This window comes from Prinia subflava, chromosome 1 (genome assembly GCF_021018805.1).
Source record: "Prinia subflava isolate CZ2003 ecotype Zambia chromosome 1, Cam_Psub_1.2, whole genome shotgun sequence".
NCBI classification, from domain to species: domain Eukaryota; kingdom Metazoa; phylum Chordata; class Aves; order Passeriformes; family Cisticolidae; genus Prinia; species Prinia subflava.
The window spans coordinates 71,029,029-71,083,744 of record NC_086247.1 but is presented as its reverse complement, the minus strand read 5'-3'; the positions used below and the strand labels follow the sequence as shown (position 1 = coordinate 71,083,744).

Below are 54,716 nucleotides of genomic sequence, written 5' to 3'. Positions count from 1 at the left end.
TGGTTTTTGAAGATCCTGGGCCTCTTAGCCTATATCATGGAAAAGGTGTGCTTGATGACACCGTCATCCATAGGCATGCTTGATTATTGCATTCTGCATCAGCATCTCTCTAACAATGGAAGGGTCAGGCTAGTTTGAGATATGAAGGATACTGACTTTCTAGATGTTGTTGACATTCTCTCTGGTGATAACTCCCCACCACAGGGAGTGTTAATGTAGTTCCAGGGAGTAGGTACTGTACTTGCTTGATGGACACTTTCCAAAGCAAACAAGGCGGACACTTTCCACAGCAAACAACCACATTTCACTCATATGTCCAGGACATCAGTGGATCCTTGGGAATGGGAAAGACCTATGATTTGTACTATATTTACTCTGTAATGATAAATTTCACTTCCATTTCCTATGTTCCTTTCCCTCAAACCCACTGCAAAGTAACCCAGTATTTTGAGAGCAACAGCAGTGAATTCTCACCTGATGTCCTTCACGCCACACTGAGGTATTCAAAGCATCCTGTTTCTGTTGGTTCAGCACAGGAGATTGTTCCAAACTTTTATACAGTGACTACCAGTTGCTGTCTCTCAGGATTTTAAGAATTGCAAGGCCTCTGACAAATTTATTTCCTAATTAGTGACACCATTTTTTTAAACAACCCACTTCATCTTTCTCCTATACCACTACTCTGAGTCAAACATAGTTAGTTCAAAGCCCACTTTAACTACATGCCCGAGACAACATTTCTATATTAATTTATTTTAAAAATTACCTGACTGTACCTGTTGTGGCATTAGCTGTGTGGCAAAACGTGGTGGCAAAACACTGTACAGGGGTCTTACAGGCTTCACCTAAAGGTAGTGGTTTACCAGCCAGCATAGGTTTAAGAATAGGTGATGCAATTTTATGTTCCTCCCCTGGGTCAAGGACTCAGTCCCTGCCGGTCCTTTGCAAGCTGGTAACAGCTTCTTTTCCAGAGCGGAATGACAGTGCTCATCACTGCCACGTGTTCACATGCACTGCCCAACAGTGACCTCCTGTGGCAATGCCAATGTTTCCATTCTTTTGACCGAACAGCAGCGGTCAGGTTGATTAAAATGTGAACAAAAGGAATAAATGTATACAGTGGAACCCCTGCCAGGTGGAAGCACCTTGCTCCCTATCTGCTTCTGGTACATGTCATAGAATCATAGAACCAGACAATGACAGGCTGGACGATCCAACCTTTCTTATCAAAGCATTGTCCAGACAAGACGGCCCAGGCACCTTGCACAGCTGGATCTTAAATGTATCCAGTGTTGGGGAATTTACTGCTTCCCAGGGGAGGTAATTCCAATGGCTGATTGTTCACCGGGAAAAATGTTCCTCTTGTGGTGAAACAGAATTCCCCCAGGAGTAACTTTTACCCATTACCCCTCATCCTTTCCATGGGTTTCTTGTAAATATAGAATCTCCGTCTTTGTGGCCACCCTTCAAATACTAGAACATGGTAATAAAGTCTACCATAGGCCTCTTTTCCTCAAGGCTGAACAAACCTACCTGCCACTGAACAAACCTAGCCTCTCTGCATATGGCAGGCTTTCCAGGCATTGGGTCATCTTAGAGGCCCTTCTCTGGACTCTCTCCAGTCTATTTTGCATACTGGGGACTAAAACTGAACAGTATTCCAGGTGTGGCCTGATGAGTGCTGTATAGAATGGGATAATGACTCCTCTGCCTCTGCTGATGACACTGTTTTTGATGTAACTCAGCATCCTGTTAACCTTCTCTGCACTGTTCACCCATATTGAGCTGCTTGTCCATCAGGCCCTTCCACACAGCTGCTCTCCATCCATGTAGATCCCAGCCTGTGCTGCACTTCTGGATCACGTTTGCCCAGGTGCAAGACCTTACATTTGTTCTTGCTGAACTTCACAAAGTTCTTGGTAGCCCATTCTTCCAGCCTATCTAGGCGTTCCTGCAGGGCATCTCTCCTTTCAAAGGGTCCACTTCCCCACTCAGTTTGGTGTCATTGACAGAGTTCAACTGAGTAAAGAAATGGAGAGGAGAAACACAAGCCCTGCTGGCGGTTGAACTGTAAGGGCACTAGGTTGACCTTTCTCTTGAGATGGAGAAGAGAGCAGCACCAATGGGATGGTGACAGGAGCAATTGGTGTTCATTATGTCCCTTCCACTTCCAAAGAATTCCTCTCCACCCCCACAGATGAGAGATCTGGCCACAGCTTTTGTTGCAGCTCCTTATCCTCCTCTGGAGCCAGAGCCCTTTGTCCCCAACAAAATGGTGCCAAACACTGCCTTTCCAGGTCACCTGTTGTCCCCTGTGGTGCACTTGGTGACCACTCTACAACTGACTGAGGCTTAAGCAGGATCAAGCTGAACCAAGCCAGGGATGCCAGGTTCAAGACCAGCAGTGCCTACTGCTCCTCTTGAGTCTGCTCCTGGATTGCATGGGTACTGAAGGCTCCAAGGTGCTTTTCCTCCTCGCTGCCCTGCAGGAAAACAAAGGCTCTGAAGACATGACCCTGGCATTGTGTGTCTGCCTGTTCTTTTTCAACAAGCCTCTCTGCAGCTCACACCTGAGGGTGGTGTTTTAGGATATCCTCAGGGCTCTGTTGTGCCTTGGTCCACTTCCCCTGCTGTGACCAGAGGAGCCCAGCTAAGAGCAAAAATCTGCTGACAGGGATGTGCCAGTGTCCCCTGCCTCAGAGGAAGTGGGGGCTTAACTTTCCCAGGAGGGCTAAGTCAGTTCTCTGAAGCTGAGGGAGAGGCAGCAGCCAACATCACCTGACCCAGGAGGTTGAGGAGCTTCTGGAGGACCAGGAGCATGTTCTAGGGTAGGGAATGTCTACCTGTTGCAGCCCCTGTAGTGCTACTGTGACCACAGAAAGAGAAACAGGCACCCTGAGGCATGACCCCATCTTAGACTGAGTTCCAAGCATAAGGAGAGCTTTGGCATGTGTCTGACAGGCATTTACCATGCTGGACAGCTTGGTGGAGAATGCCTCCAGAGGAGGCAGCAGTGTGCCACACCTGTGTCTCCTTCTGTGTTTGTCCCCTTTAACAGCGGGGGACATCGGAGTCTCTTCAGGTCAAGGCTGGCTCTGCTGGCGTAACGCCGGAGCACACAGTGCACCTCACAGCCTGTGGTCAGGGTTGTGAATGGCCACCCTCTGGTCACCCAGGGGCCACCGTGGCCATTCAGGCAAAGGTCAGCTGGACCCAACAGCAGTGTCCCCAAAGCCTGTGGCACTGCACACAGCTGACAGAGCACAGTGCTGAGGCAGAACTGGGCCTGTGAAGGTTTCAGCAAAGCACCGTCTTGGCGTCAAGACTTGAGTCTTTTGATCAGTATTAGAGTCCTGCTGCCCCAACCTTCTGCATGGGGCCATTTCAGAAATTTTGCTGTGGGCAGAACTGCTTTGAGCCCAGATGGACACAGAGAGTTTTTTGGAGAATGCCCCAAAGGACTGAGCAGTTCAGGGCTGGTGCAAGGAGAGAGCGTGGGGCAGGGCATTCAGTAGGACCAGTGTTCAGGGAGGGAAACAAGCAAGAAAGCAGAGGAGAGCACTATCATTGATAGGAAACACTTGGCAACAGCAGCAGCTTTCCCTTGCTCTTTGTACCTTGCAGCCTTCCCTGTCTCTGCCTGAGCTACAGGCGCAGCAGGAGCCGCGAGTCCAGACTGGGCAGACGTGCACTGGATCAGAATGCTGTGCACCTGTCAGATGCCTCTGAGCTCACAGCAGCCCACCTGGAGATTGCTTTTAGAAGAAAAAGCTAACCACCTGTGGTTTCCATGGCTGTTTTCTGTAGGAACTCCCTTCCCATGCATCTATTGCTCCCTTTTTCTTGGCCTGAAGAAAAAAAGTTCAGAGGCACCCAGTGAAGCTCCAACCTCGAGACTTGCTAAGTCACTGTCACGCTTGCTACTCAACTTTGTTAACTCAGTCTTGTAGCCCTAAAATTCATTGTCTCTTTTTCTGAGAGTGAAGTGCAGGACTCCATCCATGATGGCAGCACAAAGGCCATTGCCAAGCCTGGAGCAGGCTGGGGTCCCAGATTTTACTGGAGTTGTGAGGAAGGGCACGCTGCAGAAGTCTTGACACAGAGACTCCCTGCAACATGTATTCTCCTCCAGTTTCCTGTCATAGCCAGCCAGAAGGCTGGTGCTGATGAAACAGAGTCTGTTTATGGCCACACTTCCTTTTCCTGTTGTCTCACACTTTCTGATAGAGGAAGAGAGTGCCATGGCAGGAATTAGAGTTGCCTTCCTCTCCATCCATGTCTTGAGTCCTCCTCAAGGGAGTGGCATAAAGAAAGGACAGTTTCAGCAGTCAGTATTTAGGTGTGCTGCTGCAGTCTGATCTCTGTGGCACTGCTCTGCCAGCAGTCACACACCACAGAGGAAAAGGACACTCATTTCCCCTTCTCATTGCAGAAGGAGACCTCTGGCTTTTTGAACTACCTCAGGCTGCCACAGTTCCTACCTGTCTTGAGTCAGAGATCCTGGCGAAGAAGAGGGGAAGGTATTGGGTCAGTTTTCTCTGGCAATAGATCCCATTTCTTTTCCCCAGACTGAGTGAAGGCCATTGTGCCAGGGATGCAAACGGGCAGGGGAGCACGGCTGGGGCGGGTGGGAGGCGGCTCTGCCGGCAGCTGGCAGCACTTGGCACATATGGAAGGCAGGACAGCGGATGGGGCAGCACAGAAACTGCTCTGTGTGACAGTCAGGGAACACAAACGGCTGAACGGAATAGATGAGACTGCTCTTGGCACTGAGGAAGCACCAGGAAAGGAAGCCCTGTCATTAGAGAGTGGATGGGGGCGGGAGGGGACTGGAAGTCCAGAGAGGTTTTGTCTGGAGAGACACAAAAGGCCGAATTGCCAAAACTAAAGTCAAGGAAAGCTCCAGCTCTGTCAGTCAGAACCAAATTCGAGTCAAGTGCTGTTCAGCCAAGGGAGAGGCAGTAGCTGACCTCACCTGTCCTGGGAGGATGAGGAGCTTCTGCAGCACCAGGAGCCCGTTTCAGGGAAGGAAATGCCTGAGTGGTGCAGTCCTTTGTTTATGGGGGCCTTGTTCTTCTTCCCATCCCAGTCTTCCAGTTCATGGTCCTGGGTATGCTGAGAACAAGTGCTCTTACTATTAAAGACTGAAGCTGAGGAGGCATTAAGTGCCTGAGCCTTTTCCTCACCCTTGTCGCTATGTTTCCCCTCATATCCAATAAAGTGTTGGAACAAATTAGGTAAAATATGGAGAAAACAAGGTAAGTTACGAAATTGTTGGGGAAAATCAGGATGAATTAGGATGAAATTAATAAAACTGTGGAAACTGAAAAAATAAAGGGGAAATTCAGGGAAATGGGGGAAAAATAAGGAAGATTGGGGCAAAGTAGGATGGAATGAGGGGAAATCTGGAGAAAGTAATAAAAATGAGGAGAAATAGATGAAAAAGTTGGCAAATTGGGGAAATAAATTTCAGTTAGGGGGAATTAGGGATATATTCAGGGAAAACTAGGAGAAATTGGCGAATTTTTTTTTTAATTAGAGGGAATTGAGGAAAATTTGGGCGAATTTGGGAAAAATGAGATACCTTAGGAAAATCAGGGAAAATGTATGGAAATTTAGGGAAGTGTAGGGAAAATGAAGAAAAAACTTGACAGAAATGGGCCAAATTGAGGGAGATTAGGGAGATTAGGGAAAATTCAGGGTGGATAAGAGGACATTTAGATGTAAAAGGTCAGGATAGGAAAATTAGGAGAAAATTAGGGGAAATAAGGGGAAATTGAGGGAAATTTAGCAAAGTGAGGGAATTAGGGGGAAATTGGAGAAAACTAAATTTGGCCATAATTTGGAAAAATCAAGGGCAAAACAAGGAAACTTGGGGCAAATTGCAGAAAAAAAATAAGGACATTTGGGGAAAAATCTGGAAAATTTGGGAAAATTAGGGGACACCAAAGAAATTCCAGGCAAATTGATGGAAATATAGGGAAAGCACAGGGAAATCAAGCAAATTTGTGGCAAACTGGGGGACATTTAAGAAAATCAGGGGAAAACCAAGGAAATCTGGGGGAAAATCAGGAAACTTTGGGGGGGAATCAGGAAAATTGGGTAGAATTCAGACATCTGGTCCTCTATAGGGCATCTCATGGGATTGATGGGGCTTGGATGCCTGGGTGCCCCGTCTATTCTTAGGTGAGTTATAGGGGTCGAGGGGGGGAAGGGGAACCTGTAGGGCCAACCCCATATATGGTTATGAGGTGAAGGTGCCCCACAGCCCCACTGGCGTCACAAGCTGATCGTATGTCAGGGATGTCCCAAAAATATCCCATTGTGGGGGGAGGGAGAGGGAACAAAGGGATGGGAGGAGGGGCACAGATGCCTGAGTTCCCTTGGAGGGGGAAGGGGGGGGTCACACCTGTCCTTTGTCTGTCTGTCCCCTCCCCCACCCCAGGGGGATCCAGGCATCCAGGCGAGTCTTTTGGCTTGCCTCATCTATCCCGTAATAAACTGGGGGGGTGGAAGGAAAGGGGAGTAGAGGAGAACCCTATAGGGGCTGAGAGTGGGGTATCCTGTGGGTGTGGGGGGTCCTATGAGTCTGGGGGAGCCCTGTGGGGATTCTATGAGGCTAGAAGTGGGTTGTATGGAAAGTCTATAGGGCTGGGAGTGCCCTGTGGTAAGGGGGGGAAAGTATAAAGGCCCTATAGAGAAATATTTAGAGGTCCTGTGAGGCTGGATGTGGGTCCTATAGGACCATGGAACTAGAGAGGGGTGTCTGGGAGTGGATTCTGTGGAGCTGTGTGCAATTACAGGGGTCCTATTGAAAGGAAGTAATAGGAACCCTGTGGGGCTGAGAAGGGTTCTATGCATGTCCTATAGGGCTGAAGTGGTGTCCTGTGGGGCTGGGCAAGTCCTATGGAGCTGGAAGTAGGTCCTATGAAGTAGGGGGGAGCTATAGGATCCTTGTGGATCTGAAATATGGGGGTCCAATATTTCTGGTCGAGCTTTATAGGTCCACAGGGGTCACTGGACCCTATGGGGTGGTGAAGGTCCTATAGGACTACAGAGCAGAGGGAGGGCCCTCTGAATTTGGGGAGTGTACTGTAGATCCATAGGGGTCACCGTGTCCCTATAGGGCAGTAAGGTGGCCTTGAGGTCACCCATCTGTCACTGTCCCCCCCTCCCCCCTCCTGGTGACGCAGCTGCAGGGGGGAGGGGGGATATAAGGGGGGTCCCCAGCCAGTGCCTGCAGACCCAGGGGCAGGTGGGGCAGGGGGCACTTGGAGCACTGTGGGGGTCTGGGAGGTGGTTATGGGGGAACTGGGGACAACTGAAAGGGACTGGGAAGGAACAGGGAGGAACTGGGAGGGAACTGGGAGGGTCTATGGGTGAACTGGGAGGGACTGGGAGGGTCTATAGGAGAACTGGGAGGGTCTATGGGGGAACTGGGAGGGACTGGTATCATACTGGGAGGGTCTATAGGGGAACTGGGAGGGACTGGGAGGATCTAGGAAGGAACTGGGAGGGTCTTTGTGGGAGACTGGGATGATACTGGGAGCATATGTGGGGAAACAGGGTGGGACTGGGATGATGCTGGGAGGGTTTATGTAGTAACTGGGAGGGACTGGACTGATACTGCGGGAGGAAGGAGGCTACTGGATAAATTCTAGGGGGATACTGGGACTTACTGAGCAGTACTCTGTGTGTGTGTGTGTGGTGGTGTACTGGGGAAGTACTGGGGGGGCTGGGATGCTGGGATGTAATTGGACAAATCGGGATATACTGGGACATACTGGGACATACTGCGTGGGGGGTGTTGTGTCCCGGAGCAGGACCGGAACCGCCCTGAGTCTGCACTGTCCTCCCCTGACTCGGAGACCACAGAGAGAGGTGGGGCTGAGCAGTGTAAGGAACTGAGGGGTGTCTGGGGAGACTGGAGGTGACTGGGAGGGTCTGGGATGGTACTGGGAGGGTCTGTAGGGGAACTGGGGAGGACTGGGAGGGATGCAGGAGTACTGGGGAGTACTGGGAGGTGCTGGGGTAGGATAAAGGGCAGCGAGTGTGAGGCAGTGCAAGGAATAGGGAGTACTGGGAAGAGCACTTGGACTTCCAAGAAGGAACTTGGGATGGAGATGGGCAGGAGCTAGAAGCACTGGAAAGGAACTGGGAGCACTGGAGAAGAACGGGATGAGATCACTTTGGATATGGCTGACTGGGAGCACTGGAGAGGAACTGGAAGCACTGGGAGGGAACTCTAGATAATGGAAGCACTGAACATGGACTTGGGATGAGTCAGCTGGGAGGAGTGGGAGCATTGGAGAGGAACTGGGAGCAGTGGGGAGGAATGAAGGAGTTGGGTTGACCAGGAGGAAGTGGTAGATGTGGAGAAGAGCAGGGAATGATAGGTTCACCAAGTTAAGAGCTGCAGTGGGGTCAACTGGGAGGAACTGGCAGCACTTGGAGAGTCTGATCCCTCCTACCCCATCCAGCCCTGTCCAGCGCCACCATGCCTGATGTGGAGATGGCCGAATTTGGGGAGGCCGCCCCCTATCTCCGCAAGTCGGAGAAGGAACGGTTGGCTGCCCAGACCCGCCCCTTTGACCTGAAGAAAGACATTTTCGTCCCTGATGAAAAGGAGGAATTTGTCAAGGCCACCATTGTCAGCCGTGAGGGCTCCAAGATCACTGCTGAGACCGAACATGGCAAGGTGGGGGGACCCCAGCTGCACCTGGGAGACCAGAACCTCAAAATAGCAACTCTATTGCACATGAGACACAAAGAACCCAACTCACCTTCTCTAGAACACAAGAAACATCTAGACCCCAACATGCCTTCTGCAGCAGCCACTGGATGCTCAGATTTGACATCATCTTCTCTAGAATCCAGGAGATATCTAGACCCTGATCCATCTTTCCCAGAACCCATTGGACAGCTAGACCCCATCTAACCTCCTCTATTACCCCAGAGACACCCAGACCCCAAAACATCTTCTCTATCACTTGAGGGACACCTAGACCTCCCCTGACTGTCAAGGGAACACCCAGATGCCCAGCTCCCAGCCCTTTGGGAGGGAACAACTGGGGCAACTCCTTGCCCTGTGTTCCTGCTCCATGGGATCCTCCTTACCTTGAGCAGACAGTGACGGTCAAGGAGGACCAGATCATGCAGCAGAACCCCCCCAAGTTCGACAAGATTGAGGACATGGCCATGCTGACTTTCCTCCATGAGCCCGCCGTCCTCTACAACCTCAAGGATCGCTACGCATCTTGGATGATCTATGTGAGTTGGGAGCCTATGAGGTTCTTCAGACCCCATCCAGAATTTGGACACCCCTTCTGTAGACCCCTTGGGCCGTATAGATACATGATGTCCCTTCTCCAGATCTCATGGTCCACCCATAACTGGGATGATCCTTCTTCACACCTCTTGAGCCACCCAGATCAAGATATCCCAGACCCTCTGGGCCACTCAAAACTAGGATGTCCCTTCTCCAGATTACATGGGTCACCCAGAACTGGGACATTCTCTCTCCAGACCTCTTTGGTCCTGTACACCCAAGATGTCCCATCTACAGACTACAGGCATCACCTAAACCCAAGATATCACCTAGATACTTGAGGTCACTTCTGCAGACCCCCTGGGCCAGCTGGTGGGGTGGCACCTCCTGGCTCTGATCCACCTGTTCCTTTCTCTAGACTTACTCAGGGCTCTTCTGTGTGACTGTCAACCCCTACAAGTGGTTGCCCGTCTACAATGCTGAGGTGGTGGCTGCCTACCGGGGAAAGAAGCGGAGTGAAGCTCCACCCCACATCTTCTCCATCTCTGACAATGCCTACCAGAACATGCTGACAGGTAGGGATCCATAACCATATTCCCTGGTCCTTTCTGAGGAGCAGGAGAGGTGGGGCAGAGCCAAGGTTGGCTTCAGAACCTCATGTTTCTTCTCCTCATCCCATCAGATCGGGAGAACCAATCCATCCTCATCACGTGAGTGATCTCATCTGTAAACACTGTCTTAGTCCTGCTCACAGCTAAGACTCCCCACCTGGCACATAGCCCCTCCCCTTCCCCCTTGAAGTCATGTCCATTAGCCAATCCTTTATCACTTCATGGACTTATCTGTGGGGATCCATTATCCATCCCTTCTCAGTGAGTCCCCAGCCCCAGCCCCATAGCACCAGTATCCGACCATTGCTCTGCTTGGCTACCTCCAGCGGAGAATCCGGGGCGGGGAAGACAGTGAACACCAAGAGGGTCATCCAGTACTTTGCTGTCATTGCTGCCATCGGTGACCGTGGCAAGAAGGAGGCAGGTGCCCCAGGCAAGGTAAGTGCAGGGGATGGGTGGTGGATGACACCCTGGGTTGTGGCCAACATTCTGCCACCTGTCTGTCCAATCAACCACCCAAACAATTACCCAACTGAACACCCAAAACCCCAATCATCCAACCAATCAACCAACCATCTATCCAACCTTCCATTCATCTGTCCCATCCCCATCCAACCAACTAATCATTCCTCCATCCACATGGCATCAACCCACATCTCTGTCCATCAACCTGACCACCCACACAAACCTTCACGGACCACTGTGTTCTCCCATCCATCCGTTTCAACCTCACACCCTACATCCCCTGTCCCTTACTGTGAGAACCCCCCTGACACTGTCCCGCTCCATCCAGGGCACCCTGGAGGACCAGATCATCCAGGCCAACCCTGCCTTGGAAGCCTTCGGCAATGCCAAAACTGTCCGGAATGACAATTCATCCCGATTTGTGAGTGTTGGGCCTGAAGGCTGTGAGGAAGATTCTATGGGGTGGAGTCCCTGAGGAAGGGTCTGTAGGTTGAGGTTCCGGGAGAAGGTGGCCACCACCACCTCCTTCCAACTATTCTTCCAGGGGAAGTTCATCCGGATCCATTTTGGGGCCACCGGGAAGTTGGCATCAGCTGACATTGAGACCTGTGAGTAGGTTGAGGGCTCCATGAGTGGACATTTTGTTGTCCACAGTCCCTCCCTCTGTCTACCTCTCTATCCACATGTCTACCCTTCTCCTCATGCCACCATTCATCTAGCCTTCCACATCCTCAAGCCTCCCTCCATTCATCCATCCAACCCTCTATCTCCTCATTCCAACTTCCACCCGTCTTCTCTTCATTCCCACCCTAGACCTCCTGGAGAAGTCCCGTGTCATCTTCCAGCTGAAGGCTGAAAGAAACTACCACATTTACTACCAGATCCTCTCCAATAAGAAGCCAGAGCTATTGGGTGAGCCATGCTCTCAACCTACCAGAAAATACCTGACCTTGCATGCCTTTTGCGACCTGCTTATCCCAACCCCTTTTTCTCCTTTCAGACATGATGCTGGTGACCAACAACCCCTATGACTATGCCTTCATCTCCCAAGGAGAGACCACAGTTCCATCCATTGATGATGGAGAGGAGCTCCTGGCCACGGATGTGAGATGGGAGGCCATCAGGCAGTATGTATGTGTCTCTGTGGGCTGGAGAAGATCTTGAACCCATTTTTGCCCCACAGAGTGCCTTTGATGTCCTGGGCTTCACCCCAGAGGAGAAGAACTCCATCTATAAACTGACGGGAGCCATCATGCACTTTGGCAACATGAAGTTCAAGCAGAAACAACGGGAAGAGCAGGCAGAACCAGATGGCACAGAAGGTTGGGTCCAGCCAAGGTTGAGGTGGGAACTGGGCTGAAATCCATGATCCTTTCAGGTTCATATTTTCTCTTCTTTATCCTCAGAGGCAGACAAATCAGCTTACCTAATGGGGCTGAACTCAGCTGATCTTCTCAAGGGGTTGTGCCACCCTCGGGTCAAGGTGGGCAATGAGTATGTCACCAAGGGGCAGAATGTCCAGCAGGTGAGTAGGACATCCCCAAAATGTCCTCCTTTTGGGGTAACATAGTGTCATCTCCAGCAAGAAGAACACCAAGAGGACCCTCTCACTGATGGACCATCCCCCTTCCAGGTGATTTATGCTGTCGGAGCCTTGGCCAAAGCCGTGTATGAGAAGATGTTCAACTGGATGGTGACCAGGATCAACAATTCACTGGAGACCAAGCAGCCACGGCAGTACTTCATTGGTGTGCTGGACATTGCTGGCTTTGAAATCTTTGATGTAAGCCCTGGTTGACTGTGTTGTGTTGACCCCATTCGGTGTAGAGTTCATCCTGCTGGATGGTCAGATGACTTTGTTTTCATTTGTGTTGACCCATTTGGGGCTGAGGTTGACCCCACTGAACAAACTAGTTGTTCTGTTGACTCCATTGGCCATCTCTTTTCTCCTTCCCCAGTTCAACAGCTTCGAGCAGCTCTGCATCAACTTCACCAATGAGAAGCTGCAGCAGTTTTTCAACCACCACATGTTCGTGCTGGAACAGGAGGAATACAAGAAGGAGGGCATTGAGTGGGAGTTCATTGATTTTGGCATGGACCTCCAGGCCTGCATTGACCTCATTGAGAAGGTACCACCTCCCTCAGGGCCTCATGAGGCTGGGGAAGGGCCCTTTCAGTTGCAGCTTGGCAGGAACCCTGAAGTTGGCCAGTTGGGTTGTACTTGGTGCTCACTGTAGCCAACAAGGTTTTTTCTTCCTAGCCCATGGGGATCATGTCCATCCTGGAGGAGGAGTGCATGTTTCCCAAGGCCACGGACATGACCTTCAAGGCCAAGCTCTTTGATAATCACCTGGGCAAGTCGGCCAACTTTGGGAAGCCACGAAACATCAAGGGGAAGCAAGAGGCCCACTTTGCCCTTATCCACTATGCTGGCACAGTGGACTACAACATCATTGGGTGGCTGCAGAAGAACAAGGACCCCCTCAACGAGACAGTGGTGGGGCTCTACCAGAAATCAGCCCTGAAGCTGTTGGCTAACCTCTTTGCCAACTATGCTGGGGCTGATGCACGTAAGAGGAATCCCCTTCCTCAGCATCTGGGGTTCTTCCCACCCTGTCCCTGTCCTATCTCATCCTTTCTTCTTCTCCAACAGCCGTGGAGAAGGGGAAAGGAGCTAAGAAGAAAGGTTCCTCCTTCCAAACTGTCTCCGCCCTGCATCGGGTGAGAGTCCAAGGGTTATTGGTGGATGCCAGTGTGTGTGGGCATGGATAACATGTCCTAGGGCAAGGGATGACCCTTGGTGGGACAGGCTGGGGGGTGTCTTCATTCCCTTCATCATTTCCTCCTCTGTCTTTCAGGAGAATCTCAACAAGTTGATGACCAACCTGCGGTCCACCCACCCTCATTTCGTCCGCTGCATCATCCCCAATGAGACCAAGTCTCCTGGTAAGTCAATCCCTGAGGGTTGATCCAGAGGACAGTGCTGGGCCCTGGCCAAAGTTGGTGGTGGGGAGCAGTGCTGTGGGGCAGGCTCTGATTCACCAGTCTTGATGACTCACCAGGTGTGATGAACAACCCCCTGGTAATGCACCAGCTCCGCTGCAATGGAGTGCTGGAAGGCATCCGCATCTGCCGCAAGGGCTTCCCCAATCGCATCCTCTATGGGGACTTCCGCCAGCGGTAGGCACAGAGGAGAAAATGTGGGGATGTGGTGGACAACCCGCTGGGGCTGATTTCAGAGGTTCCCTGTCCTCTCTTGTTACCAGGTACCGCATCTTGAACCCTGCTGCCATCCCTGAGGGGCAGTTCATTGACAGCCGCAAGGGTGCTGAGAAGCTCCTGGGATCCCTTGATATTGACCACAATCAGTACAAATTTGGACACACTAAGGTGAAGTCACTTGGTCTTGGTTCTGGTAGTCACACCATTCACAACACTTTTATGGTGGGACCAGATGGACTCTATGGTCCCATCATTGTCCACCTGCCCATCTGAGCTCCCTCCATCCACACCACTACCCATCCCTCCACCATGCCTCCAAGTCCCAGCAGCACTTACCTTCATCTCTCCTCAAAGGTCTTCTTCAAGGCTGGGCTTCTGGGGCTTCTGGAGGAGATGAGGGATGAGCGCCTGGCCCGGATCATGACCCGCTTGCAGGCCCAAGTCCGTGGTTTCCTGTCTCGTCAGGAGTTCAAGAAAATCCTAGAGCGCAGGTAGGTAGTGAGATGGAGATGATGTTGCATCCATGCTGAGCGGAAGCCTCTGGTGATCCACATCTTGACATGGCTTCTCCAGGGATTCATTGCTGGTGATCCAGTGGAACATCAGGGCCTTCATGGGGGTGAAGAACTGGCCTTGGATGAAGCTGTACTTCAAGATCAAGCCCTTGTTGAAGAGTGCTGAGACAGAGAAAGAGATGCAGGTAGGACAGGGCCATGGGTAGGGAAGGTGGGTGGGCGGATGGAGAGAGGAAGTGATATGTGGGGACAAAAAGGAAGAAGTGATATATACATGGTACCTTTGTGCCTCCCACAGAACATGAAAGAAGAGTTTGGGCGGCTGAAGGAGGCCTTAGAGAAGTCAGAAGCCCGGCGGAAGGAGCTGGAGGAGAAAATGGTCTCCATGCTGCAGGAGAAGAATGACCTTCAGCTCCAAGTGCAGGCTGTGAGTGACCTAGATGTCCTGGCCCTGAGCTCCTTTTTCATTCACCTTAAACCAAGCTTACCCCTTCCAGGAGCAAGACAACCTGGCCGATGCTGAGGAGCGTTGTGACCAGCTGATCAAGAACAAGATCCAGCTAGAGGCCAAGGTGAAAGAGATGACGGAGCGGATGGAGGATGAGGAGGAGATGAATGCTGAATTGACAGCAAAGAAGAGGAAGTTGGAGGATGAATGCTCAGAGCTGAAGAAGGACATTGATGACCTGGAGTTGTCGTTGGCCAAGGTGGAGAAGGAGAAACATGCCACTGAGAACAAGGTGAGTGTGGGGAGAAGTCTTGACCTCAGATTGTGGGGAATTGAGCTGACTCAAGCCAAAGTGAATAGAGTCTAGTGAAGACCCAAGGCTGGTTGGGTTGGGATGCCGAGAATCAAAGCTGTTTGGGCTGCCAAATTCAAAGCTGGATGAGTTGTGTCATGAAGACTCAAAACTGCTTGGGTTGGGTTGTGATGATCCAAGACTGGTTGGATTGCATCACCAAGAATCAAGGCTGGTTGTGTTTTACTACATCTCCTGACTTAGACCCAGCTTCACCAAGAGCAAGAACACTCTCCTGTCTCTTGTTCTACCTCTGGTACCAAGTTGGAGGCCCTGATATTTCTCCTCCTGCAGGTCAAGAACCTCACAGAGGAGATGGCCGGGCTGGACGAGATCATTGTCAAGCTAACAAAGGAGAAGAAGGCACTGCAAGAATCTCATCAGCAAGCGCTGGATGACCTGCAGGCAGAGGAAGACAAAGTCAACACTTTGACAAAGGCCAAAGTCAAGCTGGAACAGCAAGTGGATGATGTGAGTGTCGGTTCCACTCCCACGATGTGGGACCCATAGCTGGTCCCTTGGGGTGTGGAAGTCCTTCTGGAATGTGTGTTTGCAGAGGCTGATGGGGGTGTCTCTTCCGGACTTGTAGCTGGAGAGTTCACTGGAGCAGGAGAAGAAGATCCGGATGGACCTGGAACGGGCAAAAAGGAAGCTGGAAGGTGATTTGAAGCTGGCTCAGGAGAATATAATGGACCTGGAGAATGACAAGCAACAACTGGATGAGAGGCTGAAAAAGTAAGGGCCCACAGACTTACTCGTCCTTTACCTATAACACCTCTGATGAGCACTTGGGAGAACGACTTACTGGTGTTTCTCCCCACACACAGGAAAGACTTTGAGCTCAATGCCCTCAACGCCAGAATTGAGGATGAACAAGCAGTTGCAGCCCAGCTCCAGAAGAAGCTCAAAGAGCTTCAGGTGAAGTGGGCTTCAGCTTGGGGGTCAAGCAGAAGTAGGAACCATTGTCTTCTTAATATCTTTTTGAGAAGGACCTAAACTAGTGTGTCACCCACCTGGGCTGGGAAGCCCATGGCACATCTCTTGTCCCAGAACCCTTCTGTCATTTATTGCCTTGAAATTTCTCATGGGCTCTTGGACAGGTTGGCTTTTGGGGGGGTTGACCTGAACCAACAGGTTTGGAGTAGTCAAGGTAGGAGCAGCATCTTGGGTAGAATCATCCGAGCTAAACAGACCATCTGTGCTGAATCATGTTCATTCCAATGTCCTTACAGAAGTTTGTGAGTTGTCAGTTAGTCCAGTTAGCTCTAGGACTGGTTGAGTTGAATGTCCTCAAGACCAGTTGAGCTGAAGGATCTAAAGGTAATTTGAGAAGGTGGAGTGTCTTCAAATAAGGACAGGTTGATCTGGAGAGCTCAGATTGTGACTAGGTTGAAGAGAACTGGATGGGATTGAGACTGGTTGAGGTGAAGGGTCTACAGTTGTCGGGGTTGAGCTGAAGTCTACAGTTGGTTGGGTTGACTTGAATTGACTTGAAGACTCTCCAGCTTGATTGGTTGAGTTGAGTGGAGGAGTTGGGTGGAGCCAAGTCTGCTGAAAACATGTTAATCCCCGGAGCACAGGCACGGATTGAGGAGCTGGAGGAAGAGCTGGAGGCAGAGCGGACAGGCAGAGCCAAGGTGGAGAAGCTGCGCTCAGACTTGTCACGGGAGCTGGAGGAGATCAGCGAGAGGCTGGAGGAGGCAGGTGGTGCCACTTCAGTGCAGATTGAGCTCAACAAGAAGCGGGAGGCAGAGTTCCAGAAGATGCGGCGGGATCTGGAAGAGGCCACGCTGCAGCACGAGGCCACGGCTGCTGCACTGCGCAAGAAGCACGCCGACAGCGTGGCTGAGCTCAGCGAGCAGATTGACAACTTACAGCGTGTCAAGCAGAAGCTGGAGAAGGAGAAGAGTGAGCTCAAGCTGGAACTCGATGATGTTGGCTCCAACATGGAGCAACTGATAAAGGCCAAGGTAGGAAATAGGTCTCCAGCCATGAAGAGAAAACACTTCCACTGCCTGTTCAAGGTTCCCTTTCATCTTCCTGCCCTTCCTGTTTGTAGGCTAACCTGGAGAAGATGTGCCGCACCATGGAAGATCAGATGAATGAGCACCGGACCAAGTCTGAAGAGGCTCAACGCATGGTCAATGACCTCACCACTCAACGAGCTAAGCTCCAGACGGAAAATGGTGAGAGGCTTGCTCTTCCCTAACCCAATGCCTAGGTCTTGCCTAGTGGGTGGCTTTGGGATGTGTCCTGCACGTGATTATCCCCCATTCCTCTGAGCAGGTGAGCTCTCCAGGCAGCTGGAGGAGAAGGAAGCCTTTATCAACCAGATGACACGGGGGAAACTCACCTACACACAACAGCTGGAGGACCTCAAGAGGCAGCTAGAGGAAGAAGTCAAGGTAGGGCTTTGTTGGGGGGTCAGTGGGGCTGAAAGAACTCCTCCAGTGTCAAGAATGTGGTTGGTTTGGCTTTGAGAGGTGCATCATGAGCTTTCCCTCACAGTAGAAGAAAACGAATTGGGGGTCCTCAGAAGTTCAGTAGGGTTGGTGGGTTATAAGGAGGTTGGCTTGGGTTGGGTTGGGTTGAGCTGGGTTGGGTTGGTTGGTTGGTAACTAGGTTGTTGGAGTTGGAGAATGACAATATAGATCAAGTTGATATGGACCCAACTTCTCCTCGCCTCATAACTCTCTCCTCTCCAGGCAAAGAATGCACTGGCCCATGCCCTCCAGTCGGCCCGGCATGACTGCGACCTCCTGAGGGAGCAGTATGAGGAGGAGACAGAGGCCAAGGCTGAGCTCCAGCGCTCACTCTCCAAGGCCAACTCTGAGGTGGCACAGTGGAGGACCAAGTATGAGACAGATGCCATTCAACGCACTGAGGAGCTGGAGGAGGCCAAGTGAGTCATCTCCCCAAGAAGGGAGCTTCAGTGGGGCAGGGAACAGTGGAGACTCTTCTACAGTACAAGGATCCAGAGAATGTATGGAAATGTATGGAATGTATGGAAACCTGGAGATGGTAGAGATCTAGGGCAGAGCCTCAGCCAAGCAGTGGGGGCAAGAAGGTTTAAGAAGACCCACTTGGTCACTACAGCTGAGTTTTCTCCCACGGCAGGAAGAAGCTGGCCCAGCGGCTGCAGGAGGCTGAGGAGGCGGTGGAGGCAGTCAATGCCAAGTGTTCCTCCCTGGAGAAGACCAAGCACCGTCTGCAGAACGAGATTGAGGACCTCATGGCAGACCTGGAGCGGTCAAATGCAGCAGCTGCTGCATTGGACAAGAAGCAGAGAAACTTTGACAAGGTGGGAGGACCAAAAAAAAGGTGGAAGGAGAAGGGTGGGGAGGAGGTAGAGACATATGGGTCCCATGAATTAAAAACAGGCAGGAGAAGTCCAGAAGAAAGCTGAACTTTCAATGGCCATGTTTTAGCAGAGCTTTAAGTCAGGAGAGTATTGGGGAAAGGAGGAGGAGGATGGAAAGAGGGTTCTTCATGGGCAAAGCAGCTGCTGAGCATGGGTGTCATCATAGATCTTGTCTGAGTGGAAGCAGAAGTTTGAAGAGTCACAGGTGGAGCTGGAAGCATCACAGAAAGAGGCCAGATCCCTCAGCACCGAGCTCTTCAAGCTTAAAAATGCTTATGAAGAGTCACTTGATCACTTAGAGACTTTAAAGAGGGAAAACAAGAATCTCCAAGGTAAGACTGTGGTCTTTTCCTGCCCATCTTGTTGTATTCCACTACCTTCCACCAAGTTTGATGTGATATCATCTGGGCAGAGGAGATCTCGGACCTGACGGAGCAGCTGGGTGGCAGCCACAAGACCATCCATGAACTGGAGAAGGTCCGGAAGCAGCTGGATGCTGAGAAACTGGAGCTCCAAGCTGCACTGGAGGAGGCTGAGGTGAGCCAAATCACATGCCCATGAGACCCTAATTTGTCCCAGTCCTCTCTGTGGCCATCTAATTTCTCTCTGTTTCCACCAGGCCTCTCTGGAGCACGAGGAGGGAAAGATCCTGAGGGCGCAACTGGAGTTCAACCAGGTCAAGGCAGACTATGAGCGCAAGCTGGCCGAGAAGGATGAGGAGATGGAGCAGGCCAAGCGCAACCACCTGCGGGTGGTGGACTCACTGCAGACGTCTCTGGACGCTGAGACGCGGAGCCGCAATGAGGCCCTGAGGCTGAAGAAGAAGATGGAGGGTGACCTCAATGAGATGGAGATTCAGCTCAGCCATGCCAACCGTGTGGCTGCTGAGGCTCAGAAGCAAGTCAAGACATTGCAGGGCTACCTCAAGGTACCCATCAGACCTCTATCCCCTAAGCATGTCGAGATGTAGTAGGTCCCACCACCCCAGAGTGGAAGAAAGGTGCTGCTTCCCCACCATTCACCTTCCTCCCACATGCCACCTTGTAGGACACCCAACTGCAGCTGGATGACATGGTACGGGTCAATGAGGACCTGAAGGAGAATATTGCCATCGTGGAGAGGAGAAACAACCTCCTCCAGTCAGAGCTGGAGGAGCTGCGGGCAGTGGTAGAACAGACTGAGAGGGCCCGCAAGTTGGCTGAGCAGGAGCTGATTGAGGCCAGCGAGAGGGTTCAGCTTCTCCACTCACAGGTGAGACCTCACATACCTTCCAGGACAGAGGTCACCTCTATCCATGGGTGGGCTTCTAACGGGTTGAGTTGTCAAAATCTCCAGATCCTTTAAGCCTGCAGAGTTGGCAGAGAGTAGAGGGGCATTAAGTACTGGGGGGTGGAAGAAGGATGTGTCAGCAGCTCAACAGACACCTGCTGAGATCCTCTCCTCTAACTCTAGAACACCAGCCTCATCAACCAGAAGAAGAAGATGGAGGCTGACATCTCCCAGCTGCAGACAGAGGTGGAAGAGGCCATCCAGGAGTGCAGGAATGCTGAGGAGAAGGCCAAGAAAGCCATCACTGATGTGAGTGCCATGGCGGGACCAACATCTAGGACACCTTCCACTGGAGGGTGATGGAGAGCATGCTTTGGTCCTCCTTCTCCGCTTGCTTCTCTCCTCGGGCAGGCAGCCATGATGGCAGAGGAGCTGAAGAAGGAGCAGGACACCAGTGCCCATCTGGAGCGGATGAAGAAGAACATGGAGCAGACCATCAAGGATCTGCAGATGAGACTGGATGAGGCTGAGCAGCTGGCCCTCAAAGGGGGCAAGAAGCAGCTGCAGAAGCTGGAGGCTCGTGTGCGGGAGCTGGAGAATGAGCTGGAGGCTGAGCAGAAGCGCCATGCTGAGAGTGTCAAGGGTCTCCGCAAGTCTGAGCGTCGTGTCAAGGAGCTCAGCTACCAGGTGGGTTGCCTGAGGTGGCACTGGAGGTCATCCACTCTCTCTGTGGTCCCAGGGTCCTATGTCCCATTCTGTACATGACCTAGAACATGGCTGACCTGCTGATCAGAGAGACACAGGTAAACCAGACCACCCACTGTGTGCACATCCGATACTGTAGTGGGACCTAGAATATGGTCTGGGTCATGAGCTACTCAGGCCACCTCTCGGTGTCCCGGCGTCCATGGGGTCTTTGCATGATCCAGAACCTCAGGTGGGACCTCATCAGGGGCAAGAAGATACCTTCAAACAGGGAGACAACCCACTTTCTTCCCTACAGTTGAGGCCACCCCACAGATCTAGAGAAATTCCAAGAACATAATTAACTTTCCCAAGAACATCATTAACTGTCTCCTGACCCTCACGGCTCTGGTGGTGATTCAAAGCACAGGTAGGGTAATGTCCTGACTCACTTGTGTCTCACCCCATAGACGGAAGAGGACCGTAAGAACCTGGTCCGGCTCCAGGACCTTGTGGACAAGCTCCAAATGAAGGTCAAGGCCTACAAACGACAGGCAGAGGAGGCGGTGAGTACTGGAGGGACATCTGTGGGACCACCCTCCAGGAGGGGAGAGTGTGGGATTGGGGTGTGGGAGAGAATGTGGGGAGTAGCAGGGGACCTTGGGGTGGTTGAAGGGTGGGGTGTCAGGGGGTGAGGAGAGTAGGTCAAGAGAAAGTGGGGAAAATGAGTGGGTGGTGGATGTAGAGGTGATGGTGGGAAGGGTGGATGGATGGATGGATGGATGGATGGATGGATGGATGGATGGATGGATGGATGGATGGAATGTTAGATGGATAGTTTGTTGAGTAGATGGTTGGATGGCTGGAAGATGGGATGTCTGGAAGGACAGGTGGGTCCAGATGGAGCAATAAGGAGGTAGGATGGAGGGACAGCTGTCAGGGTGGCAGGAGGCCAGACAGAGCTGTGTGGTGTCCCTGCCTCCTCAGGAGGAACAGGCCAACACCAACCTGGCCAAGTTCCGCAAGGCGCAGCACGAGCTGGATGAGGCAGAGGAGCGTGCTGACATCGCCGAGTCCCAGGTCAACAAGCTGCGGGCCAAGAGCCGCGACATTGGAGCCAAGGTGGGAATTTCCCCTGCTCTACAGCTGCCCCGTGTCTGCCCCTCAACTTCTTCATGCTCACAGTTCCTTTTTCTCCTTCCCCATCAGAAGGGACTCAACGAAGAGTGACGGTCTGGACCCCCAACAATATCCCCTGGACCTCCAAGTGGCCCACCCCAACTCCCACCCCCCTAACCTTGGTCAGCCAATAAAAAGCATTGAGCAACAGCAGTTTTTGTGGGGCTTTGTTTGTGTGGGAAGGGTGGGGTTTCCCCATGGCATGGCACCCACAAGATGCCTGTAACCCACACAAGATCACCAACCAGTGTGCAGCACAGCGTGCCCCACAGCATGATGCAAGCAGACCCGCAGTGCAATGCAATGTGAACCATGAGCTCTCCCTTGAGCTGCTTTATGGTGTGTCTCTATCTGCTCCATGGTGTTCCTTAACCTCAATCTGCTCCACACCAACCTAGATCCATGTGGGGGGAGAGACACGTCTGGGGGCAGATGTGAAAGTGGAGAGGGAGGGACCCCCAGAGGTGAGGGACAGCATCTGGGACCCCCACACATGGGGCAGAGCCTGAGTGGACCCCGAGGGCAGGTCTTGGCTCCTGAGGTTGCACCTTCTGCTGCAGGTGCTGGGGTCCCTCTGTCCTGGCCTCAGTGTCTCCCTAGCCACCAACCGCCCCATCCCACCACACACCATGTCCCAGAACCCCCCATGCCCTACTGATATTCTGTTCCATGTCCCTCCATTTCTCTTGACTTTCTATTCATCACCCCACCACTGCCTGGCCCACCAGCCCTGTGTCCTGCATCTCCCATACTCCTTCTACCTCCTCCACATCCCCCTGGTCCCCGCATGTTCTCTATGTCCCACTGTTGCTCTGTCTCCTGCCTGTCCCTCCCCCCTTCCCCCTTCCCCCTCCCTTCCCCCGTCCATCTGTCGCCCCCTCCCTCCCGGTCCTGGTGGCGCCGCAGGATGGACCCCAGGGGACCCCGGCGGCTCCCCTCCCCCGCCAAACTCGGGCTGGGGAAGGGTGGGGTGATGTCTCTATGGGGCCTTATGCGGAGTCTGTGGGGCTCTAAAAAGACTCTGTGGGGAACTGTGGAGATTCTCAGTGGCTCTGTGGAGCAGTTATGGCGCTCTATAAGGGCTCTGTGGGGCAGAGGAGATGGTCTATGGGGCTGGGGGAGGATCTATGGGGCACAATGGGGAGGTGGGGACCTCCCCGCCCGCGGGAATGTGTCACCTCGCGGGAACACTTGTCACCTCCTCGATGACAAAGTGGACACGGTGTTCGGAGATTGCTGCCAGACCCCCCCCCCTCCCCCCCGCCCCTCAGACTCTGGCCGGCCCCACGGCGCCTCACTGAGGGGACGAGATAACAATCTCCCCTCCGCTGTCCGGCCGTGTCCCAATATAGACCTGGCAGGGTAGAGCTGTCACCACCCCACGGGTGACAGGACATTGGCCAGGGACCCAGGCATCCAGGCCCCATAGGCATCCCCTTCACAAGGTTCCCCTGAGTCCTGGCCCCATAGATCCCCTCCTTGCACAAAGAACCCAGGAATCTGGGCTCCATAGATCCCCCACACACAAGAAAGCCAGGCATCTGAGACCTACAGAATCATCACAAGCCCCACAAAAGCACCCTGGTCCCCATAGATCGCCCACACACACAAGGGACCCTGGCACCTTGGCTCCCTAGTTTCCCCCCACCCCCACATACAAGGGATCCAGACGTCTGGACTCCATGGAGACCTACGAAAGAGACCCATCCAGGGCCCCTATCCCACCCCACATCCTGCCCCTACAAGGGCTCTGGACAGCCCTTGCTCGCCCCTATAGCTCTGCCCCATAGATCACCCTGTGGGGTGAATGTGTGGGTCCTGGATGCCAGGGTCACTGGAGAGATGCCACCTCATGCCTGGTGAAGCGGGGAGGGGAGGGAGGTGCCCCCCTCCTTCTCCCTTATCAGCCACCCCCTCCCCAGGAATGCTCCTCCCCTCCCCATCCCATGATGGCCTATAAAGGCCTTGGCGCTGCGGGGCTGGCATAGGTGTCGGCGTGGGGCAGAGAGGGAGAGGGTGGGGGCATAGTGGGAATGTGGGATGTGGGTATGAAGGGCTGAGGGAGGATATGGGGGGCTGTGGGGTGCACAGGAGAGTTATGGGGCATTTGGGGATCTATGGGGCACATAGAGTTTCTCTGGGGTGTGGGGACCTGTGGGGTACACATGAGGTTATGAGGCACAGAGGACCTAAGAAGCACTGAGGGGAACTGTGGGGGAAAGAGATCTATGGGGGCACAGCAATCTAGGGGACACTGATGGTCTGTGGGGCATCCAGGGGGCCTGTGTGGCACAAGCAGGGCTATGGGGCACATGGGGTCTATGCGGTCTATGTGATCTATGGAGCGTAAAGCGGTCTATGGGGCAAAGGAGGTCTATAGGGGACACAGGGTGTAGCCCTATTCACCCTCTGCTTATCCTTCCAGCTCCCTTCATCTTACCTGCTAGATCCACAGACTCCAGGTGAGGGTGATCCTGTGGGGCAGCGTGGGGATGGGTGCTTTGGGGGGTGTGTGGCTATGCTGTTATAGGGTGTATGTGTTGCTATAGGGTCTGTACATCACTACAGGGGATCCACACTTTGCTGTGGGGGTCTGCATGTGGGGCTGTGGAGGACACCAAGGTTCCCTGCATTGTTATTGGGGTCCCTGCACTGCTATGGATCTCTGTGCATCACTGTAGGGATGACTGAATTACTGTGGGGGCCTGTGCGTGGCTATCGGGGTCTTTGCAGGGCTCCCTGCATCACTCCAGGGGTTGGTGGTCCCTGGTTGTCGAGGTGTCTGCATCAGTACAGTAGTCTGTACATGGGGCTGTGCATGAATATTGGGGTCCCTGCATGACTATAGGGGTCCGCCTACAGCTGTAGGGGGTGTGTACACTGTATAGGGCTCAAGACATGGGGTCATGAATAGATGTAGGATTCTGTTCATGGGGCCCCACACAGCTGTGAGATCTCGTACATCACTGTTAGGGGTCCTTTAATGGCTATAGGGGTCCTTACAGGGAGTCCCTGAATCACTTCAGGACTCTGTGCATGGGGCAGTGCATGACTAGGTGGGTGTGCAGAGGCTCCTTGCACATCTGTAGGGACCCATGAATGTGGCTGTGCACAGCTGCAAAGCTCCGTGTCTGGCTCTAGCGTCTGCCACAGCCACAGGGGTCTGGGCATGGCTATAGGGGCCCATGCATGGCAATGGGCTCTGGCCAGTGGGGTTGTGTGGGGCCATGGAACAACGGGTGAGACCCTGTGGCCACAGCTTCACAGCCCCCCAGGTGATGCAGGGTCCCTGTCTGTGTGGGGCAGGATGGCGGACGCAGTGCTGGCAGCGCTGGGGGCAGCAGCCCCCTTCCTGCGGCCAGGAGAGCGGGAGCGGCTGGCAGCGCAGACCAGACCCTTCGACCCCCGCAGCGAGTGCTTCGTCCCCCATCCCCGGGAGGAGTTCGTTCGGGGACGCGTAACGGGGCGGCAGGGAGGGGAGGTCACCGTCCAGACTGAGCTGGGAGAGGTGGGGAACTGGGGGATAGGGGTGGGTGAGGGGAGGCCGGCAAGGCTTTGCCATGTGGGGCAAAGGATTAATGGGGGTGAGGGGGAAATGGAGGGATGGGAAGGGTTAATGGCAGGTGGGGCCTTAGGGGGTTACTGGTGGGGGGAAGAACGGGGGGTTGGGCATCATGGGGGATGAAGGGTTGGTGGGAAGTAGTGGGGTGAAGAGTTAAGGACGGAGGGATTAATGGGATGAAATTAATGGGGGAGGGGTTAAAGGTGAGAGGGGGATTGAAGGTTTAGGGGGCAGCAAATGGAGGAGTGGGAAACCAGGCTTATAGTGGTGGGAGCTCTGACCCATTGAAGACTCCCAACCTATGGAGGGTACCCCCAACCCACAGGAGACCCCTCCCAACCCATGGACACCTCCCAACCCCCACTCCCATGTCTCTCCATTCCGTGCAGACGGTGACAGTGAAGGAAGCTGACGTTCACCAGCAGAACCCCCCCAAATTTGACAAGATTGAGGACATGGCGATGCTGACCTTCCTCCACGAGCCTGCTGTCCTCTACAACCTCAAGGAGCGCTATGCCTCTTGGTTGATCTATGTGAGCTTTTCCACAAGCCCCTGGAGCAGCTGGGAAGTAGGCAGGGCCTTCCCCACAGCCTATAGGGTGGATGGAAATTAGTGACCCTTCCTTAAAGCTCTTGGGATACCTAGAGCCAGATGGGCCTTCTAGAAAGTCTATGGCCACCTAAAACCTGGTGTGGCTTTTTCACAGACTTTGGGAGGCCTAGAACCTGGTGGCCCCTCTCCAGCTCCCCTGGGCCACCCAGACCAAAGATATCTCATTTCTAGACTGCCTCAGCCACCAAGACCTGAGATATTGCATCCACTGACTCCTTTGGCCACCCAGATCCAAGATGTCACTTCAATAGCCCCCTTGATGGGATATAATACGTCCCATCCCCAAACCCCTTGGGCCACTGACACATGAGATGTCCCATCTCTGCATGTTGTGGGCCACCTAGACCCAAGATGTCCCTTCTCCATCCCCTTTTCGAACAGCCAAAATCAGGGCATCTTGTCACCACATCCCTTGGGCCACCTAGACCTAGGATGTCCCCACCTGGTGGGGCAGCACCTCCTGGCTCTGACCCACCTGTTCCTTTCTCCAGACTTACTCAGGGCTCTTCTGTGTGACTGTCAACCCCTACAAGTGGTTGCCTGTCTACAATGCTGAGGTGGTGGCTGCCTACCGGGGAAAGAAGCGGAGTGAAGCTCCACCCCACATCTTCTCCATCTCTGACAATGCCTACCAGTACATGCTGACAGGTAAGGATGTCCTGTGAGTACCTCAAACTAGAAGACTCCACTCCAAAAAAGGGCTTCTGACTTAGAACTGGTTCTCATCTGGGAGGATGGAGAACCTCAGCCTCAACCCCAAGACCCCAAGCCTGTTTCCCAATTTCATCCCACCTGATTCCTCTTTTTTCTTGGCAGACCGAGAGAACCAGTCCATCCTCATCACGTAAGGCCCTGCTTTGTCCAACCCTGCCCTAAAGTAGTGAGGTGGGATGAAGAACCCATCAGGATGTTATCCAATGTCTCACTATTGCCCCTCCAGTGGAGAATCCGGGGCGGGGAAGACAGTCAACACCAAGAGGGTCATCCAATACTTTGCCAGCATTGCTGCCATTGGCGACCGCAAGAAGGAGGTGACTAATAGCAGCAAGGTGAGTGCCTTAGTCCATGTACCACTGGCAGAGAGTATACCCCAGTGGTGTCCTCACCCAGCATTGTCCCACTCCATTCAGGGCACCCTGGAGGACCAGATCATCCAGGCCAACCCTGCCTTGGAGGCCTTTGGGAATGCCAAGACCCTCCGCAATGACAACTCATCCCGATTTGTGAGTGATGGGGGTGGGTTCTGTGAGGAAGGGTCTGTGGGGCAGTTTTTGGGACAGGGTTTATGGTGTGGGATCTGCTGCATGAAGGCAGCCACCTCTACCTCCTGCTACTGCTTTTCCAGGGGAAGTTCATCCGAATCCATTTTGGGGCCACTGGGAAATTGGCATCAGCTGACATTGAGACCTGTAAGTGGGTTGAGAGCCCAATGAGACAATGTTTTGTAGTCCAGCATCCATCCATCCATGGACTTATCTATCCATGGATTTACTCATCCATCCTAGGACTCATCCATGTATGGTATGGATTCCTCCATCCACCCATGAACTTCATCCATCCACCCAGGAACTCCATTCATCCATACGTATCTCCCTTCCTCCCTCCATCCAGTCACCTCTTCATCTTCATCTCCTTATCCCACCATCCACTTGACTCTTTATCTCCAATTCTTTGTCCCTCCATCTCCATGTGTCTACCTCCTTCCCTCCTTGCCTGCCTCCCCTCCACCCATGTCCATTTCTTCATCTGTCTTTGTGGTTGGTGGATCCATTATCTCATCCCACTATCCATCTGACCTTCCATTTTTCTCTCTTTTTTTCCCCTCCATCTCCTCATCCCACCATCCAGATATCCCTCCTTTTCCATCTCCTCATTCTACCATCTATCTCTCCATCTCTCAATCCATCTTCTCATCCCAATCTCCATTCTCCTTCTCTCCATACCTACCTCAGACCTCCTGGAGAAGTCCCGTGTCATTTTCCAGCTGAAGGCTGAGAGGAACTACCACATCTTTTACCAGATCCTCTCCAACAAGAAGCCAGAACTGCTGGGTGAGTAGGGTGCTTGGCCTTGAGTCTTCCACTTCCTCTCCTCCAATTCTCTCCTCCTTCGTGAGGATGATTTGGGGCTCTTTAGTCCGTGCAAATGCTCATTTTTTCTCTCTATCCTGGGCCCACGGAGCAGAGATGCTTCTCATCACAAACAACCCCTATGACTACAGTTACGTCTCCCAAGGAGAGGTGACTGTGGCCTCCATCGATGACTCTGAAGAGCTGTTGGCAACTGACGTAAGTGGTGGGGTGGGCAGGTGGACATCTCCATGATGAATTGAAGGCAAAGTGCCAGGTGGATGGTTGAGATAGTAGAAGATGGATGGGTGGAGGAGAGGAGGAAAATAGGGATGAGAGGTGGAGGATAGGAGGGGTTGAAGATGGTGGGTTGGTGCAGTGGGATGATGTGGGGTGAGGGACAGAAGGTTGGACAGGAGGCAGGGAGTGGAGGAGGTTGTGGGTGGACATAAAAACAGGTGAGGGAGTACTTAGGTGGTCAGATGTGTCCATGGGTTAACAAGTCCTCAAACAGATGGATGAGTCCATGGATGCACGGATGGAGTTAATGGTGAATGGATGAGTGCATGGATGGATGAGTCCATAACTAGATGAGCTGATGGATGGATGGATGGATCCATGGTTAGAAGAGTCCATGGATAGGTGAATGGATGGATGTAGTCGTCTGATGGATGGATGGATGGATGGGTGAATCCGTAATGGGTGAGTCCATAGGTGGATGAGTCTGCAGATGGATGGAGGAATTGATGAGCTGGAAGGGCTGAGGGACACAAATGGTGGCCAGCAGAGAGCCATGGCCACAGCTGGTGGCAAGGCCCTCTCCCACCTCTGTCCACCTTTCACCCAGAGCGCTTTTGATGTCTTGGGCTTCACGGCGGAGGAGAAGGCTGGTGTCTACAAGCTGACGGGTGCTATCATGCACTTTGGCAACATGAAGTTCAAGCAGAAGCAACGGGAAGAGCAGGCAGAACCAGATGGTACTGAAGGTGAGTGGGTACGGGATGACATAGGTCTTGGGCTCACAAGGTTAGGTGGAATCTGACAGTATGTCTTCTTCTTGCTCTGCAGATGCTGACAAGTCAGCTTACCTAATGGGGCTGAACTCAGCTGACCTTCTCAAGGGGTTGTGTCACCCCCGGGTGAAGGTGGGCAATGAATATGTCACCAAGGGGCAGAATGTCCAGCAGGTGTACTACTCCATTGGGGCCTTGGCCAAGGCTGTATATGAGAAGATGTTCAACTGGATGGTGGTTAGGATCAACAACTCTCTGGACACCAAGCAGCCAAGGCAGTACTTCATCGGTGTGCTGGATATCGCCGGATTTGAGATCTTTGATGTGAGGACTGAGGGGGTGGCAGGCTATTTGTCCTCTTGGAGATTGGGTTGATCCAGCCGGGTGTTGATATGATCTTCTGAAGCTTCATGTTGACCTATTCTGGAAACTTGATCTCTTTGGGCCTTGTGTTGATCCTCTTGGATGTTGAATTGACTACATTGATAGTACTGGGCATTCTATTCACCTAGTTCGGTGTTGAGTTGTCCAGTTAACCCCATTGGCCATCTCCTCTCTCCTTCCCCAGTTCAACAGCTTCGAGCAGCTCTGCATCAACTTCACCAACGAGAAGCTGCAGCAGTTTTTCAACCACCACATGTTCGTGCTGGAACAGGAGGAATACAAGAAGGAAGGCATTGAGTGGGAGTTCATTGACTTTGGCATGGACCTCCAGGCCTGCATTGACCTCATTGAGAAGGTACCACCTCCACCAGGGTCATGGGGGCTGAAGGGACTGCTGGGGAAGGGCCTTTTCAGTTGGAGCCTGCCAGGGACACCAAAGTTGGTCAGCTGCGTTGTACTTGGTGTCCTTCACCACCACTTTTCTTCCTAGCCCATGGGGATCATGTCCATCCTGGAGGAGGAGTGCATGTTTCCCAAAGCCTCAGACATGACCTTCAAGGCCAAGCTCTTTGACAATCACCTGGGCAAGTCGGCCAACTTTGGGAAGCCACGCAACGTCAAGGGGAAGCCAGAGGCGCATTTCTCTCTTGTCCACTATGCTGGCACTGTGGACTACAACATCATTGGGTGGCTGGAGAAGAACAAGGACCCCCTCAATGAGACAGTGGTGGGGCTCTACCAGAAATCAGCCCTGAAGCTCTTGGCCAGCCTTTTCTCCAACTATGCTGGGGCAGATGCTGGTGGGTACATGGATGAGATGAGTTGATGGAGACTACTATCCACTAGTCACCCTCTTTCCTGTCTTACCCTACCCCTCTTGTCTCCAGGTGGTGATGGAGGGAAGGGGAAGGGAGCCAAGAAGAAAGGTTCCTCCTTTCAGACTGTCTCAGCTCTGCATCGGGTGAGGGCCCTACATAGTGGACCCAGTGTGGGGCAGTGGGAGGACAACCTCCCGAGTGGTGCATCACCCCTTCAGTCCAAGAGACTCTCTCTTGCTCTTTCATTAGTCAGCTTCTTCCCTCCTCCCTCCTTGACAGGAGAACCTCAACAAGTTGATGGCCAACCTCAAGACCACCCACCCTCATTTTGTCCGCTGCCTCATCCCCAATGAGCGGAAAGAACCAGGTGGGCAAAGGACAGGGCTGAGGGCAAAGAAAAGGGTGGAAGGTGTGGCTTGTGGCTGACACCACCCCTCTAACCAGGTGTGATGGACAATTCCCTGGTAATGCATCAGCTGCGCTGCAACGGGGTCCTAGAGGGCATCCGCATCTGCCGCAAGGGCTTCCCCAATCGCATCCTCTATGGGGACTTCCGCCAGCGGTAGGCACAGAGACATGGGGAGGTGGTGGACAACCCGCCGGGGCTGATTTCAGAGGTTCCCTGTCCTCTCTGGTCACCAGGTACCGCATCCTGAACCCTGCTGCCATCCCTGAGGGGCAGTTCATTGACAGCCGCAAGGGTGCTGAGAAGCTCCTGGGATCCATTGACATCGACCACAACCAGTACAAATTTGGACACACCAAGGTAAGGACACATGGTCTCTCCATGATCTTATCACCCATGGGGTCATTTGGACCCCAGGGTCTCACCACTGATGTGTCCACCTGCCTATCCACCCCACCATCCATCACTGCATTCCCTCAACAACCCATCAACCCATCTGTCTACAAGCCTTTCCCAACCAATTCACCTTCTTACTTGCCTCCTTCTGCCATCAGGTCTTCTTCAAGGCTGGGCTGCTGGGACTTCTGGAGGAGATGCGGGACGAGCGCCTCTCTCGCATCATCACCCGCATCCAAGCTCAGGCCCGAGGGCAGCTCATGCGCATTGAGTTCAAGAAGATCTTGGAGCGCCGGTGAGAGGGGAAGGGTCTTTCTCCTTGAGAAGGGACTTCTGGTGGGTCACCAGGTTTATGGTGTAGTGGCATCTGTGTTACCATTCTAGGGACTCACTGCTGGTGATCCAGTGGAACATCAGGGCCTTCATGGGGGTGAAGAACTGGCCTTGGATGAAGCTGTACTTCAAGATCAAGCCCTTGTTGAAGAGTGCTGAGACAGAGAAGGAGATGCAGGTGGGAGGAGGGGATGAGGCAGGCAGCTTGGGATCCAAAATGGGTGGGTGGAGTTGAAGGATGGAGGGGATTGGGTGTGGCTACTAGTCTCCTGGGCTTTGCTTCAGAACATGAAGGAAGAGTTTGGGCGGCTGAAGGAGGCCCTGGAGAAGTCAGAGACCCGGCGCAAGGAGCTGGAGGAGAAGATGGTCTCCATGCTGCAGGAGAAGAATGACCTTCAGCTCCAAGTGCAGGCCGTGAGTGAGACTGCCCCCCAAAACCATGTCAAAGGGGTGACCAGCACCCCTCCAGGGCCACCCTACTTCGTCTACCACTCTAATACAGGAGCAGGACAACCTCAATGATGCTGAGGAGCGCTGTGACCAGCTGATCAAGAACAAGATTCAGCTGGAGGCCAAGGTGAAGGAGCTGACAGAGCGACTGGAGGATGAGGAAGAGATGAATGCAGAACTGACAGCTAGGAAGAGGAAGCTGGAGGATGAGTGTTCGGAGTTGAAAAAGGATATTGATGACCTAGAGCTGACTCTGGCCAAGGTGGAGAAGGAGAAACATGCCACCGAGAACAAGGTAAGGGTGGAGAGAGCCCTTTACCCTAAATTGTGGGGATTTGGGTCAACACAATCTGATAGTGTTGGGTTGAGGAGATTCAAGGCTAGTTGATCTGGGCTACATGAAGACTCAACATTCTTTGGGTTCTCTACCACGGCAGTGGCTTCATTGACCAAGGACAACAGCAGCATCACCCAGCTTTGCTCTGCCTCTGGTACTAAGCTGGATGCCTAGTGTTTCTCCTCCTTTAGGTCAAGAACCTCACAGAGGAGATGGCCGGGCTGGATGAAACCATTGCCAAGTTAACAAAGGAAAAGAAGGCCCTGCAAGAATCTCACCAGCAGACTCTGGATGACCTGCAGGCAGAGGAAGACAAAGTCAACACCCTGACAAAGTCTAAAGTCAAGCTGGAACAGCAAGTGGATGATGTGAGTGTGTTCTGGTCTCACTGTGGGTAGTGCTGAGGAGGTTTTTGGGGCAGATATGATGGAAAACTGACAGAAAACTCCCATTTCCATGTTTCCACACAGCTTGAAGGCTCCTTGGAACAGGAGAAGAAGGTCCGGATGGACCTGGAAAGGGCCAAAAGGAAGCTGGAAGGTGACTTGAAGCTGACACAGGAAAACATCATGGACCTGGAAAACGACAAGCAGCAGCTAGAGGAGAAGATCAAGAAGTAAAGATGGACCTCTTTCTCCAGTCTAAACTGGTCAGGGAGCAAGGGCAGGGACCGCACTGCTAACTGCGTTCATTTGCAGGAAAGAGTTTGAGATCAACCAGCAGAACAGCAAGGTTGAGGATGAGCAGGCTCTGGCTCTGCAGCTCCAGAAGAAGCTGAAAGAGCTGCAGGTGAGGGATCTATTTTCTGCTTATTTGGGCTGGACTGGAGAGCCTCCAGCTGGTTTGGTTGAGGTAAAGAGTCTGTATCTGGTTAGGCTGAGTTTAGGAGTTTCCGGTTGGTTGACAAATGATCAGATGTCTGGGATGGGCTGAAGAGTTTTCAGCTTATTGGGGTGAGTTGGGTTGAAAAGTCTCCAGCTCAACTGGTTGAGCTGAATGGAGGAGTTGGGTGGAGCCAAGTCTGCTGACAGCAGCTCTATCCTTGGAGCACAGGCACGGATTGAGGAGCTGGAGGAGGAGTTGGAAGCAGAGCGGACAGGCAGAGCCAAGGTGGAGAAGCTGCGCTCAGACTTGTCACGGGAGCTGGAGGAGATCAGCGAGAGGCTGGAGGAGGCAGGTGGTGCCACTTCAGTGCAGATTGAGCTCAACAAGAAGCGGGAGGCAGAGTTCCAGAAGATGCGGCGGGATCTGGAAGAGGCCACGCTGCAGCACGAGGCCACGGCTGCTGCACTGCGCAAGAAGCACGCCGACAGCGTGGCTGAGCTCAGCGAGCAGATTGACAACTTACAGCGTGTCAAGCAGAAGCTGGAGAAGGAGAAGAGCGACCTCAAGCTGGAGCTGGATGACCTCAGCTCCAACATGGAGCAACTGATAAAGGCCAAGGTAGGAGGAGGCCAAGGTGGCCATCTTATCTCCACCATGGGCATTATTCTCTTGCTTCATTCCTTCCCTCCATACTTTCCTCCTCCAAGGTGGGCATGGAGAAGATGTCTCGCACCATGGAGGACCAGGCAGCTGAACACCGGGCCAAGCTGGAGGAGACACAACGAGTCCTCAACGACACTAGCACCCAACGGGCCAAGCTCCAGACTGAGAATGGTGAGAACCCTGACCCACCATATCCCTCACCCCATATCAGCCCCTGCCCCACATCTTCAATCCCTGCCACACTCTTGAAAACCTGCCCTACCTCTGCAGGAGAGCTGTCCCGCCAGCTGGAGGAAAAGGAGGCCCTTATCTCTCAATTAACTAGGGGCAAGCAGTCATACACGCAGCAGATGGAGGACTTGAAGAGGCAGCTGGAGGAGGAGATGAAGGTGAGAATTGTGGGATGGCTGATAGGGTTTCCAGGAGGGCCACAAAACAAGGTGACCTTCACCCTCATGGTGGTAGCACCAAATGGAAGTCAAGTTCAGGACAGTTCAGTGGGGTGGTTGCATCTGAGTGGTTGTGTTGCATTGGTCTGACAGCTGAGAGGTTGGGCTGCGCAGGTCAGTTCTGAAGCAGCTGGGTTGGTCTGTGGGCTGTTGGGTGGCATTGGACGAGAGGAAGTCGAACTGGGCCAGACTAGAGATACTCATCTTTAGATCTCTCCAGGTCTAGATGTGCTGAATTTGGTTGGGATGATCTAGAGAAGATTTGGCTGAGAAATACCAGCGCTTACTGAGTTTGAGCACCTACACATAGCTCAAGTTTACCTTCTCCTTGCCTCTGCCTCCCAGGCCAAGAATGCACTGGCCCATGCCCTCCAGTCGGCCCGGCATGACTGTGACCTCCTGAGGGAGCAGTATGAGGAGGAGACAGAGGCCAAGGCTGAGCTCCAGCGCTCACTCTCCAAGGCCAACTCTGAGGTCGCACAGTGGAGGACCAAGTACGAGACAGATGCCATTCAACGCACTGAGGAGCTGGAGGAGGCCAAGTGAGTCATCTCCCCATGAAGGGAGCTTCAATGGGGCAGGGAACAGTGGAGACTCTTCCACTGTAGAAGAATCTGGAGAACGTGTAGAAATCTGGAGATGATAGAGATCCAGAAACTCAGTCAATCAATAGAGAACAAGGTTTGAGTTGACCCACTTGGTCCATGGGTCACTACAGCTGAGTTTTCTCCCACGGCAGGAAGAAGCTGGCCCAGCGGCTGCAGGAGGCAGAGGAGGCGGTGGAGGCAGTCAATGCCAAGTGTTCCTCCCTGGAGAAGACCAAGCACCGTCTGCAGAACGAGATTGAGGACCTCATGGCAGATGTGGAGCGGTCAAATGCAGCAGCTGCTGCATTGGACAAGAAGCAGAGAAACTTTGACAAGGTGGGAGGACACAGTGGTGAGACAGGAGCAGATGGGGGATATGGGGATAGAAGGTGATCCCTTGCTTTGTTCCAGATTTTGGCTGAGTGGAAGCAGAAGTTTGAAGAGTCACAGATGGAGCTGGAAGCATCGCAAAAGGAGGCCAGGTCCCTCAGCACTGAGCTCTTCAAGCTGAAGAATGCCTACGAGGAGTCGCTTGAGCACCTGGAGACCTTCAAGAGAGAGAATAAGAACCTCCAAGGTGAGACCATGGTACTCCCCCTGCCCACCTAGTTGTATTCCACTACCTTCCACCAAGTCTGATGTGATATCATCTGGGCAGAGGAGATCTCGGACCTGACGGAGCAGCTGGGTGGCAGCCACAAGACCATCCATGAACTGGAGAAGGTCCGGAAGCAGCTGGATGCTGAGAAACTGGAGCTCCAAGCTGCACTGGAGGAGGCTGAGGTGAGCCAAATCACATGCCCATGAGACCCTAATTTGTCCCAGTCCTCTCTGTGGCCATCTAATTTCTCTCTGTTTCCACCAGGCCTCTCTGGAGCACGAGGAGGGAAAGATCCTGAGGGCGCAACTGGAGTTCAACCAGGTCAAGGCAGACTATGAGCGCAAGCTGGCCGAGAAGGATGAGGAGATGGAGCAGGCCAAGCGCAACCACCTGCGGGTGGTGGACTCACTGCAGACGTCTCTGGACGCTGAGACGCGGAGCCGCAATGAGGCCCTGAGGCTGAAGAAGAAGATGGAGGGTGACCTCAATGAGATGGAGATTCAGCTCAGCCATGCCAACCGTGTGGCTGCTGAGGCCCAGTCCCACCTGAAAGGAGCCCAGGCTCACCTCAAGGTGGGATCACCCACCTCTAAAGGGGTCTTCCTGGCCCCTTGGAGCTGCTGGCTGATGTCCATCCTATTTATCCCTACAGGACACCCAACTGCAGCTAGATGATGTGGTAAGAGCCAATGAGGACCTGAAGGAGAACATTGCCATTGTGGAGAGGAGAAACAACCTCCTCCAGTCAGAGCTGGAGGAGCTGCAGGCAGTGGTAGAACAGACTGAGAGGGCCCGCAAGTTGGCTGAGCAGGAGCTGATTGAGGCCAGCGAGAGGGTTCAGCTTCTCCACTCACAGGTGAGACCTCACATACCTTCCAGGACAGAGGTCACCTCTATCCATGGGTGGGCTTCTAACGGGTTGTCAAAATCTCCAGATCCTTTAAGCCTGCAGAGTTGGCAGAGAGTAGAGGGGCATTAAGTACTGGGGGGTGGAAGAAGGATATGTCAGCAGCTCAACAGACACCTGCTGAGATCCTCTCCTCTATCTCTAGAACACCAGCCTCATCAACCAGAAGAAGAAGATGGAGGCCGACATCTCCCAGCTGCAGACAGAGGTGGAAGAGGCCATCCAGGAGTGCAGGAATGCTGAGGAGAAGGCCAAGAAAGCCATCACTGATGTGAGTGCCATGGCGGGACCAACATCTAGGACACCTTCCACTGGAGGGTGATGGAGAGCATGCTTTGGTCCTCCTTCTCTGCTTGCTTCTCTCCTCGGGCAGGCAGCCATGATGGCAGAGGAGCTGAAGAAGGAGCAGGACACCAGTGCCCATCTGGAGCGGATGAAGAAGAACATGGAACAGACCATCAAGGACCTGCAGATGAGACTGGATGAGGCTGAGCAGCTGGCCCTCAAAGGGGGCAAGAAGCAGCTGCAGAAGCTGGAGGCTCGTGTGCGGGAGCTGGAGAATGAGCTGGAGGCTGAGCAGAAGCGCAATGCCGAGAGCATTAAAGGTCTCCGCAAGTCTGAGCGTCGTGTCAAGGAGCTCAGCTACCAGGTAGGGCTCCTGGGCTGGCCCAGGTCAACCACTTTCCCTCTGGTCCCAGGACCTCATATCTTGTGCTGTACATGACCTAGAACATGGCTGACCTGCTGGCCAGACAGACACAGGCTGTCTAGACTTGATACTAGACCACCCACTGTGTGTATGTCTGATACTGTTGTGGGACCCAGAATATGGTCTGGGTCATGAGCTACCCAGGCCACCTCTTGCTGTTCCAGCATCCATGGGGTCATTGCATCATCCAGAGCCTCAGGTGGGACCTCATCAGGGGCAAGAAGACATCCCATCACCTGCTCCCAGAGCTGAGGCTACCCTCAGATCTAGGGAGGCTCCACCTCTCAAGAACATCACTAACTGTCTCCTGACCCTCGTAGCTTAGCTGGTGATTCAAAGCAAAGGTAGGGTCAGGTCATGATCCACGTCTGTCTCGTCCTACAGACAGAGGAGGACCGTAAAAATATGGTCCGGCTCCAGGACCTCGTAGACAAGCTCCAGCTGAAGGTCAAGGCCTACAAGCGGCAGGCAGAGGAGGCGGTGAGCACTAGTGGGGGAGCTGTGGGACCGTCCCCCAGGAGGGGAGAGCATGGGTATAGGATGTGAGGGAGGATGTGGGGAGTAGCAGGTGACCTTGAGATGAGGTGGTCAAGGAGTGGGGTGTCAGGAGGTGAGGAGGGTGATGGGATTGAGAAATGATGGTGGAAGGAGGGAAGGAGGGAAGGAGGGAAGGAGGGAAGGAGGGAAGGAGGGAAGGAGGGAAGGAGGGAGGGAGGGAGGGAGGGAGGGAGGGAAGGAAGGGAGGAAGGAAGGATACAATGCTTGAAGTTTATGTGGGTGGAAGATTGGATGGATGGATGGATGGATGGATGGATGGATGGATGGATGGATGGATGGATGGATGGATGGATGGATGGATGATTGAGTAGATGGTTGGGTGGTTCAAAAACGGGATGCTTGAAGAAACAGACTGTGGGCCAGATGGAGCAATAAGAAAGTCAGGTGTATGGAGAGCAGATGGGGTGGCAGAAGCCAGACAGCTGTGAGGAAGCCTCACTGATGCCCGTGCCTCCTCAGGAGGAACAGGCCAACACCAACCTGGCCAAGTTCCGCAAGGCACAGCACGAGCTGGATGAGGCAGAGGAGCGTGCTGACATCGCCGAGTCCCAGGTCAACAAGCTGCGGGCCAAGAGCCGCGACATTGGAGCCAAGGTGGGAATTTCCCCTGCTCTACAGCTGCCCCGTGTCTGCCCCTCAACTTCTTCATGCTCACAGTTCCTTTTTCTCCTTCCCCATCAGAAGGGACTCAACGAAGAGTGAAGCTCTGGATCCCCAAGTATCCTACCTGAACTTGCAGCTGTCCCACTTAGACTTCCAAGTGCCCAACTCCCCCTAGCCTCCCTAACCCTGGTCAGCCAATAAAAAGCATTGAGCAACAGCAGTTTTTGTGGGGTTGGGTTTGTGTTGGGAGGGTGGCATTACCCCATTTTATGGCACCTGTTATATGGATGGAGCCTGTTCAAGTTTCATAAATCTGAAATTTATGAAGAAGAAATTTATGTGGAGATGGTGGAATGTGGAAAAAGGGACAGACCACATGGGAGTATTATAGACCATTGTAAGAATACACAGGGATGCAGCAACGAAGGGCAAAGTCCCCTTGGAATAAAGTCTGGCAAGGGATCTCAAGGACAACAAGAAGGGCTTCTAGAGGTATATCAGCAGCAAAAGGAAGATTAGAGAAAACATGAGGCCACTGCTGAATCAGATGAAAGAGCATCTCTGTGGAGAAGGACCTGAGAGTCTTGGTGGATGACAAGTTGACTATGAGCTGGCAGTGTGTCCTTGGGGCCAGGAGGACCAATAGTGTCCTGGGGTGCATCGGGAAGTGTGTGACCAGCAGGTCTAAGGAGATGACTCTGCCCCTCTATTTGGCCATAGTGAGGCCACATCTGCAGTACTGTGGCTTCAGTTCTGGGCTCCTCAGCACAAGAAAGACAAGGAGTTACTGGAGAGGGTCCAGCAGAGGCCACAAAGATGATTTGGGATCTGGAACATCTCTCCAGGGAAAGAGACTGAGGGAGCTGGGCCCAAGTCTAGAGAAGACTCAGAGGGGATCTTATCAAAGCATCTCAAAGGCGGGTGTCCAGAGGATGGTGCCAGACTTGTCAGTGGTGCCCAGACACAGGCCAAGAGGCAATGGCCATAAACTAAAGTACAAAAAGTTCCACCTCGACATGAGGAAGAACTTCTTTATATTGAGGGTGGCAGAGCACAGGAACAGGCTGCCCAGGGAGGCTGTGGAGTCTCCCTATCTGCAGACATTGAAAACCCAGCTGGACATGTTTCTTTGTGAATTCTCTAGGTGACCTTGCCTTGTCAGGGAGGTTGGACTGGATCATCTTCAGAGGTTCCTTCCAACCCTAAAAATCTTGTGGATTGCCAACCTTGTGGACCTGGCACACCCCACAGGATGTTGTGAACCACCCCACAGTGCACTATGATTTCACCCATGGGGTGTACCTCAACCTCAAACTGCCTCACAGGGTATCTCAACCTGCCTCACACCAATCCATGTCTCTGTGTGGGAAGAGATGTGCCTGGGGACACACACAGGACTGTGGGGGGAGAGTCCCCAGGAGGTGGGGGGCAGCATCTAGTAGCTCCACGTGTGGCACAGAGCCTGGGTCCCCTTCAGGGATCTCCTGGTTCCTGAGCTTGCAGCTTCTGCTGCTCCTGGCCTCAGTGTTCCCTAGCCACCAACTGCTCTGTCCCACTACCACCATGTTCCATTTCCCCACATGTCCCACTGTCCTTCTGTCCCAAATGCTTTCATCTGTCTGGCCTCTCCATTGATTGTTCCACCATCTCTTGGCCCAACAACAGTCTCCTCCAACTTCTTATCCGCCATTTCTCACTGTCCCTCTATTTCCTCCATAGCCCATAGTCCCACCATATCCCACCATCCCTATATGTTCTCTATCACTCCATTTCCTCGACATCTTTACACATTCCACAGTCCCCATGTCCCACCATCTGTCCATCCCCTCCACATCCCAACATCTTCATGACTCATCAACCCCCCATCCCACCACCCCTCTGGCCTCACACTGCATCCTCCATGTTCTGTCACCCCACCATTCTTTTCATGTCCCTCCATCCCTCCACATTCTCCCAGTCTCACCGTCCCACTTTATCTCATCATCATTCCATGTTCTCCAGGTCTTAGATATGGAAAGATGAAGAAGCAGCATTGGTGGATAAAGTGGCTTGCCAGCTCCAAGAATACAAAGAAAAATCTCAGAAGAGGGTATTTTAAGGGCCAAAAAGGGTACCAGCAGGCTTTCAGTATATGGACGAGCCAGAAGGCAAAGATCAAATAGTTTAGAATGGTAAATGCCATGGAATAAAGGCTAGGCTTTGCCCTGGTTTCGGCTGGGATGGAGTTTCCCAGTAGCGGCGCGGTCCGGGCGGGCGGTCACAGTGGGAGGGCGTCCTCCCCTCTTCGGGAGGAAGGCGTCCCCGCACGTCCCAGTTACGACAGTACCTTATTTGACAGCCGCCGCTTCCCGAGCCGGGATCCGCCCGCCGCGCCCTGCGCTCTGCGCCCCTACTGCCGCTGGCGGTGCCGAGCCCCGCGCCGAGCTCCAAGCCCCGCACCCTGCACAGGAAAGAAGGAGGGAAGAAGGTAGGGCGGGCCGGGCTGTCCCGCTCCGCCCCCGGCGATATGCGGCTCCGCCGGCCTCTCCCCTCCGGGCCCCGTCCCGGCCTTTTCCCGGGGGTGCGGGTCACCGCTCGGGGCATCGCCCCGCGGTCTCTGAGCTGCAGCCGCGGCGGCAGCGGGGACCCCGCGCATCGCCGGCGGGAGAGCGCCGGGGCCGCGCCCGCCCGGGAGGCGGCAGCGGCTGGTGCCTCCGCGCCCCTGGCCCCGGGGAGAGGCAGCGCTGTGGGTTGCTTCTTGGGGTTGAGTTTGGCCACCGCCAGCGCGTTTGTCTGCCGGGAGCTGCTCAGCGAGCTGCTGCCTGCAAGTGGTGCCCTTACACCGACAGACTGCAGCTGCAGCTGGAGTCGCTCCGGTAAGTGCCTCTGCATCCTCTATGGCACAGTACCTTGTACTGTTTTCTTATTTACCTGCTGTCCACTTTCCTGTTTTGAAAGATTTGTTTATATTTTCTTTTGCCCAGTACCAGTTGAGAAAGGTATGTGTGGAGAGGTAGGGTATTTGGTGGTGGTTTTTTATTAATTTTTTAATTTGGGAATTGGGTTTGGTTGTTTTACAAATAAAGACCTGCCAATGGACAGCTGCTGTCTCTGCTTTTAGTTAGTGCGTGTGAAGGAAAGGAAACCAAACGCTGAAGTGTGTTTTGCTGTCTTGTGTGCCTGTCACTGCTTTTGATACGTCCTTGGAAATAGTTTTCTGTATGAAGAGGCACGATCCTCTGTATGAGGAACACTTTAGAGGAAAACTTGAATGCTGTCTCAAAACTGAAAGAAAAGTGTTTTGCACCTGATTCATTAGAAATTGCGTGTGCTATATTGCCCAGAATGAGCAGGCCTGGTCTTTTGTCTCCACGATGAAATGTAGCACCTCGTTCGTGTTCCAGGTGGGCTCAATTTGTTAAGTTGCCTGCAAAAAGAAATGCTACCAGTTAACTTTTACCATAAATACTTTCTTTTCCATTACTGCAGGACAGCAATACCCCATGCCACTGAAACAACCAGAGAAGAGCCCACTTCCCTCCCAGATTCCAGGTCTCAGTGACCTTTCAAGAGCTCCCCATGAGGTGCCACAATCTGGGTGCCATGGGAAGTGCATCAAGGAGACGGATTCAGCCTGCCTGAGGCTGGCAAAGCAAGGAGGCCGACCTGGTAAGCATCTGTCTTGCTTCTTTGGTTTTCCTTTGTTTTCTTTGGCTTTGCTTGAGTGCAGTGTAAAGTGCTCATAGATGCTACAGAAGGATCCTCTGGACTTTTGAAATGAACTAGTGGAAAAAATGAGGAAATTAATTTCTTCCTGACGAAACAGCAATCTGAAAACAAAGGCAGAGCTTTTGCAACTAGATAAGAAGTCAGAAAAGTGCTGGCTTTTGTCTTTTTTCTCTCCAGACCTTCTGAAGCACTACACTCCTGTGGTAATGAAGTCCCCTCCAGCAGCATATGCTGCACCTGACCACTACTTACACTGTGCCAGTCCCGCAGGGATTGAGGAGCCATGGTAAGATTGCTGAGGCCCAACACATCTTGGCCTCTCTTTTCACCTGCTAACATTTCTGAATGCTGCTGTACTAAAGTGCAGGATTTGCATACCTTGTAGAAACAAGCATCAAATCTTTGCCTGCAGGAGCTGTGTTTTGTCCCTACCGGATTATGTGGCTCACAGAGAGCTGATGGCTGGTGACCGTCAAGGTAACAGGTATGGGACAAGAAGAGGGCCTTCTGACTTGGATACAAAAAGTGTTTGGCAGCGAGAAGCTGAGAACAAAGAAAATGCAGAGGAAAAGAGGGTAGGATGGACAGGCACCCTGTGATGATGCTTTGTTTGTAGAGCTTGTGAACACATCTTTGTCTGGGCCTGTTGCTTCTTATAGGAGGGAAGCCGTAATCCATGTGGGTTTCTGTACTCCAGAATGAATTTTTGTATTGCAGTTAGAGAACAAGAGGAAAGCCATGTTTTCTTAAGTGCTGCAGGTGTAGCACAAGAACCAGAAATGCAGTTTCCCATCACATTATATGGTACATATACTTCATATATAAATAAAAAGCAGTAGTTAGTTTCTGTCTTCTGCTTTATTTCCTCTGCAATTGATTCTTGGTGAAGAGATATCTTGTTTAGTAATCTTGGGTGAGAAAAAAAGAAGATAAGAACAAAAGACTATTCTGAAAAAGGAGTTTAGTTTAGTTTGAAATGGAAGGGAGTTCCCAAAGATACTGTGCTAGCCGTCTTTGAATGAGAGATATATCCAAAGTCAATATAGCACAAGCTATGGCTCAGACAAACCTTTCTGTACTGACATGGTGTTTTGTGTTGGAGACCTCTCTGCTGTCCTCCCTCTTTTGTCTTCCCTGCCCAGTTTAGATGCTGAAGCCTTATGTTTTTTAAATATCCTCTGTATTCTCAGTTGTCACATTTACCATAGGCCTTTGGCAAGGCATTTGATGTACTTGAACACTAGTACCTCGCTTCTTGAACAGAAGGGCAGATGTTGGACATTTTAGGGAAAAAAGTCCTCAGCTTTTGCTGAGATGAATAACTAGTGCAAATTAAGAATGATGTCTTGTGTAAATGGGAAGACCTCATTACTGAATAGGCTTGGGAATGTTTACTGAATCAGTGGTAACAGGCAATCAAGCAACAGGTGTTTAAACTGTAATTCGATGCTTGTAGGTGAAGCTTTTTTTTTTCAATCATAGTTTTAAGGCATTGAAAATAAAAAAAATGATATGCTGCAGTGCCTCTTAAAGGCACTGAACTAGGATAGAGAGGACATGCTGTTCCTCACTCCCTTACTTAAAAAACAATTATATTCGGTGCCCTAAGAGTCAAACTTAACTTTGATAACAGTAATTCAAGTCCATGTTCTGACTTGTAAAGTGAAGCTGAGGTTAATTTCAGTTTTGGTGGAGTTTGGTTGAGACCCAGTTTCATTCAGTCATGTGTCTGAAAGTTTCATGTGCTCCCAGTTTCATTCAGTCATGTGCTTTATTTATGACTAAATGCAAAATGAATATATGTTATATATTCAGCTCAGATTGCAAATATGCTGAGGCCCTCATATATAATTTATGCTATTCTCATGGAAGCTGAAGTTAAGTTTTCTCTAAGTTTCTAAATCTGCCAAATCTTCTGTAAGATTAGGTGTCAAGACAGATTCTGTGTTGCTAGGTTTAGCTCTGCCTCCACACCACCATCTCTCATTTGGCTGTGCTTCACAGCATCTTTGTTGCACACTGAAAAGCCTATCATGTGTCTTGAAATGTCACATGGTGCTCCTTTCACACCTACTTCTCGAATATCCTCTTTGGGGAAGTTTCTGTCCTATGCTCTTAGAGTACCTTCCCAAAGAGTCTTTCAAGTGAGACAATGGAACTAGCCCTACCAAAGAGTGTCAATCTTAGTTTTTTGCCATACATCTTGTGTGTTGAAAGGTAAGATTAATGTGTTCCAAAACACCACAGACAAATTTCTAAGGAATATTCAATTTATTTATTTTGACTACATGATGACACTGCAGCAGCAAACTACCTCAAGTATTTCTGGTAGTATGAGACTGAATGTACTGAAAATATTTTTCAGTCCAGTGTGACTAAGCAGTTATTCAGAAGAGACATGCATGATGCAATTGTGGAGTTAAATCCCAAACGACACCCTTAGGAACTTGTGAAAAACCATTTAACCTCTAAGGGTATCTCTTCTGCTTGGTTTGGAAAATATTGTTCCCAAGTGGGCCCTTGCTCTCAAGGTTTAAACCTTTGTGCTGCTTTGTTCTGAAGTATTAAAATCTCCACTGTTCCTTGTGGTTATTGCTGTATAAAGGAGAACTGGAGATCTGTTGACCATTACATGGTTCTCCATGCCTCAGGGTGGATCCTGTAGTTCCTCCCTAATGCTTTATTCACAGCAATAAGTCTTACTCTTCTTGGAATTCTGCAAATCAGCTAAGAGTATTAGTGTATGAAGGATTTAGCCTTTGTGTTCATGGCAAAGTGATGGACTTCTGGCCCAGGGAGAAGCAGCCCATGGAAATCTCACAAGGCTTATTAAGACCAAGTGCAGGGTCCTGCACCTGTGCTGGGACAGCCCCTGGTACCAACACAGGCTGGAGATGAACAGATCCAGAGCAACCCTGCCCAGAAGGACGTGGGGGTGCTGGTGGATGAGAGGCTGGACATGACCCAGCCATGGGCACCCACAGCCCAGAGAGCCAAACGTGTCCTGGGCTGCATCCAAAGCAGCGTGGGCAGCAGGGGAGGGAGGGGATTCTGCCCCTCTGCTCTGCTGAGACCCCACCTGCAGGGCTGCATCCAGCTCTGGGGCCCCAGCACAGGGAGGACAGGGACCTGTTGGAGGAGTCCAGAGGAAGGCACAAAGATACTCAGAGAAATGGAGCAGCTCTTTTATGAAGAAAGGCTGAGAGAATTTGTTCTGAATTGTTCATCCAAGAGAAGAGATGGCTTTGGGGTGACCTAATTATGATATTCCAGTACCTGAAGGGACCCTGCAAGAAAGATAGAGAGGGACTTTTTACAAGGGCATGTAGTGACAAGACAAGGGGAAATGGATTCAAACTCAAAGAGAGTAGGGTTAGACTAGATGTTAGGAAAAAATTCTTTACCGTGAGAGTGGTGAAGCGCTGGCACAAGTTCCCCAGTGAAGTTGTGGATGCCCCAGCCCTGAAAGCATTCAAAGTCAGGCTGGATGGAGGTCTGAGCAACCTGGTCTAGTGAAAGGTGCCCCTGTGGCAGGGGAGGTGGAACTACATGATCTTTAAGGACCCTTCAGGCCAAACTGTGCTGTGATTCTGTGATCCTTTTGCCTGTGCCTCTTATGGCCCAGATGGGTTGGGTTGAAAAAGCTGTGACCTTAAGAAGGAGGGAGGCCTGTATGGGTGAGAAGTCAGTTGGAGGTGCCATGAGGGTTTGCATCAGCATTTGGCAATATCCCTGCGGCACCAGTAAGATTACCTCTTCATCTCCAAAGTGTTCTCTTTCAGGCACTTGCCTGAAATGTCTGTGTATATATGTACTTAGGTATGTGTGTCCTGTAGCAAAATGATTGCTCATCTGTCAGGATTTTACCTCAGAGAGATATTTGAAATGTAATCTAGTATTTTGTCCTTGATCACCCAGGAGCCAGGATTTCATCTGAAAGCTTTTATCTTACCATGCTGGCTGCAGATATCCATTGTTCTTCATATATTAGCCAGGCACAATACATATTTTATGTCATGTTTCTTGAATCCAAGATTGATAAATGTGTATTTATAATAAACATAGTAATTTTTAGAGTATACTGTTGCCATCTCTTCACAGAGGGAGAAAACATTTTAAACCAAGAACATACCCTGTGTAGTTTGCTTGTAAAAAAATTGCTCTGTGTAGTTTGTTTTATCAGGGAAAATTGATGGCTGCTACTAGATGGAGGGAAAGCCAGGGAAGGGGAAAAGCCCCCTCAGCTGTAATCATTGGAGTGTAGTGGCACAGGAGTCTGCTTTTATATTGAATTTGGCCAGCAAAGCAAAAAATAGTACCTGAATGGATTGCAGGTGCCCTCCAAAGACCAAATCTGATCTGTTCCCTTGCTACTTTTGCCATTAATTAGTTTACTTAAACAGTAGGGAGTGTTTTTATCCCTGCAGTTCAGGCTAGTCTCTCGTTTAATGCCAAGGAAAGCAACATTTAAAACAATGCTTTTGCTCACAGCCTTCAAGACTTTTCTCTTTGCCTTTCCTCTCCCCTTTTCTTGACTTTGTTTTGTACAGTTTGAACCTCTTTCTGTCTCTAGTCAAAGTCTCTCTAGCTTCTGCTCTCCCTTTGTCCTTTAATTAACTCTTTAATTACTAGACCTCTTTTCCTTGTGCCTCTGTTCAATCCCAAGAGGAAAATCTCATCTCTCTCTCTCCATCTCCTATTTGTGTATCCTGACTATCAAATTGAGTTGTGTTTCTGTGTTGCCCTGCATGCCATCCTGCCTTCAGCATAAAACAAATGTCACCTGGGGTTGTTTTTGTCAGTTGAAACTGTAGGTAATTGTGTCCTGGATCTGAAACTTGAATGGCAAGTCTGAAGTGGTCCAGTCTAGTGATAGATTGAAGACAGCACTATCATTTCTGCATGACAGGATGGCATTTTTGAAATGTAAAGCACAAATGGGCTGCGGCAGCGAACAGTGTGAACAAACTTGGAAAAGCAGTTCTAAGCAGCTAATGTGGTTTTTAACCTCCAGGTTGGACAAAGACCCTCCTTTTCATCTCACGTAGCTGCCTCTGATATCTCTGCATGCTCTTGCTAATCTCATCTCTTCTCCTTTGACAAATGTCCCAGTCTGACTCCAGTCTGAAGTCTGAAGGAGTTTCAGCACTGACTTTACATGTGTTTGCATTGACATCCTGGCTCAAAATCACTACAACTGTCTTAGGCTTCACTTTCTTCCAGATAATAAGAAATCTTACATTCTCTGAACATTCAGATCTGCTTTTTTTTTTTTCGTAGTGGCTTCTTGTAGTGGATGATTTCGTTGATGAGATGTATTGAAAGGCCATTATACTTTTGTTTGCTCTTTCCATACTCAGCGTGCACAGGCTCCTTGAGAAATCCTTGGTGTGTGTACATTTTTGGAATCTTCTGCTTATAGAGGCTTTCATGGCTGTTTTGTAGTGTCTGCAGTCCATGTATGACTGCTGTTGATGAATCTGAGTTTTGCACTTTATGATCTTTTGCTCTGTTGTTTTGCAGTAGCTATGTCCACATAGGTGGAAAATATTGTTATCCTTAATGTACTTGTAGGTTTACAGAGAAATACATTTTACTTGTAGTTGCCCTGTCCTGTTTTTTTCTAAATAACCTGCAACTAATATATCTTATTCCATGGGGTGCACTCCTATGTTGCATGTTAAAAAAAAAAAAAAAGGTCAAATAATATGTAGGTTCTAATCGAAAGATATATATTAGTGTAACACAAAACTTTGTTAGTAAGCTTTGAAAATTTTGTGCTATCTTCAGGACTTCCCCCTTGTCCCCTTCATGCAACAAAGGAAGCTGTAAGTAGTCTTTAAAGATGTTTTGTTTTTTTAACTCATAATTTCTTAGCAACTGTCAATGAAAAATATGTGGGAGTTGTTGAAGGAATTTAATTTCATGCTTTTATTTGAGAGGGAAATAAGATGACCCTTAAGTAGTTGTTGACTTTGATCAAAGTTAAAATAAAGAGTTTTGGTATGTGTTGCTCATGTTTCTCCACTACTTGTGGGTTTTCCCACTTTCAGTTCTGGAGTGTGTGTTGTCTTTCCCTGGCTTTTTAGGTGTCATCATTCAGTCTTTTAGTCAAAACTGAATTTCTTTACCTGTCATTGGAAAGATGATAAAAGTAAAATATATTTTTCTGTTGTAGGCTTCCCCCAATACATATGTAAATGTTTGAATATCAAACCTCTAATTAATATACCACAACAGTTTTCTTATAATATAGGATGTTTTATGCTTTTTGTTAAAAAACAAAACCCAAACAAACTAAAAAAGAAGTAGCAATTAAACTGTAAATTAATTTCTAGTCCTCCTGACTTTGGTAAGACTGATCTGTTTTCATATTCTGCATACAGAGAAATGGACCAAGATGAGGTTGTAATGGATAAGTTTGAATTTGAAGCTTAATTTTGGGTAGAAGTGTGCTGTGAGGGGAAGGCTTGTGTGGAGCACATTGTGGAGAGAGTTAATCTCATATAGACACAGTTACAGTTAATCTCATATAGAATAACTCACACAGTTAATCTCATACAGAATAACTAGCTAAGGGGCTGCTTTATCTTTTTATTCCTCAGTAATCCATTACTATTACTTATGAAATAATGTAGATAAGACATGAAAATTTGAACACATTTAGGCCATTAATATCACCCTCACTTATGAAGGCTATGCTATCATATAATCTTCTTGGTTATTTTTTTTTTATAACTCCTTTTTTTTGAGCTATAATTTCTCTAACACAGGTAAAACTCCCACCTATAAGACCTAAATATCCAAGCAAATTGCCAACTGTTTCTACAAACAAGGAATTTAGTGGAGCAAATAAGCTTTCCTTCCCACCCATGTAAGTAGTACATTTATGAAAATCATTAAACACCTAAGCCTGCAACTATTCATGCACACAAGTAAAATTGCTCCTTGTGAAATTGCAGGAATTAGTGGATATGGCTATGGACCTTGTGGATCTGTATTGCTGTTAAATTACATATCATATGTGATGCTAAAATAGTTTTAAAAGTGTCTAAAGCAACTAAAATAACAGTACTTGAACTCACATATGAAAATTATTCAATATAACTTTGTGTTTTGAAAACTAAGCATAGAGTTGCATATCTTCATGTAACAGACTTTTATGGTACTCTATACTGGGTTTTTTCTTAATACCAGTGAACAGGTGAAAATGATAATCTACACTGTTAGTTCTGGCAGTGTAGGTTACAGAGAAACAAATAGGATTGACACTAAGGAAAGACAAACTGTAGACTTTATAAGGTCAGACAGAGCAAAAATACTCTAATGAACACCTAGAAGAGGTGTTTTAAGCAAATTTTTATGTTCTGTGATGTGATGTAATCACATCATCAGCTGTGTGCACAGCTGAATTGTTTCTGCATACTTCATTTTAAAAATTTGTCGCTCAGTCATAAGTAATCCTAAGATGTATTAAAACTATGTTAATGCTGCCAAATAAGTGATTAGACTGTCAAATGAATTTAAGAGAAAATTTGTGACATAGTTTTACTTTTGTGCACCACAGAATGAGTACTGTCAGCCTTTTTCACTTATACATTCTTTGTGGGATTTCCCTTTTGCACTTTTTGTGCAAAAAAGGACCAGAACTGTATAAGTGTTATACATGTAAAATTCCAATGAAACAGATGGCTCTTCTCATGTAAATTTACACAGTACTAAATCAGGCATAGTTCTGTGCTTTTGTTTGTTTAGTTTTCTTTCTTCAATGATTACATGTAGAATATATGTTTTGTTATTTATAAACAAGTTACAAGGCTATAAATGCTTGTATTTTTACATTGATGTTATAATTAGAGATAAATTTTAATGCCTTTTCTGTGCAAAATACGATTTTTCCACCTAGCCCCCTTTTTGTTTACTTTTGCTTTTGTTTTCCTTTAACATATTTGTATTTACAGGCCTGCTCAGAGAAAAAATGAAGCAGTAAATTTTAGCAAATTAATAAGCAATGGTTATGGGACTGACTGGTTTCACCCGTGTACTGGATGGGAAAAAAAGATTGAAGAAACATCAGAAAATAGTGAGCACTCCAAAGGTAATGTTATTGAAAGCTGTTTTAAAATGAGCTGGACTCTCAGTGTAACAGCAGAGGGCAGCCTCAGTGTTTGTGTGGCTCTCTGAATATGGTGAGACACACTGAATTATTGTGCTTAGTTTACAGTACCCCGTAACCAGCTAAAGAAAGGAGTGCTTCTGTTTGTAGTCAGCGAAGGCTGGCGCTTTCATGGGCTTTTTTGATCTCTACAATTGCAGTATGCTCTGTTCCAATCCAGGGGCTTCTGTGTTCTGATCCAGGGGCTTCTCTGTGATGTGTTTCTGTAAAATGCTGCAGAGACACAGCCATCCTGCCTAAATTTAAGCAGACTGTAAAATGTTTGTTGCCTCTTTGTCATGAACATTCTTTTGCCCCTAACATTTTTCCAAAAACTTCTGTCAAAAGTGTCATTGATACTCCTGTTTAACAAATAGATCACTGTTTGCAGAAATTTGTCAAAATAAATATATGCACATTGTTGAAGGCAGTGGAATTTCAACAGTTTAAGAGAAAAAAGTTACCCAGTGGTCACCTTTGCTTTCAAACCTTACTTTGTCATGCACAATAGTTATAGCTATGAAAGACTTCACTTGAAAACACTTAAATATAGAGGTTAAAGGGTGGAAAATTTCCCTTCTGTCAAAGACCTTTTGCTTTGGTGATCATGCTGGCTATCAGTTTCCTGTAGCAGTTTTTGGAAATGCTATTGGACTTTCCACTGAATGCAGTAGATTTTTTTTTATTTATGTCAGGGAATCCTTTTCTATACACTGGATGTTGTCAATATTCCCTTGACCTTGATGTATTAATGCATGAAAGTCTTAGTGTCCAGGTATTTTAATTTCTCTGACACTTCAGCTCTGTCTGAATTAATCTTTTTGTCTTCCATTAATGTATCTACAGTATTTTTGGTTTTTTTTTTTTGGTGTGCAAAACCTCTTCCTCTAGCTGAATATCAGGAGAAAACAGAGAACTAGAAGTTGTGTGGTTTAGTTCAGGAGGAAAAATGTCATAAACCTGAGGAACAAAGCCAGATCTCAGTCTGGATCTGAAGGGGAATGCATAACCTTAGAAGACAAGCTTCAAGTTAACTTAAGTATCCAACTCTGATCATGCAGAGGAGCTGCTTTGAGAGGCTCAGTGACTCAACAATTCAACCATGGAGTTTAGAAGTGTTCTTCCTCAGCGTGAAAGAAAACCTTGAATATTCTTCTTCTTTTTCAGATTCTATTTAACTTTCTTGTGTTCTGGCATTTTTCTTTCCCATTACTGTGAGTAAAATTAAAGGGGATTTCAAAATCTCGATTTGATTAATTGGGTGATAGTTGATTTCTTTAATGTGTGTGCCTCTAATAAGACATCTGAGATATAAAGAAAACCTGAAGATTTTTCAGAGTAAGCATGAAATTGGTTTGGTTATACCACTTAGGCAATAGAGAAGAAAAATACGGGTACACTGTAAAGGTACACTGAAAAGTCAGTGTGCTGCATAGATTGACATATAGATACATCTAATTTTTGAGTTGCTTTTTTTTTTAAATTTTTTTGATAACGTGATGCCTACTTTGCCTTTATTGCCTTTGTTTGCAATTATAGCTATTCCAATTGAGATTGGTTCTGTGTCTCAGTGTAAAAGGAGATTGCTTTTAATGCTCTTAACAATATTGTTTCATCCAGATGTGTATCTTCATTCAGTTTTGATCTTGTCCTTTTCATTCTTTTAGGTGATTGCTGAAGGCAGTGGTTTTACTTTTTTCCCACTTGTGTACATTTTTCTGTTCATCCAAAGCAATTGGCAGCATGAGCACCTTGCAGCTCCCTTTTGAGATGGAGCTTTCTCTGTCCTCACTAGCACAGAATAAGTCCTAGATATATCAGGAAGGAAATACAACCCATTCTGTCTGTAAATCCCTTGGTTTTGGGATACAGATTTGCATCATACCGCGAATTTCTTAGGTAGTTTGTTTATCTTGTTAGTGCAACATTCGAAGTAGTGGAATTTATGTGTATTTTGACATGAGGAAGAAACCAAAAATTTTATCTGACCTTTTTTATTTTTATGGTTGAAGTTATTCTGTAAACTTTAATCTTTTTTTTCTATTGCAGATTCAGAACGATCTGAATCACCACCAGCAAGCAATGAGTTAAAGCCATCGTTTCAGGGATATAATAAGTAACTTGGAAGACTGTTGGGGAAACTAAAGCCTTGTATTGCTTATATAGCCCACTATTTACATGTTGGCTAGATTATTTTTGTAATTTAACTCATCCCTGATTGAGAAGTTTGCTAGATGGATGAACTTCATTGGGCTTGATTACAGCAAATTTTAAAGTGCAGGCAACAGCTGTCAGTGCTTCTTCATCCTAGACTTTTTCTTAATATAATAAACAAAATAGAGCAAAACTGAGGTTTTCTTCTGCACAAGACTCCTGCTGGTTTGCTGCTCACAGACAGGGTCCCATGTTGCTGCTGACTTGACTAGACACAGGCATGCTGTTGATGTGTCCAAATCATCAAGTTTCTTCGGTTAAGTACAGCTGTACTCATGAATTATGCCACAAGGAAAGGTGAAGGGGAACTGTGTGGTATGGGATGAAATGCAGATAGAAAGAATTGAGCTGGTATGGGTACTTGCAATAAAAAAGTCAAACCTTCACTGAAAAGACTGCTTCTTCATCCCAAAAGCTCATTTACTTTGAACATACTCAGCTTTCTAGGACAGTTCTACAGCTGTGCCTGCTGCACAAGAACTAGTTGATCAGTCATAGTGTTCAACCACATAATTAAAGACTTAGTGGCATTTCCTGGTGTAGTCTTGTTGTCTAGAAGCTGAATCGTTGGTTAACAGTTGTATGGACTCAGTAATCTTTGATGTCTGCACTTTCAGCTGTTAGATAAAAAAATTATCCTGAAGTCTTGACTGCAACAAAAATATTATATGCTAGAATGTTCATTCACACCAGCAGAAGTTTGTACTTTGAAATAGCAATGAATAGCAGTTGTACTTTAATATTTTGAAAAAGTTGAGATATACTGATATTTCAACATTGGCTTTTTATCTACTTGGATTAGGATATATCCCTGAAATCTTATTAATAATTAAATATTGATTATAGTCCACTAGAAAGTGGATGCAATTTCATTACCATGTTTTTTGCTAACCATGGAAAGTAAACTTAATTTTTAGAGTTTCTTCTTCAGATTACATTCAGTACATTTTACACCTTTGAATCCAAGTCCTGAAGATTCTAAAATTTATTACTTAATACAGATTTCTTTGAACAGAATGTTTAGAGTATTTGCTTTAATACTGCTCTTCTTTAGAACTTTGATGTAAAAATTGATTGGAAATAGGTGAACCGTTGCTAATCTGAACCCTCAAAATTTTCAGCAAACTGTAGAAATTTTGCTGTTGTTAGACCTAGCACTTAAATCCATCTTTGCTGTCCATTATTTTGAACAATTCAACTAAGTTGTATTTAAAAAAATAAAAGGCTAAAACATGCGCAAATGCTTAAATGTACAGTTATTAGCTACTCAGCAAATTTTTCTAAATTTAAAAAAAAGCTTACATCAAACTGTAACTTTAGTGGTGTGTGAGATTACTTACCTTGTATCTGTTTTCACATAAAATTTGTCGTGGATTATGTCCAGATACATTGAAACCATTAATTTTGCTGTGAAGGCAGAGAATTTGGGGAAATCCAGTTTTCTAGGCTAGTGTATCAGGGGATGCCAGAGCTGGAGCTCCTAGCATTGAAACCTGACCAGCTGTGGTGAGTTGACCTTGGCTGACACCAGGTGCCTGCCAAGCCTCTCTATCACTCTCCTTCCCAGCAGGATGGGGGAGAGAAAATAAGATAGAACACAACTTGTAGGAGTGACTTCAGTAAAGGGCAACAGAAGTGAGGAAGGTTCTAGAGAGTAAGTCCTATGAGGAGCAGCTGAGGGAGCTGGGGTTGTTTATCCTGGAGAACAGGAGGCTCCGGGGTGACCTTACCATTCTTTACAACTGACTGAAAGGAGGCTGTAGCCAGGTGGGGTTGGTGTCTCCCAGCCAAGAAAGTGACAGAATGAGAGGAAACAGCCAGGGGAGATTCAGGTCGGACATCAGGAAGAATTTCTTCACTGAAAGGGGGGGTTAAGCATTGGAATGGTCTGTCCAGTGAAGTGATGGAGTCACCATCCTTAGGAGGGTTTGACAAACAACTGTCCATAACAGTGCTATGGCTTAGTTGACATGGTGGTATTCACTGGAACGTTGGACTTGATGATCTTGGTGGTCTTTTCTGAAATGATTGCCATTAATGTGTATTCAGCTTTCCTTAGTCAAGCCAAGGAGAGGTTTGATTCACACTGTTGATCAACTGAGTCTGAACGGATCACAGTTTGAATACTGTGAGTTAGAATATTAACAGCTTGAGATTTCTTGTCATGAGAGCAGGGCAATGATCCTGGAATCTGTTTGTGCATACAGAATAACAGAGAGCTGCTGCAGACACATAACTTGCCTGTTCTCCAACAGATGTGAAGTCAAAGTGCCGTAACAAATCAAAAAGCTCCGGCTGAACCCAAGGTGTGTGGGTTCGGGTGTGCTGCTTGAATTCACCTTATCGCAGTAATCACATTGTTCTATTTACTTCTGAGTCAATGCAGTGATGCAGCTGGCAGTTTTCAAAGTCGTCAACAGTTCCATGTAAAAGCAGTGGAAGCTTCTGGTTTTCTATTTCTGTTTTTCAGAGAAATGCCAAAGTCAAAAGCTGGGTGCTCATTACAAAATCTTGCCTTATTGTTTTAAATGCTGAAACATTTGTTTCATTGTCTTGTGCTCTATTTCTGCCCTGAATGCCTTTAAGTAGTGAGATTTTTTTTTTTTTTGAATACTGATTGCTTTGCAAGCCCAAAGATAAAAGTGGTTACATTTTATGAATTGCATCCAAGTATACTGAGCACATGAATGTTTCTGAAAGAGAATTCCTGATAAAGATTTGACAAAACTTGCCAGTTTAGTGACTGGAGAATAATTTTCCTTTTATATACAGCCATTTCACTGTAGTGAAGACTAATATATATCTAATATATTGCACATTTTGTCCTTCTATTAATAGTTGTCATGATACAAAACATCCAGAATAACTGAAGAATCAAAATGAAGTGGGTAAAACAGCTGCACTGAATTATTTGACCAATTGACTGTAAAGATGGTTTATGGTGAGCACAAGGGAGAATACATTTGATTATGACAGACAGCT

The 54,716-nt window shown here is 49.5% G+C and overlaps 3 protein-coding genes across 6 annotated transcripts; all 3 read left to right on the top strand.

Annotated features, from left to right (window-relative positions):
* The first annotated feature begins 7,770 nt into the window (after positions 1 to 7,770).
* LOC134551639 (myosin-7) lies at positions 7,771 to 21,503 on the top strand. The gene is made up of 40 exons (XM_063399505.1): positions 7,771 to 7,881; positions 8,481 to 8,698; positions 9,127 to 9,270; positions 9,687 to 9,843; positions 9,951 to 9,978; positions 10,206 to 10,317; positions 10,673 to 10,765; positions 10,889 to 10,952; positions 11,158 to 11,256; positions 11,345 to 11,448; positions 11,528 to 11,666; positions 11,751 to 11,869; positions 11,978 to 12,127; positions 12,303 to 12,473; positions 12,605 to 12,914; positions 12,998 to 13,065; positions 13,203 to 13,290; positions 13,407 to 13,524; positions 13,611 to 13,734; positions 13,921 to 14,057; positions 14,140 to 14,266; positions 14,380 to 14,508; positions 14,579 to 14,821; positions 15,176 to 15,352; positions 15,471 to 15,616; positions 15,709 to 15,799; positions 16,462 to 16,851; positions 16,941 to 17,067; positions 17,168 to 17,286; positions 17,587 to 17,783; positions 17,999 to 18,182; positions 18,409 to 18,574; positions 18,655 to 18,779; positions 18,862 to 19,170; positions 19,290 to 19,493; positions 19,695 to 19,820; positions 19,923 to 20,198; positions 20,666 to 20,761; positions 21,183 to 21,317; positions 21,405 to 21,503. Exons 2-40 carry the CDS (start codon positions 8,498 to 8,500, stop codon positions 21,423 to 21,425), a joined length of 5,814 nt encoding a protein of 1,937 aa, XP_063255575.1. The 5' UTR covers positions 7,771 to 7,881; positions 8,481 to 8,497; the 3' UTR covers positions 21,426 to 21,503.
* A 3,178-nt stretch (positions 21,504 to 24,681) lies between these two features.
* On the top strand, positions 24,682 to 37,756 carry LOC134551644 (myosin-6-like). Of its 4 annotated transcripts, none has more exons than XM_063399542.1 (38): positions 24,682 to 24,882; positions 25,326 to 25,469; positions 26,041 to 26,197; positions 26,366 to 26,393; positions 26,490 to 26,598; positions 26,680 to 26,772; positions 26,895 to 26,958; positions 27,502 to 27,600; positions 27,734 to 27,837; positions 28,466 to 28,604; positions 28,687 to 28,955; positions 29,200 to 29,370; positions 29,506 to 29,815; positions 29,915 to 29,976; positions 30,113 to 30,200; positions 30,278 to 30,395; positions 30,476 to 30,599; positions 30,794 to 30,930; positions 31,020 to 31,146; positions 31,254 to 31,382; positions 31,471 to 31,713; positions 31,947 to 32,123; positions 32,226 to 32,371; positions 32,454 to 32,544; positions 32,809 to 33,198; positions 33,288 to 33,414; positions 33,514 to 33,632; positions 34,038 to 34,234; positions 34,432 to 34,615; positions 34,691 to 34,856; positions 34,938 to 35,062; positions 35,145 to 35,453; positions 35,533 to 35,736; positions 35,933 to 36,058; positions 36,161 to 36,436; positions 36,881 to 36,976; positions 37,514 to 37,648; positions 37,739 to 37,756. In XM_063399542.1, the coding sequence occupies exons 1-38, from the start codon at positions 24,682 to 24,684 to the stop codon at positions 37,754 to 37,756; spliced, it is 5,802 nt and encodes a 1,933-aa protein (XP_063255612.1). The 4 variants fall into 4 exon arrangements, with proteins under 4 accessions (XP_063255612.1, XP_063255604.1, XP_063255596.1 ...); XM_063399534.1 differs by having other exon boundaries at positions 37,736 to 37,756; XM_063399526.1 differs by having other exon boundaries at positions 29,903 to 29,976.
* A 2,155-nt stretch (positions 37,757 to 39,911) lies between these two features.
* C1H7orf57 (chromosome 1 C7orf57 homolog) lies at positions 39,912 to 52,312 on the top strand. Its single transcript, XM_063399556.1, has 7 exons — positions 39,912 to 40,512; positions 41,126 to 41,305; positions 41,543 to 41,651; positions 41,778 to 41,940; positions 48,139 to 48,239; positions 49,327 to 49,463; positions 51,570 to 52,312. The coding sequence occupies exons 1-7, from the start codon at positions 40,164 to 40,166 to the stop codon at positions 51,638 to 51,640; spliced, it is 1,110 nt and encodes a 369-aa protein (XP_063255626.1). The 5' UTR covers positions 39,912 to 40,163; the 3' UTR covers positions 51,641 to 52,312.
* Positions 52,313 to 54,716: the final 2,404 nt, after the last annotated feature.

Coding starts and splice junctions, on each gene's coding strand:
- LOC134551639 (XM_063399505.1), top strand. CDS start 8,498: ATGCCTGATGTGGAGATGGCCGAATTTGGGGAGGCCGCCCCCTATCTC. Junction 11,257..11,344: donor TAAGAAGCCAGAGCTATTGG/GTGAGCCATGCT, acceptor TTCTCCTTTCAG/ACATGATGCTGGTGACCAAC. Junction 16,852..16,940: donor AGCAACTGATAAAGGCCAAG/GTAGGAAATAGG, acceptor TCCTGTTTGTAG/GCTAACCTGGAGAAGATGTG.
- LOC134551644 (XM_063399516.1), top strand. CDS start 24,682: ATGGCGGACGCAGTGCTGGCAGCGCTGGGGGCAGCAGCCCCCTTCCTG. Junction 29,816..29,902: donor CTATGCTGGGGCAGATGCTG/GTGGGTACATGG, acceptor TCTTGTCTCCAG/GTGGTGATGGAGGGAAGGGG. Junction 32,545..32,808: donor AGAAGCTGAAAGAGCTGCAG/GTGAGGGATCTA, acceptor CTTGGAGCACAG/GCACGGATTGAGGAGCTGGA.
- C1H7orf57 (XM_063399556.1), top strand. CDS start 40,164: ATGCGGCTCCGCCGGCCTCTCCCCTCCGGGCCCCGTCCCGGCCTTTTC. Junction 40,513..41,125: donor CTGCAGCTGGAGTCGCTCCG/GTAAGTGCCTCT, acceptor CCATTACTGCAG/GACAGCAATACCCCATGCCA. Junction 41,652..41,777: donor GCAGGGATTGAGGAGCCATG/GTAAGATTGCTG, acceptor CTTTGCCTGCAG/GAGCTGTGTTTTGTCCCTAC.